The sequence below is a fragment of the Phalangium opilio genome, unplaced genomic scaffold (genome assembly GCF_054372755.1).
Source record: "Phalangium opilio isolate 3A_F unplaced genomic scaffold, DU_Popi_V2 ptg000003l_1, whole genome shotgun sequence".
Taxonomy (NCBI): domain Eukaryota; kingdom Metazoa; phylum Arthropoda; class Arachnida; order Opiliones; family Phalangiidae; genus Phalangium; species Phalangium opilio.
The window spans coordinates 1,238,727-1,307,302 of record NW_028324145.1 but is presented as its reverse complement, the minus strand read 5'-3'; the positions used below and the strand labels follow the sequence as shown (position 1 = coordinate 1,307,302).

At 38.5% G+C, this 68,576-nt stretch overlaps 1 protein-coding gene and 58 pseudogenes across 1 annotated transcript; all 59 read left to right on the top strand.

Annotated features, from left to right (window-relative positions):
* Positions 1-11,329: 11,329 nt before the first annotated feature.
* LOC149717023 (uncharacterized) lies at positions 11,330-18,036 on the top strand. Its single transcript, XM_089834639.1, has 3 exons — positions 11,330-11,421; positions 11,485-17,757; positions 17,855-18,036. The coding sequence occupies exons 2-3, from the start codon at positions 11,656-11,658 to the stop codon at positions 17,885-17,887; spliced, it is 6,135 nt and encodes a 2,044-aa protein (XP_089690765.1). The 5' UTR covers positions 11,330-11,421; positions 11,485-11,655; the 3' UTR covers positions 17,888-18,036.
* A 12,381-nt stretch (positions 18,037-30,417) lies between these two features.
* Positions 30,418-30,536, top strand: LOC149717022 (5S ribosomal RNA; annotated as a pseudogene).
* Positions 30,537-30,897: 361 nt separating this feature from the next.
* LOC149717021 (5S ribosomal RNA) lies at positions 30,898-31,016 on the top strand (annotated as a pseudogene).
* Positions 31,017-31,377: 361 nt separating this feature from the next.
* LOC149717020 (5S ribosomal RNA) lies at positions 31,378-31,496 on the top strand (annotated as a pseudogene).
* A 361-nt stretch (positions 31,497-31,857) lies between these two features.
* Positions 31,858-31,976, top strand: LOC149717019 (5S ribosomal RNA; annotated as a pseudogene).
* Positions 31,977-32,338: 362 nt separating this feature from the next.
* Positions 32,339-32,457, top strand: LOC149717018 (5S ribosomal RNA; annotated as a pseudogene).
* Positions 32,458-32,819: 362 nt separating this feature from the next.
* LOC149717017 (5S ribosomal RNA) lies at positions 32,820-32,938 on the top strand (annotated as a pseudogene).
* Positions 32,939-33,075: 137 nt separating this feature from the next.
* LOC149717016 (5S ribosomal RNA) lies at positions 33,076-33,194 on the top strand (annotated as a pseudogene).
* A 600-nt stretch (positions 33,195-33,794) lies between these two features.
* LOC149717015 (5S ribosomal RNA) lies at positions 33,795-33,913 on the top strand (annotated as a pseudogene).
* Positions 33,914-34,274: 361 nt separating this feature from the next.
* Positions 34,275-34,393, top strand: LOC149717014 (5S ribosomal RNA; annotated as a pseudogene).
* A 363-nt stretch (positions 34,394-34,756) lies between these two features.
* LOC149717013 (5S ribosomal RNA) lies at positions 34,757-34,875 on the top strand (annotated as a pseudogene).
* A 362-nt stretch (positions 34,876-35,237) lies between these two features.
* On the top strand, positions 35,238-35,356 carry LOC149717012 (5S ribosomal RNA; annotated as a pseudogene).
* Positions 35,357-35,493: 137 nt separating this feature from the next.
* LOC149717011 (5S ribosomal RNA) lies at positions 35,494-35,612 on the top strand (annotated as a pseudogene).
* Positions 35,613-35,974: 362 nt separating this feature from the next.
* LOC149717010 (5S ribosomal RNA) lies at positions 35,975-36,093 on the top strand (annotated as a pseudogene).
* A 137-nt stretch (positions 36,094-36,230) lies between these two features.
* Positions 36,231-36,349, top strand: LOC149717009 (5S ribosomal RNA; annotated as a pseudogene).
* Positions 36,350-36,949: 600 nt separating this feature from the next.
* LOC149717008 (5S ribosomal RNA) lies at positions 36,950-37,068 on the top strand (annotated as a pseudogene).
* Positions 37,069-37,429: 361 nt separating this feature from the next.
* Positions 37,430-37,548, top strand: LOC149717007 (5S ribosomal RNA; annotated as a pseudogene).
* Positions 37,549-37,911: 363 nt separating this feature from the next.
* LOC149717006 (5S ribosomal RNA) lies at positions 37,912-38,030 on the top strand (annotated as a pseudogene).
* A 362-nt stretch (positions 38,031-38,392) lies between these two features.
* On the top strand, positions 38,393-38,511 carry LOC149717005 (5S ribosomal RNA; annotated as a pseudogene).
* A 137-nt stretch (positions 38,512-38,648) lies between these two features.
* Positions 38,649-38,767, top strand: LOC149717004 (5S ribosomal RNA; annotated as a pseudogene).
* A 362-nt stretch (positions 38,768-39,129) lies between these two features.
* Positions 39,130-39,248, top strand: LOC149717003 (5S ribosomal RNA; annotated as a pseudogene).
* Positions 39,249-39,385: 137 nt separating this feature from the next.
* On the top strand, positions 39,386-39,504 carry LOC149717002 (5S ribosomal RNA; annotated as a pseudogene).
* A 600-nt stretch (positions 39,505-40,104) lies between these two features.
* Positions 40,105-40,223, top strand: LOC149717001 (5S ribosomal RNA; annotated as a pseudogene).
* A 361-nt stretch (positions 40,224-40,584) lies between these two features.
* LOC149717000 (5S ribosomal RNA) lies at positions 40,585-40,703 on the top strand (annotated as a pseudogene).
* Positions 40,704-41,066: 363 nt separating this feature from the next.
* On the top strand, positions 41,067-41,185 carry LOC149716999 (5S ribosomal RNA; annotated as a pseudogene).
* A 362-nt stretch (positions 41,186-41,547) lies between these two features.
* LOC149716998 (5S ribosomal RNA) lies at positions 41,548-41,666 on the top strand (annotated as a pseudogene).
* Positions 41,667-41,803: 137 nt separating this feature from the next.
* Positions 41,804-41,922, top strand: LOC149716997 (5S ribosomal RNA; annotated as a pseudogene).
* A 600-nt stretch (positions 41,923-42,522) lies between these two features.
* LOC149716996 (5S ribosomal RNA) lies at positions 42,523-42,641 on the top strand (annotated as a pseudogene).
* A 361-nt stretch (positions 42,642-43,002) lies between these two features.
* Positions 43,003-43,121, top strand: LOC149716995 (5S ribosomal RNA; annotated as a pseudogene).
* Positions 43,122-43,484: 363 nt separating this feature from the next.
* Positions 43,485-43,603, top strand: LOC149716994 (5S ribosomal RNA; annotated as a pseudogene).
* Positions 43,604-43,964: 361 nt separating this feature from the next.
* On the top strand, positions 43,965-44,083 carry LOC149716993 (5S ribosomal RNA; annotated as a pseudogene).
* A 363-nt stretch (positions 44,084-44,446) lies between these two features.
* LOC149716992 (5S ribosomal RNA) lies at positions 44,447-44,565 on the top strand (annotated as a pseudogene).
* Positions 44,566-44,926: 361 nt separating this feature from the next.
* On the top strand, positions 44,927-45,045 carry LOC149716991 (5S ribosomal RNA; annotated as a pseudogene).
* A 362-nt stretch (positions 45,046-45,407) lies between these two features.
* Positions 45,408-45,526, top strand: LOC149716990 (5S ribosomal RNA; annotated as a pseudogene).
* Positions 45,527-45,888: 362 nt separating this feature from the next.
* LOC149716989 (5S ribosomal RNA) lies at positions 45,889-46,007 on the top strand (annotated as a pseudogene).
* Positions 46,008-46,368: 361 nt separating this feature from the next.
* On the top strand, positions 46,369-46,487 carry LOC149716988 (5S ribosomal RNA; annotated as a pseudogene).
* A 137-nt stretch (positions 46,488-46,624) lies between these two features.
* Positions 46,625-46,727, top strand: LOC149716987 (5S ribosomal RNA; annotated as a pseudogene).
* A 122-nt stretch (positions 46,728-46,849) lies between these two features.
* LOC149716986 (5S ribosomal RNA) lies at positions 46,850-46,968 on the top strand (annotated as a pseudogene).
* Positions 46,969-47,568: 600 nt separating this feature from the next.
* LOC149716985 (5S ribosomal RNA) lies at positions 47,569-47,687 on the top strand (annotated as a pseudogene).
* Positions 47,688-48,048: 361 nt separating this feature from the next.
* On the top strand, positions 48,049-48,167 carry LOC149716984 (5S ribosomal RNA; annotated as a pseudogene).
* Positions 48,168-48,304: 137 nt separating this feature from the next.
* On the top strand, positions 48,305-48,423 carry LOC149716983 (5S ribosomal RNA; annotated as a pseudogene).
* Positions 48,424-48,782: 359 nt separating this feature from the next.
* LOC149716982 (5S ribosomal RNA) lies at positions 48,783-48,901 on the top strand (annotated as a pseudogene).
* A 361-nt stretch (positions 48,902-49,262) lies between these two features.
* Positions 49,263-49,381, top strand: LOC149716981 (5S ribosomal RNA; annotated as a pseudogene).
* A 138-nt stretch (positions 49,382-49,519) lies between these two features.
* LOC149716980 (5S ribosomal RNA) lies at positions 49,520-49,638 on the top strand (annotated as a pseudogene).
* A 137-nt stretch (positions 49,639-49,775) lies between these two features.
* Positions 49,776-49,894, top strand: LOC149716979 (5S ribosomal RNA; annotated as a pseudogene).
* Positions 49,895-50,481: 587 nt separating this feature from the next.
* Positions 50,482-50,600, top strand: LOC149716978 (5S ribosomal RNA; annotated as a pseudogene).
* Positions 50,601-50,961: 361 nt separating this feature from the next.
* On the top strand, positions 50,962-51,080 carry LOC149716977 (5S ribosomal RNA; annotated as a pseudogene).
* Positions 51,081-51,442: 362 nt separating this feature from the next.
* LOC149716976 (5S ribosomal RNA) lies at positions 51,443-51,561 on the top strand (annotated as a pseudogene).
* A 138-nt stretch (positions 51,562-51,699) lies between these two features.
* Positions 51,700-51,818, top strand: LOC149716975 (5S ribosomal RNA; annotated as a pseudogene).
* Positions 51,819-52,179: 361 nt separating this feature from the next.
* Positions 52,180-52,298, top strand: LOC149716974 (5S ribosomal RNA; annotated as a pseudogene).
* A 138-nt stretch (positions 52,299-52,436) lies between these two features.
* Positions 52,437-52,555, top strand: LOC149716973 (5S ribosomal RNA; annotated as a pseudogene).
* A 138-nt stretch (positions 52,556-52,693) lies between these two features.
* LOC149716972 (5S ribosomal RNA) lies at positions 52,694-52,812 on the top strand (annotated as a pseudogene).
* A 361-nt stretch (positions 52,813-53,173) lies between these two features.
* On the top strand, positions 53,174-53,292 carry LOC149716971 (5S ribosomal RNA; annotated as a pseudogene).
* Positions 53,293-53,430: 138 nt separating this feature from the next.
* On the top strand, positions 53,431-53,549 carry LOC149716970 (5S ribosomal RNA; annotated as a pseudogene).
* A 138-nt stretch (positions 53,550-53,687) lies between these two features.
* LOC149716969 (5S ribosomal RNA) lies at positions 53,688-53,806 on the top strand (annotated as a pseudogene).
* A 361-nt stretch (positions 53,807-54,167) lies between these two features.
* Positions 54,168-54,286, top strand: LOC149716968 (5S ribosomal RNA; annotated as a pseudogene).
* A 362-nt stretch (positions 54,287-54,648) lies between these two features.
* On the top strand, positions 54,649-54,767 carry LOC149716967 (5S ribosomal RNA; annotated as a pseudogene).
* Positions 54,768-54,904: 137 nt separating this feature from the next.
* On the top strand, positions 54,905-55,023 carry LOC149716966 (5S ribosomal RNA; annotated as a pseudogene).
* A 362-nt stretch (positions 55,024-55,385) lies between these two features.
* Positions 55,386-55,504, top strand: LOC149716965 (5S ribosomal RNA; annotated as a pseudogene).
* Positions 55,505-68,576: the final 13,072 nt, after the last annotated feature.

Below are 68,576 nucleotides of genomic sequence, written 5' to 3'. Positions count from 1 at the left end.
CTTTGCTCCCCATACAAGGATACTTTAAACTTGAGGCTACCGCAATATCGTCGTCAACTTATTTTTTGTCTCACTTATTGTTAGAAGGTTACTTTTGATTTTTGAAAATAAATTTTGCAGGCTCGTAACTCTGTTTCTACTGGAGATACGGGGATGTCCTTTGAGTATGTTATAGACCAATTTGTCCTTCATCTAGCCATACCAAGAATTAGGGCTACGACAAACAGTAGTCGAGTAATTAAGCTAATCGTAAACAAACAAACCCCCTCCATAGGAAATACATTAGACTAAATTCTGGAGGCTCGTAACTCTGGTTCTACCAGAGATACGGGGATGTAAATAATGTGACCTTGACACAAATGTTCGGATAATTATAAAAAAAAACTTCGCGGTTTCGAACCTGTGGCCTTCCGGGAGTGAGGCGGATGCGATAACCGCTACACTAAAGATATGTTATTATTTTTAATCGAAAGAACAGGGTCAAGTAATTAAGCAATACGTGAAAAAACAAACCCCTCCATAGAAAATGCATTAGACTATACTTTGCAGGCTCCTAACTCTGTTTCTACTGGAGATACGGGGATGTCCTTTGAGTATGTTATAGTCCAATTTGTCCCCCATCTAACCATACTAAAAACATTGAGCTACGACAAACATTGGCCGAGATATTAAGCAAAATGTTCGTCAACTTTGGTATCGTCTCACTTATTTTTATTATGTTACTTATGATTTTTGCACTAAACTTTGGAGGCTCATAACTCTTGTTCTACAAGAGATACTGGTATCTCCTTTGGATATGTTATAGTACTCTTTGCTCCCCATACAAGGATACTTTAAACTTGAGGCTACCTCAATATCGTCGTCAACTTATTTTTTGTCTCACTTATTGTTAGAAGGTTACTTTTGATTTTTGAAAATAAACTTTGCAGGCTCGTAACTCTGGTTCTACCAGAGATACGGGGATGTAAATAATGTGACCTTGACACAAATGTTCGGATAATTATAAAGGTCTTTGCATGTTCCAAGCAAAAAAAAACTTCGCGGTTTCGAACCTGTGGCCTTCCGGGAGTGAGGCGGATGCGATAACCGCTACACTAAAGATATGTTATTATTTTTAATCGAAAGAACAGGGTCAAGTAATTAAGCTAAACGTAAACAAACAACCCCTCCATAGGAAATGCATTAGACTATACTTTGCAGGCTCGTAACTCTGTTTCTACTGGAGATACGGGTATGTCCTTTGAGTATGTTTTAGTCCAATTTGTCCCCCATCTAACCATACAAAAACATTGAGCTACGACAAGCAGGGGCCGAGATATTAAGCAAAATGTTCGTCAACTTTGGTATCGTCTCACTTATTTTTATTATGTTACTTATGATTTTTGCACTAAACTTTGGCGGCTCATAACTCTTGTCGTAGCTCAATGTTTTTAGTATGGTTAGATGGGGGACAAATTGGACTAAAACATATTCAAAGGACATCCCCGTATCTCCAGTAGAAACAGAGTTACGAGCCTGCAAAGTATAGTCTAATGCATTTCCTATGGAGTGGTTGTTTGTTTACGTTTAGCTTAATTACTCGGCCCCTTTTTGTCGTAGCCCAAAGTTTTTAGTATGGTTAGATGGGGGACAAATTGGACTGTAACATACTCAAAGGACATCCCCGTATCTACAGTAGAAACAGAGTTACGAGCCTGCAAAATATAGTCTAATGCATTTTCTATGGAGGGGTTTGTTTGTTCACGTATTGCTTAATTACTTGACCCTGTTCTTTCGATTAAAAATAATAACATATCTTTAGTGTAGCAGTTATCGCATCCGCCTCACTCCCGGAAGGCCACAGGTTAGAAACCGCGAAGTTTTTTTTATAATTATCCGAACATTTGTGTCAAGGTCACATTATTTACATCCCCGTATCTCTGGTAGAACCAGAGTTACCAGCCTCCAGAATTTAGTCTAATGTATTTCCTATGGAGGGGTTTGTTTGTTTACGATTAGCTTAATTACTCGAATACTGTTTGTCGAAGCCCTAATTCTTAGTATGGCTAGATGGGGGACAAATTGGTCTATGACATACTCAAAGGACATCCCCGTATCTCCATCAGAAACAGAGTTACGAGCCTGCAAAGTATATTTTCAAAAATCAAAAGTAACCTTCTAACAATAAGTGAGACAAAAAGTAAGTTGACGACGATATTGAGGTAGCCTCAAGTTTAAAGTATCCTAGTATGGGAGCAAAGAGTACTATAACATATCCAAAGGAGATCCCAGTACCTCTTGTAGAACAAGAGTTATGAGCCTCCAAAGTTTAGTGCAAAAATCATAAGTAACATAATAAAAATAAGTGAGACGATACCAAAGTTGACGAACATTTTGCTTAATATCTCGGCCCCTGTTTGTCGTAGCTCAATGTTTTTAGTATGGTTAGATGACAGACAAATTGGACTAAAACATACTCAAAGGACATCGCCGTATCTCCAGTAGAAACAGAGTTACGAGCCTGCAAAGTATAGTCTAATGCATTTCCTATGGAGGGGTTGTTTTTTTACGTTTAACTTAATTACTCGGCCCCTGTTTGTCGTAGCCCAACGTTTTTACTATGGTTAGATGGGGGACAATTTGGACTATAACATATCCTAAGGACATCCTCGTATCTCCAGTAGAAACAGAGTTACGAGCCTGCAAAGTATAGTCTAACTCATTTCCTTTGGAGGGGGTTTGTTTCATTACGTTTTGCTTAAGTACTCGGCCCCTGTTTGTCGTAACCCAAATATTTTAGTATGGTTAGATGGGGGACAAATTGGACAATACCATATCCTAAGGAAATCCCCGTATCTCTAGTAGACACAGAGTTATGGGCCTGCAAAGTATAGTCTTATGCATTTCCTATGGACGGGTTGTTTGTTTACGTTTAGCTTAATTACTCGGCACCTGTTTGTCGTAGCTCAATGTTTTTAGTATGGTTAGATGGGGGACAAATTGGACTATAACATACTCAAAGGACGTCCCCGTATCTCCAGTGGAAACAGAGTTACGAGCCTGCAAATTATAGTCTAATGCATTTTCTATGGAGGGGTTTGTTTGTTCACGTATTGCTTAATTACTTGACCCTGTTCTTTCGATTAAATATAATAACATATCTTTAGTGTAGCGGTTATCGCATCCGCCTCACTCACGGAAGGCCACAGGTTCGAAACCGCGAAGTTTTTTTTTTGCTTGGAACATGCAAAGACCTTTATAATTATCCGAACATTTGTGTCAAGGTCACATTATTTACATCCCCGTATCTCTGGTAGAACCAGAGTTACGAGCCTCCAGAATTTAGTCTAATGTATTTCCTATGGAGGGGTTTGTTTGTTTACGATTAGCTTAATTACTCGACTACTGTTTGTCGTAGCCCTAATTCTTAGTATGGCTAGATGTTGGACAAATTGGTCTATAACATACTCAAAGGACATCCCCGTATCTCCAGTAGAAACAGAGTTACGAGCCTGCAAAGTATAGTCTAATGCATTTTCTATGGAGGGGTTTGTTTGTTCACGTATTGCTTAATTACTTGACCCTGTTCCTTCGATTAAAAATAATAACATGTCTTTGGTGTAGCGGTTATCGCATCCGCCTCACTCCCGGAAGGCCACAGGTTCGAAACCGCGAAGTTTTTTTTTTTTTGCTTGGAACATGCAAAGACCTTTATAATTATCCGAACATTTGTGTCAAGGTCACATTATTTACATCCCCGTATCTCTGGTAGAACCAGAGTTACGAGCCTCCAGAATTTAGTCTAATGTATTTCCTATGGAGGGTTTGTTTGTTTACGATTAGCTTAATTACTCGACTACTGTTTGTCGTAGCCTTAATTCTTAGTATGGCTAGATGGGGGACAAATTGGTCTATAACATACTCAAAGGACATCCCCTTATCTCCAGTAGAAACAGAGTTACGAGCCTGCAAAGTTTTTTTTCAAAAATCAAAAGTAACCTTCTAACAATAAGTGAGACAAAAAATAAAATGACGACGATATTTAGGTAGCCTCAAGTTTAAAGTATCCTTGTATGGGGAGCAAAGAGTACTATAACATATCCAAAGGAGATCCCAGTATCTCTTGTAGAACAAGAGTTATGAGCCTCCAAAGTTTAGTGCAAAAATCATAAGTAACATAATAAAATAAGTGAGACGATACCAAAGTTGACGAACATTTTGCTTAATATCTCGGCCCCTGTTTGTCGTAGCTCAATGTTTTAGTATGGTTAGATGGGGGACAATTTGGACTATAACATATCCTAGGGACATCCCCGTATCTCTAGTAGATACAGAGTTATGGGCCTGCAAAGTATAGTCTAATGCATTTCCTATGGACGGCATGTTTGTTTACGTTTAGCTTAATTACTCGGCCCCTGTTGGTCGTAGCTCAATGTTTTTAGTATGGTTAGATGGGGGACAAATTGGACTATAACATACTCAAAGGACATCCCCGTATCTCCAGTAGAAACAGAGTTACGAGCCTGCAAAGTATAGTCTAATGCATTTCCTATGGAGGGGGTTTGTTTCGTTACGTTTTGCTTAATTACTTGACCCTGTTCTTTCGATTAAAAATAATAACATATCGTTAGTGTAGCGGTTATCGCATCCGCCTCACTCCCGGAAGGCCACAGGTTCGAAACTGCGAAGTTTTTTTTTATAATTATCCGAACATTTGTGTCAAGGTCACATTATTTAGATCCCCGTATCTCTGGTAGAACCAGAGTTACGAGCCTCCAGAATTTAGTCTAATGTATTTCCTATGGAGGGGTTTGTTTGTTTACGATTAGCTTAATTACTCGACTACTGTTTGTCGTAGCTCAATGTTTTTAGTATGGTTAGATGGGGGACAAATTGGACTATATCATACTCAAAGGACATCCCCGTATCTCCAGTAGAAACAGAGTTACGAGCCTGCAAAGTATAGTCTAATGCATTTTCTATGGAGGGGTTTGTTTGTTCACGTATTGCTTAATTACTTGACCCTGTTCTTTCGATTAAAAATAATAACATATCTTTAGTGTAGCGGTTATCACATCCGCCTCACTCCCGGAAGGCCACAGGTTCGAAACCGCGAAGTTTTTTTTTTGCTTGGAACATGCAAAGACCTTTATAATTATCCGAACATTTGTGTAAAGGTCACATTATTTACATCCCCGTATCTCTGGTAGAACCAGAGTTACGAGCCTGCAAAGTATATTTTCAAAAATCAAAAGTAACCTTCTAACAATAAGTGAGACAAAAAGTAAGTTGACGACGATATTGAGGTAGCCTCAAGTTTAAAGTATCCTTGTATGGGGAGCAAAGAGTACTATAACATTTCCAAAGGAGATCCCAGTATTTCTTGTAGAACAAGAGTTATGAGCCTCCAAAGTTTAGTGCAAAAATCATAAATAACATAATAAAAATAAGTGAGACGATACCAAAGTTGACGAACATTTTGCTTAATATCTCGGCCCCTGTTTGTCGTAGCTCAATGTTTTTAGTATGGTTAGATGGGGGACAAATTGGACAATAACATACTCAAAGGACATCCCTGTATCTCCAGTAGAAACAGAGTTACGAGCCTGCAAAGTATAGTCTAATGCATTTCCTATGGAGGGGGTTTGTTTCGTTACGTTTTGCTTAATTACTTGACCCTGTTCTTTCGATTAAAAATAATAACATCTCTTTAGTGTAGCGGTTATCGCATCCGCCTCACTCCCGGAAGGCCACAGGTTCGAAACCGCGAAGTTTTTTTTATAATTATCCGAACATTTGTGTCAAGGTCACATTATTTAGATCCCCGTATCTCTGGTAGAACCAGAGTTACGAGCCTCCAGAATTTAGTCTAATGTATTTCCTATGGAGGGGTTTGTTTGTTTACGATTAGCTTAATTACTCGACTACTGTTTGTCGTAGCTCAATGTTTTTAGTATGGTTAGATGGGGGACAAATTGGACTATATCATACTCAAAGGACATCCCCGTATCTCCAGTAGAAACAGAGTTACGAGCCTGCAAAGCATAGTCTAATGCATTTTCTATGGAGGGGTTTGTTTGTTCACGTATTGCTTAATTACTTGACCCTGTTCTTTCGATTAAAAATAAGAACATATCTTTAGTGTAGCGGTTATCGCATCCGCCTCACTCCCGGAAGGCCACAGGTTCGAAACCGCGAAGTTTTTTTTTTGCTTGGAACATGCAAAGACCTTTATAATTATCCGAAAATTTGTGTCAAGGTCACATTATTTACATCCCCGTATCTCTGGTAGAACCAGATTTACGAGCCTCCAGAATTTAGTCTAATGTATTTCCTATGGAGGGGTTTGTTTGTTTACGATTAGCTTAATTACTCGACTACTGTTTGTCGTAGCCCTAATTCTTAGTATGGCTAGATGGGGGACAAATTGGTCTATAACATATCCTAAGGACATCCCGGTATCTCTAGTAGACACAGAGTTATGGGCCTTGCAAAGTATAGTCTAATGCATTTTCTATGGAGGGGTTGTTTGTTTACGATTAGCTTAATTTTTCGGCCCCTGTTTGTCGTAGCTCAATGTTTTTAGTATGGTTAGATGGGGGACAAATTGATCTATAACATACTCAAAGGACATCCCCGTATCTCCAGTGGAAACAGAGTTACGAGCCTGCAAAGTATAGTCTAACTCATTTCCTATGGAGGGGTTTGTTTGTTCACGTATTGCTTAATTACTTGACCCTGTTCTTTCGATTAAAAATAATAACAAATCTTTAGTGTAGCGGTTATCGCATCCGCCTCACTCTCGGAAGGCCACAGGTTCGAAACCGCGAAGTTTTTTTTGCTTGGAACATGCAAAGACCTTTATAATTATCCGAACATTTGTGTCAAGGTCACATTATTTACATCCCCGTATCTCTGGTAGAACCAGAGTTACGAGCCTCCAGAATTTAGTCTAATGTATTTCCCATGGAGGGGTTTGTTTGTTTTCGATTAGCTTAATTACTCGACTACTGTTTGTCGTAGCCCTAATTCTTAGTGTGGCTAGATGGGGGACAAATTGGTCTATAACATACTCTAAGGACATCCCCGTATCTCCAGTAGAAACAGAGTTACGAGCCTGCAAAGTTTATTTTCAAAAATCAAAAGTAACCTTCTAACAATAAGTGAGACAAAAAATAAGTTGACGACGATATTGAGGTAGCCTCAAGTTTAAAGTATCCTTGTATGGGGAGCAAAGAGTACTATAACATTTCCAAAGGAGATCCCAGTATCTCTTGTAGAATAAGAGTTATGAGCCTCGAAAGTTTAGTGCAAAAATCATAAGTAACATAATAAAAATAAGTGAGACGATACCAAAGTTGACGAACATTTTGCTTAATATCTCGGCCCTTGTTTGTCGTAGCTCAATATTTTTAGTATGGTTAGATGGGGGACAATTTGGACTATAACATACTCAAAGGACATCCCCGTATCTCCAGTGGAAACAGAGTTACGAGCCTGCAAAGTATAGTCTAACTCATTTCCTATGGAGGGGGTTTGTTTCTTTACGTTTCGCTTAAGTACTCGGCCCCTGTTTGTCGTAGCCCAAAGTTTTTAGTATGGTTAGATGAATGACAAATTGGACTATAACATATCCTAAGGACATCCCGGTATCTCTAGTAGACGCAGAGTTATGGGCCTTGCAAAGTATAGTCTAATGCATTTTCTATGGAGGGGTTTGTTTGTTCACGTATTGCTTAATTACTTGACCCTGTTCTTTCGATTAAAAATAATAACATATCTTTAGTGTAGCGGTTATCGCATCCGCCTCACTCCCGGAAGGCCACAGGTTCGAAACCGCGAAGTTTTTTTTATAATTATCCGAACATTTGTGTCAAGGTCACATTATTTAGATCCCCGTATCTCTGGTAGAACCAGAGTTACGAGCCTCCAGAATTTAGTCTAATGTATTTCCTATGGAGGGGTTTGTTTGTTTACGATTAGCTTAATTACTCGACTACTGTTTGTCGTAGCTCAATGTTTTTAGTATGGTTAGATGGGGGACAAATTGGACTATATCATACTCAAAGGACATCCCCGTATCTCCAGTAGAAACAGAGTTACGAGCCTGCAAAGTATAGTCTAATGCATTTTCTATGGAGGGGTTTGTTTGTTCACGTATTGCTTAATTACTTGACCCTGTTCTTTCGATTAAAAATAATAACATATCTTTAGTGTAGCGGTTATCGCATCCGCCTCACTCCCGGAAGGCCACAGGTTCGAAACCACGAAGTTTTTTTTTTTGCTTGGAACATGCAAAGACCTTTATAATTATCCGAAAATTTGTGTCAAGGTCACATTATTTACATCCCCGTATCTCTGGTAGAACCAGATTTACGAGCCTCCAGAATTTAGTCTAATGTATTTCCTATGGAGGGGTTTGTTTGTTTACGATTAGCTTAATTACTCGACTACTGTTTGTCGTAGCCCTAATTCTTAGTATGGCTAGATGGGGGACAAATTGGTCTATAACATACTCAAAGGACATCCCCGTATCTCCAGTAGAAACAGAGTTACGAGCCTGCAAAGTATAGTCTAATGCATTTTCTATGGAGGGGTTTGTTTGTTCACGTATTGCTTAATTACTTGACCCTGTTCCTTCGATTAAAAATAATAACATATCTTTAGTGTAGCGGTTATCGCATCCGCCTCACTCCCGGAAGGCCACAGGTTCGAAACCGCGAAGTTTTTTTTTTGCTTGGAACATGCAAAGACCTTTATAATTATCCGAACATTTGTGTCAAGGTCACATTATTTACATCCCCGTATCTCTGGTAGAACCAGAGGTACTAGCCTGCAAAGTATATTTTCAAAAATCAAAAGTAACCTTCTAACAATAAGTGAGACAAAAAGTAAGTTGACGACGATATTGAGGTAGCCTCAAGTTTAAAGTATCCTTGTATGGGGAGCAAAGAGTACTATAACATATCCAAAGGAGATCCCAGTATCTCTTGTAGAACAAGAGTTATGAGCCTCCAAAGTTTAGTGCAAAAATCATAAATAACATAATAAAAATAAGTGAGACGATACCAAAGTTGACGAACATTTTGCTTAATATCTCGGCCCCTGTTTGTCGTAGCTCAATGTTTTTAGTATGGTTAGATGGGGGACAAATTGTACAATAACATACTCAAAGGACATCCCCGTATCTCCAGTAGAAACAGAGTTACGAGCCTGCAAATTATAGTCTAATGCATTTCCTATGGAGGGGGTTTGTTTCGTTACGTTTTGCTTAATTACTTGACCCTGTTCTTTCGATTAAAAATAATAACATCTCTTTAGTGTAGCGGTTATCGCATCCGCCTCACTCCCGGAAGGCCACAGGTTCGAAACCGCGAAGTTTTTACCTCTCCGAGTGACGTATGTCACGGAGAGGTATTACACCGGCCGTGTCTGTGTGTCTGTCTGTCTGTGTGTCTGTCTGTCTGTCTGTCAGACCCCACGTGACCGCGTTCGCAGTTTGCGTATTGGAGCAAACAAATACCCGATTTCCGGAACGCGTTCGCGGTTCACGGAAATTTGGCCATTCATCTACCAACACAAGTCTTTACTAACTGGCTTCTAAGGACCACAATCTGCTAGTCTTTGTCCATCCCACATGGACACTAGTCTGTACTTGCTAGCTTCTAAGCACCACCATCTTCTGTTCTTCGTCAATTTCACCTTGACACCAGCTTCTATGCACCACCATCTTCTGTTCTTCTTCAATTCCACATTGACACCAGGTTCTATGCACCACCATCTTCTGTTCTTCGTCAATTCCACATTGACACCAGCTTCAATGCACCACCATCTTCAGGTCTTTTGTCCATTCCACATGGACGCCAGTCAGTACATTCTGGCTTCTTCTCCTCCGTCATCGTTTGGTTCCAAGATATACGCGGCGATCGGCTAGGGTTACGAGAAACGTCTAGCCTCCCAATGGCAGGGCTTCCACCATCGGTTCACGCAAATGCGTTTTTATCTATTATTTGGTTTTAAGATATACGCGGCGATCGGCTAGGGTTACGAGAAACGTCTAGCCTCCCAATGGCAGGGCTTCCACCAAAGGTTCACGCGAATGCGTTTTTATCTATTATTATAATGGAAACGAAACGTATATATACCCCAAAATTTGAAAAAAGCGGGCAAGAGGGGTACCCTTCACTTTAAACGTCAATATTAGCAAAGTTTCGAAAGATAATAGGAACAACTTTATTTTAAACGATTTAACTATTTTTAAAGTTATTTACTGGCGATTAAAATAATTAAAAATAATTATATTTATTTAAATATTAAAGATAAACCCAAGTACCGAAGTCGTTAAATCATTGCCTCCTATATCTATCAAGGCCCGTGCATTGCGTTATATTTCGTACATTGTCTCTTATATCTTTTTAGGCCCGTGCATTGCGTTATATTTCCTACATTGCCTCCTGTATCCATAATAATTTATTTTCTTTGTTATATGAAATGAAAATATGGATAATATTTTCGGCAATTCGATTTGAATGGCTCTTTCTGATGTATCATTCTCTCAGCACTGTTCATAATGGACAGGAACGTAGAGATTCGAGACACTTGGAATTACGATAGTGTTTCAAATCCTCTGTAATGAGGGCTTAACGACTTGGAGTGACTGGAAAGATAGATACACATCCTTTTTTTTAGTTGCACCATGCGTACCACAATGTTGCCAGGCGTTTATTGAAGGATGCTTGGGTACTTGGTACAGACTGTTACGTCTACCAAGTTTCCTAGCATCCAAGAATATATAGGATTCATAGAAGCCAGTGTTATGGGCATGTCATGGGTCAAGTCGTTAAATATATCGACGCAGTTAAATAGCTGATGTCATTATTTTATCCACTTTCTCATTGCGTTTCGAGTGGAAGTTCAACTTTGGCACGGACGACAGATGGCGCTCTTAACCTTCTACCCCCAAAAATCGCTGTTGTCTGCTCGTTTTCCCCTTCCGCGTTTTTTCGTTATAAACTTATGATTTAACGAACTGTTAAGATAAAATTTCATATTTCCTAAGACAGATAAGCTTCTACTCCTTTCATCTTACTCCCAGTTAGATTTAACCTTGTTAAAATATAATCAGATGAATTTGAGTTACAATGTCGTAAAATCCTGTGCCTACAGTTACCTAGGAGTGATAGAGACATTTTTACCGATGTCTAGAGATGTTAAGCTTAAGCGAAATTGTTTTACGTTTGAATAAAAATACCGCTTCCAGTAGTGGGTTTATAGTACTCCTTGTTTGTGTAAGATTAGTGTAGCTGTAGAGCGTTGTTGCTGTTTAGTTCATACGCCCCCTAGGCCTATTTGTGAAAGACCTTTTTTACGCACTTTTATCATTCTTTATTTGAAAAAAGTGTTGGCAATGTATATTTTTTAAATATGACGGAATTGCTGTTGGTATGATAGCGCCCAATTTGCGAAAAAAACCTTTTTTTAAACAGTTGATTCATTCTTTGATAGAATTTCGAAGGCAGAAGTTAAGTGTTAGATTTGCTCGATTAATTTTGTTCGGCAAATAATATAATTAAGCCTTACGTATTACTGAAGGAGATTGATTTTGCCAACCTGTGTGAGTATTTAAGGAGATTGATTTTGCCAACGTTTGTGAGTATTTAACTGATTAATAAGTAAATGGAGGAAGATAATAATTTAAGTAAAGAGGAAATCAGAAAACGAAAGGCAAGGGAAAGAATGAGGGCAAAAAGGTCAGATCCTGAATTTAGGAAACGAGAAAATGAAAGGAGAAGAGTGTTAGCAGCTGAAAAAAAGGCTGTTTCGGGAACAGGTTCTAGCACACCCAATGTTGGTCCTACCGCGAGGCCAGTTGGCCATGATTCTGCGAAAGATGACGCATTAAATAAAAGCTCTATTGAAAGTACCGTAAGCGTAGGCATATCTATTAATGAGGAACCCAATAATGTACAAAATGATAATGCTAATATTAGTGAAATAATCGAAGGCTATGAACAAGTACCTTGTACGTCCCATGGTAATGTCTATCCCTTAGAAAGATTAAGAATCTTGAGACAAAATGAAGAATGCAGTAAGAGGGAGTCGCTAGGTAAGGGGAAAAAGCGAGAGAATGAGTCAAATTGTGAAATTGAAAATCAGGGTGGAATATTTACCAAGAAATTAAAAAGGGTTGATGAATGGTATAAAGCAAGCGAACGTGTAAGAAATCAGATAAGTAAGGCTACTGAACGCCAAGATCCAAATTATAGGGAAAGAGAACGTGTCAGAAACCAATTGTATAAGTCGGCTAAACGCCAAGATACCGAGTTTAGAGATGTTGAACGTGATAGAAACCAGGCTTGTAAGGCTGCTAAACGCCAAGATCCCGAGTATAGAGATGTTGAACGTGCTAGAAATCAGACGGGTAAGGCGGCTAAACGCCAAGATCCCGAGTATAGAGATGTTGAACGTGATAGAAACCAGGCTTGTAAGGCTGCTAAACGCCAAGATCCCGAGTTTAGAGATGTTGAACGTGCTAGAAACCAGACAGGTATGGCGGCTAAACGCCAAGATCCCGAGTACAGAGATGTTGAACGTGATAGAAACCAGGCTTGTAAGGCTGCTAAACGCCAAGATCCCGAGTTTAGAGATGTTGAACGTGCTAGAAACCAGACGGGTAAGGCGGCTAAACGCCAAGATCCCGAGTATAGAGATGTTGAACGTGATAGAAACCAGGCTTGTAAGGCTGCTAAACGCCAAGATCCCGAGTTTAGAGATGTTGAACGTGCTAGAAACCAGACAGGTATGGCGGCTAAACGCCAAGATCCCGAGTATAGAGATGTTGAACGTGCTAGACAAAGATCTTCAGCCGCAGATAGGCGAGCAAACCCCTCGCTTATAGAGCAGACCTATTTTGATAGCATAAAAGATGGCCCAACGTGGCCGTGTGAAGGATGTTCAAATCTTTTTTTTAAGTCATCTGGCACCATTGTAAAGTCCATAGATTTCTTGTCAGTCCCTGGTATTGAACAAAGAGAGTTGAATGATGAAATATTTTTGTGTAGTACTTGTAATAAAAGCGTTAAGAGAAAGCAAATTCCAAAATTTTCAAGGGAAAATGGATTTGTGTTTCCTGAAATACCTGCGCAATTAAGTAACATAAGTAATTTAGAAGAAAGAATGATATCACCACGAATACCATTCATGCAAATACGAAGGTTAGGGTGTGACCAACAACGTGGTATTAAAGGAAATGTGGTTAACGTCCCTATAAATGTAGAGTCCACCGCCTCGGTTTTACCCAGGTTACCTCGAGACACGGATACTATTCAAATTGAGTTTATGAGAAGAATGCAGTATAACACACCCTATTTGTACGAAACTGTGAGACCCAAAGTCATTTTAGAGGCCCTTAACGTTCTGGTAAAAACGCCTTTGTATGTTAAACATGGAATTACCGTTAAGAGTGACATATTAGACCCCATTCCTGAAGAACTTGAATTTATTGTTGACGAAAATGACCGTCAGGTAAATCAAGTTGATGTATCAGGAGATAATCCAGTAGCGAAAATAAACGCAGAGAATGATAGCGATGATATGTGGAATGAACCCAACGAAAGTAGTTCGTTAACAGTTGGGAATCAAGACACATTATTAGTTTCTTTAAGTAATTTCTTGCCAAGTAATACCATGCATGTTAAGTTTGCTCCCGGTGAAGGTCAAACCCCAATGTCTTTACTCTTTGACGAGGATGCGGAAGAATTGTCATTCCCGAGCATTTACGTAGGTCAAAAAATGAATCTTAAGGTTAAGGGAAGTTTTGGTGATATTTTTAAATGGGAGCTTCGTAATATTGATAGGCGCTGTGCTAAAAATCCTTCGAAATTGTTTTACTCTTTTGTCAAATTAGAAACCTTGAAAGTTAGTCAATCTATACAGGTTTGCATGAGGAAAACTAAAAGAACAAATGGGTCGAATTATACTGCTGGACTTTTAGCTTCTGCAGGTTCTCTTGATGCTTTAATTAAGCAGGATGATGGTTTTAGGGTTTTAGAAAGACTACAGAGCTCGCCTTCTTATTGGCAACACAGACAAAAGGAATTGATGGGTATGATTAGACAGCTTGGTACGGCTACCTTTTTCATAACGTTTTCGGCTGCCGAAAGTAAATGGCCTGAGCTACTGAATATTTTGAGACTAACCTCTGGGCAGGAGAGTTTACCTAACGATGATATTAATAATTTAAGTTTTTCGGAAAGGGCAAAACTGATTCAGGATGATCCTGTTACTTGCGCTAGATATTTTGACCACCGTTTTCGGGCTTTGCTTAAGGCTTTACAGAAATTAGGTCCTCTTGGCGTTATAGAAGACTATTATTTTAGAGTTGAAATACAGCAAAGAGGTTCGCCCCACCAACATGGTTTGATTTGGATAAAAGATGCTCCAAAACTTAAAAATGATCTCTCAAATGTTAAGGAAGTAGAGGAATTTATTGATAATGTTATTTCTTGTGCTGCTGAGCACAATGACGAACATTTAGATTTGTTAACACGATTACAAATTCACAAACACACAACGACTTGTAGAAAGAAGGTCGATAATAATTCCGTTTGTCGTTTTGGAATCCCGTTTCCACCTATGCCCAGAACCATAATTTACGACCCTAGTTTAAGAGAGCCTGGTAGCGTACAGGAAGAACTCAGATCTAAGGAAAGGTCAAAGAAATTGTATGAGATGTTGCAATCGAAAGAAAAAGAGTTTTGGGTAGATAGTTTTGAGGAGTTGCTAGCTAAGTTGCGTATAACTGAAGACGAGTATATTTCTGCCGTTACTTATGACCTCAAAAGGAAAACAGTTTTGTTGAAAAGACACCCCAAAGATACTAGAGTTAATCCTTACAATCCGTGCGCTTTGCGTCTTTGGCAGGCGAATATGGACATTCAATTCGTTCTTGATGCTTACGCACTGGTTATGTATATTGTATCATATATAGGAAAGTCTCAAAGAGGGATGTCTTTGCTTCTGCGCGAAGCTTCTAAACAGGCAAAAAATGATAAATGTTCAGTAAAACAGAAGTTGAAACTAATTGCTAATCAGTTCTTGAATGCCCACGAGGTAAGCGCTCAGGAAGCGGCTTACTGTGGTTTACAAATTCCTGTGTCCAGGTGCAGTCGCGCCTGTGTTTTTATAAACACCAATGCCCCTGAAAATCGTGTACACATTCTTAAGAGTCAATCTGAACTTGAAGAACTACCAGCAGACAGTAATGACGTTTTTGCCTCTGGGATGCTAGAACATTATGTTCAAAGGCCAGAGGAACTAGAGGCAATAACGTTAGCTCAATTTGGTGCCTGGTACGAATATTCCAAAGCCCGTAGAGTGACTAAAGCCGCCCACGATCATGTTGATGAGGGAGAGAGCAATGAAGTTGAAACTTGTGGTAAATGGCTGAAACTTAAAGATGAATCAGGGTTTATTAGGAAACGTGGCCGTGCTAAAATTATTAGGTACAGAAGATTCAATTTAGAAAAAGATCCCGATAACTTTTATCGTGAACAATTAATGTTGTTTAAGCCTTGGCGCGATGAAAGTAATGATATTTTGACAAAGGATATGAAATCAGAATATGAGCTTTGTCGCGAAACTATTAATGAAGTTAGGAAAGAATTTCACAATGAAATTGACGAAGAAGCCGTAGAACAGGCTGTAGCAGATTTTGAAAATGGAGAAATTCAAGTGGATGTTACTAATATCCAGCCTGAATTAGAACATAGAAATGAAGTTGATAGATCTTTAGCTATGGATGATTCCGATTTTTTAATTAATACGGTTCAAGAACCTGTAGGAAATATTAATAGAGATATTATTGATGGCAATGCCGAAAATACTGTTGCTCCGTCAATTACCTTAATTAATGACTCTGAGTACAACGCCCTTCTTAGAAAATTGAATTCCAAACAAAGAGAGATATATTACCATGTTTTGTATCATGTAAAAAGCAAAGAAACTCCGTTGCGTCTCTTTGTTACAGGGGGCGCTGGTGTGGGGAAAAGTCTTTTGATTAGTGCTATATTTGAATCTGTGTCAAGGTTTTACAACAAACAACCTGGGAGTAATCCATCGGAAGCGAAAGTAATCCGTTGCGCACCTACTGGCAAGGCTGCCTTTAACATAGGTGGGGCAACTTTGCACAGTACTTTTAGTTTACCCGTTAGCCAATTTGGTGGAAATATATCGAGATTGGAAAGTGAAACACTTCATAAATGCAGGTTACTCTATGGTCAAGTAAAACTAGTAATAATTGACGAAATTTCAATGGTTGGAGCGAAGGTGTTTAATCGGGTAAACGCTAGGTTACAAGAGATTATGGGTTGTCCTGATTATTTTGGTGGTGTGTCTGTCGTTCTAGTTGGAGACTTTAACCAATTGAGACCAGTTTGCGATTATTTCGCATTTCAAGGTCAAAGTGAGAAAGATAATCCTTACGCGTCGTTAATTGGTAACCCAATATGGGAGCAATTTGAATTTGCCGAACTTGAGGAAATTATGAGACAGAGGGATGATAAAATATTTGCTGAAGCTTTAAATAGAATGGCTGTGGGAAGTATGACTCAAAATGATATTGATTTCTTTAGTAGTCTGGAGGTAACGCCTGAGCGTGTACCCCCAAAAGAAGCGATACATCTTTTCGCCACTAACGCGGAAGTAAACCAATTTAATCAAAATAAGCTTTTAAACATGAATACGGAAAAGGCTGTTTCGGTTTCAGTAGATGTTGTCAATGGTGATCTTAGTAGTGAAGTTAAAAATAACATACTTTCCCAAGTTGAAAAGTTAGCAACGTCTGATACGTATGGTCTGCCCAAACAATTGACTCTTGCGTGTGGCGCGAGATATATGATGACCAACAATGTTGACACCTCTGACGGACTAACTAATGGCGCGACAGGTTGGTTAAGAAAGATAGAGTACGGCACAAATAGGGTCGGGGATAAAATCCCGTTCAGGGTATGGATGGAGTTTGACGATCCCAAAGTTGGGAAAATGTTGAGGCAAAAATGTCATGGTTTATATTTGAATAGTGATATTAACGCTTCGTGGACGCCTGTTGAAAAGGTCATAAAGTCGTTTAATAGAAAATGGAGACAAAATAATGCCTCAGTTTCTAGGAAACAATTGCCTTTGGTTGTTTCTGAGGCCATTACGATACATAAAAGTCAGGGTGATACTTACTCCTCGGTAGTGGTTCATTGTAAGGCTACAAAAAAAATTGAAAGAGCGCATTTATATGTGGCTTGTAGTAGAGCGAAAACCGCTTCCGGTTTATATATTGATGGAAAATTTAAAGTTCCTAATTCACCCAAAAACAACCTAGTAGAATTGGAACTTAAGAGGTTGCGAGACACAAAAAGCATCGAACTACCTTTCTTGCATGATCCCCTTTACATTTATGTACATAACGTGCAGTCTTTAAATGCTCATTTAGAAGATGTTTTAGCAGACAATGTAATAATGAAAAGTCAAATGTTATGTTTTGTTGAAACGTGGAAAAAAGAGACGGACGATTTTAGAGTGCCATCTTTTAAGGAAGTAGGTGGTATTTACTTGCCAAGTACGGCACGCAGAGTTGCTTTTGGTTCGTCCATATATTTAAGAGACACGCCTAAAAACGAAGTTAAAGAGATAGATACTAGAGTTTTACGAAGCGACATTCCTGTTAGAAATTCTCACGTGGAACGTTGCTGGTTAGATGTTTACATAGAAGGAGAACTTATATCTGTGGTATTGTTGTACAAATCTCCCTTAGGAAGTTTGAGAACTGTGTTTGAGGACTTTAACCCTTTGTTTGACATGAAATATGATTCGTCTATTCCAACAGTTGTGGTTGGAGATTTCAATATTAACTTTTTAAAGAGCCAAACGGCACTGAGAATGTTCTTTGATTCACATGGAATATCTCTTTTGCCGGGTCTAGAACAAAAGTATTCGACTGACTATCATTGTCAATTAGATTTGGCGTTTGGTAACAAACTTTTTCGAGACCGATACGATGCATGTTATAGAGAGTCTTATTATTCTTACCACAAGGGTATTTGCATTTTTAAAAGAACATAGTTTGAAATGGAAAAATTTATTTAAAGCAAGGTGGAGCTCCAGTGCGCCCCTTATTGACGACCTTTCTATTGTACATTGGGTTTAACTTGTTAGGATAATTTTCAGATCCTCCCTAATGCATTAAGTTTCATTGTTACCTACCTACGGCAAGGTAAAATTATTATGTTTATACAAGGTTAGGCATCATGGTAGGGGCGCCAATGGAGCCGCATGTTGCTTTAAGGGTCTAAACTACGAGAAATAGGCTTGGGATCCTTGGCTAAGAAACCCACATATGGCTTGGGATCCTGTACTAAGAAACCTAAAATTAGGCTTGGGATCCTGTACTAAGAAACCTAAAATTAGGCTTGGGATCCTGTACTAAGAAACCTAAAATTAGGCTTGGGATCCTGTACTAAGAGACCCACTTAAGGCTTGGGATCCTTGACTAAGAGACCCACACAAGGCTTGGGATCCTTGACTAAAGAACCCACATCTGACTTCAAGATTTGAAAAAAAAGGGTAAGTATCATTATTGGAATTGACGGTCATATAAGTTTGGTATTAATCCATTTAAAAATATGGTATATTTTATGAGTAACCTGGAGGATTGGCGTAGTTCATGAGTAGCCTAGAGGATTTGCGTAGTTCATGAATAACCTAGAGGTTATGCGTAGTTCATGAATACCCTAGAGGTTATGCGTAGTTCATGAATACCCTAGAGGTTATGCGTAGTTCATGAATACCCTATAGGATATGCGTAGTTCATGAATACCCTACAGCATTGGTTTAGTTCATGGGTAACCATGGAGGACAAGGCCAACGAAATTGTAAACAAGGTATGTAATAGTGATAATTAGTTAATGGGGATAATCGTTGAGGTGATTTATTGTGGTTCTTCAGAAAATACGTCGGGAAATATATCTCAAGGCTTATCCTTAGGCTTAATAAAGGTGAAATACAACTCTCAAAACGTTAAAATGGTTGCGTCAGATGACTGAGATCTGGAGCGGCAACTGTGGGTTCATGTAAAGGCGAACCACTGAACAAAGTGTAAGTGTTGCACCAAGTTTCATAGGTTTGGTGAAGAATGGAGCAATTTTGTATAGCGTACTTTAAAAATGTTTTAGGTATGGCGAAGCGGAAATGGCTGAATAATCGGCGACAATTCAATAGTCCTAGTCGAAAATCCCCTTTTTTCGGCAAAACGCGGCCGAGGTGATTTTGAAAATGTTCCTGGCTGCGTTTTCTGCCGTTGGTAACACTGCAGCGTCCTCAAAAGTTGGCCAACGCTCAAAGCGGAAGTTGGACTTCGCCGCAATTGATCGACTAGAACTATAGTTCTAGCACGTTCAATGTTATGGGAGCAGCAAGTAGAGCAATACAAGGGCGGGCTGCATAGCGGTCTAGCAGTGGAAATACAGAAAGGAGAAAAACTTAACGCCAAGAGGCAGAGTTTTCCTATTTTGTGGAACTGGAGTCGTCTTGGTCTTTGTTATCTGAAACGTACAGCACCAATACACCTATGTAATAGTTTCGAAAAAACGAAACTTTATGAACTACGCCTCATCTACTAGGTTATTGCTTTCTTTCGGACGCTATCCACCAAACATTCATCCTTAAACAGTCTGAAGAAGTTTTTAATATTAATAGTCCTAATTTGATTGTGGTTTTTTCCCAAATGGGTTTTCCCAGAGCCTTTTTTCCCACATGCGCTGTGGGTTTTTATGGTTCGAATTAGCTTGTATTATGACATGAATATTTGACATCCATTGCATCGTTTGTTAATGCTATTAATCAATTTATTCGTGGATAGCTCAGACGTCAGAGTGGAAAATCAATAATTTAAAAATAAGTGTTTTAATATTAATAATTCAACTGTGATTATGGTTTTTTCCCAAATGGGTTTTCCCAGAACCTTTTTTCCCATATGCGCTCTGGGTTTTTATGGTTCGAATTAGCTTGTATTATGACATGAATATTTGACATCCATTGCATCGTTTGTTAATGCTATTTATCAATTTATTCGTGGATAGCTCAGACGTCAGAGTGGAAAATCAATAATTTAAAAATAAGTGTTTCAATATTAATAATTCAACTGTGATTATGGTTTTTTCCCAAATGGGTTTTCCCGGAACCTTTTTTCCCCATATGCGCTCTGGGGTTTTATGGTTCGAATTAGCTTGTATTATGACATGAATATTTGACATCCATTGCATCGTTTGTTAATGCTATTAATCAATTTATTCGTGGATAGCTCAGACGTCAGAGTGGAAAATCAATAATTTAAAAATAAGTGTTTTAATATTAATAATTCAACTGTGATTATGGTTTTTTCCCAAATGGGTTTTCCCAGAACCTTTTTTCCCATATGCGCTCTGGGTTTTTATGGTTCGAATTAGCTTGTATTATGACATGAATATTTGACATCCATTGCATCGTTTGTTAATGCTATTAATCAATTTATTCGTGGATAGCTCAGACGTCAGAGTGGAAAATCAATAATTTAAAAATAAGTGTTTCAATATTAATAATTCAACTGTGATTATGGTTTTTTCCCAAATGGGTTTTCCCAGAACCTTTTTTCCCATATGCGCTGTGGGTTTTTATGGTTCGAATTTGCTTAATGTTAAATTATACTGAAGGTTCCAATATATAATGTTAAATAACTATTCATTGTTTTATATAGATAGAAACGTTGAAGTATTATAAATACTGTTCTGTTAATGGTTTTTCAAGAACCTTTTGTTCCCATATGTATTGTGGGTTTTATGGTTTTAATTAGGTTATATTTAACTTTTACTGTACAGTTTAATGTATTATGTTATTTATTTCTTTGTATATATTGAAGTATTGTTGAAGTGTTATAAATACTGTCTTCTGAGCCTAATGTAATATTATAAATACTGTCTTCTGAGCCTAATGTACTTTCAGAATGTTATGGTCTTGAATTAAATGAAAAGTAAATAAAGTGAACGTTAAAATATATGACATCGTCCCTATATTATGTAAGATGAACCTCGTTCGGCCGTCGAAGGTAATTTAAGACAAGTAATGATGATAATATACAAGTATGAAGTCGATAAGTTTTATAATATAGGGGTAATTAAGTGACTATTTTAAAATTCAATTCCTGCACTTGCAAAGAATTAAAAAAAGCGATAGATGCATATATTTAGGTTGTTTAAGGGGTAGTGATAGTCATCTCCACTCGGAGAGGTAATATTTTGGCTTTCCCAACTTGTTTTTATAATTATCCGAACATTTGTGTCAAGGTCACATTATTTAGATCCCCGTATCTCTGGTAGAACCAGAGTTACGAGCCTCCAGAATTTAGTCTAATGTATTTCCTATGGAGGGGTTTGTTTGTTTACGATTAGCTTAATTACTCGACTACTGTTTGTCGTAGCTCAATGTTTTTAGTATGGTTAGATGGGGGACAAATTGGACTATATCATACTCAAAGGACATCCCCGTATCTCCAGTAGAAACAGAGTTACGAGCCTGCAAAGTATAGTCTAATGCATTTTCTATGGAGGGGTTTGTTTGTTCACGTATTGCTTAATTACTTGACCCTGTTCTTTCGATTAAAAATAATAACATATCTTTAGTGTAGCGGTTATCGCATCCGCCTCACTCCCGGAAGGCCACAAGTTCGAAACCGCGAAGTTTTTTTTTTTGCTTGGAACATGCAAAGACCTTTATAATTATCCGAAAATTTGTGTCAAGGTCACATTATTTACATCCCCGTATCTCTGGTAGAACCAGATTTACGAGCCTCCAGAATTTAGTCTAATGTATTTCCTATGGAGGGGTTTGTTTGTTTACGATTAGCTTAATTACTCGACTACTGTTTGTCGTAGCCCTAATTCTTAGTATGGCTAGATGGGGGACAAATTGGTCTATAACATACTCAAAGGACATCCCCGTATCTCCAGTAGAAACAGAGTTACGAGCCTGCAAAGTATAGTCTAATGCATTTTCTATGGAGGGGTTTGTTTGTTCACGTATTGCTTAATTACTTGACCCTGTTCCTTCGATTAAAAATAATAACATATCTTTAGTGTAGCGGTTATCGCATCCGCCTCACTCCCGGAAGGCCACAGGTTCGAAACCGCGAAGTTTTTTTTTTTGCTTGGAACATGCAAAGACCTTTATAATTATCCGAACATTTGTGTCAAGGTCACATTATTTACATCCCCGTATCTCTGGTAGAACCAGAGGTACTAGCCTGCAAAGTATATTTTCAAAAATCAAAAGTAACCTTCTAACAATAAGTGAGACAAAAAGTAAGTTGACGACGATATTGAGGTAGCCTCAAGTTTAAAGTATCCTTGTATGGGGAGCAAAGAGTACTATAACATATCCAAAGGAGATCCCAGTATCTCTTGTAGAACAAGAGTTATGAGCCTCCAAAGTTTAGTGCAAAAATCATAAATAACATAATAAAAATAAGTGAGACGATACCAAAGTTGACGAACATTTTGCTTAATATCTCGGCCCCTGTTTGTCGTAGCTCAATGTTTTTAGTATGGTTAGATGGGGGACAAATTGTACAATAACATACTCAAAGGACATCCCCGTATCTCCAGTAGAAACAGAGTTACGAGCCTGCAAATTATAGTCTAATGCATTTCCTATGGAGGGGGTTTGTTTCGTTACGTTTTGCTTAATTACTTGACCCTGTTCTTTCGATTAAAAATAATAACATCTCTTTAGTGTAGCGGTTATCGCATCCGCCTCACTCCCGGAAGGCCACAGGTTCGAAACTGCGAAGTTTTTTTTTATAATTATCCGAACATTTGTGTCAAGGTCACATTATTTAGATCCCCGTATCTCTGTAGAACCAGAGTTACGAGCCTCCAGAATTTAGTCTAATGTATTTCCTATGGAGGGGTTTGTTTGTTTACGATTAGCTTAATTACTCGACTACTGTTTGTCGTAGCTCAATGTTTTTAGTATGGTTAGATGGGGGACAAATTGGACTATATCATACTCAAAGGACATCCCCGTATCTCCAGTAGAAACAGAGTTACGAGCCTGCAAAGTATAGTCTAATGCATTTTCTATGGAGGGGTTTGTTTGTTCACGTATTGCTTAATTACTTGACCCTGTTCTTTCGATTAAAAATAATAACATATCTTTAGTTTAGCGGTTATCGCATCCGCCTCACTCCCGGAAGGCCACAGGTTCGAAACCGCGAAGTTTTTTTTTTCCTTGGAACATGCAAAGACCTTTATAATAATCCGAAAATTTGTGTCAAGGTCACATTATTTACATCCCCGTATCTCTGGTAGAACCAGATTTACGAGCCTCCAGAATTTAGTCTAATGTATTTCCTATGGAGGGGTTTGTTTGTTTACGATTAGCTTAATTACTCGACTACTGTTTGTCGTAGCCCTAATTCTTAGTATGGCTAGATGGGGGACAAATTGGTCTATAACATATCCTAAGGACATCCCGGTATCTCTAGTAGACACAGAGTTATGGGCCTTGCAAAGTATAGTCTAATGCATTTTCTATGGAGGGGTTGTTTGTTTACGTTTAGCTTAATTTTTCGGCCCCTGTTTGTCGTAGCTCAATGTTTTTAGTATGGTTAGATGGGGGACAAATCGATCTATAACATACTCAAAGGACATCCCCGTATCTCCAGTGGAAACAGAGTTACGAGCCTGCAAAGTATAGTCTAACTCATTTCCTATGGAGGGGTTTGTTTGTTCACGTATTGCTTAATTACTTGACCCTGTTCTTTCGATTAAAAATAATAACAAATCTTTAGTGTAGCGGTTATCGCATCCGCCTCACTCTCGGAAGGCCACAGGTTCGAAACCGCGAAGTTTTTTTTTGCTTGGAACATGCAAAGACCTTTATAATTATCCGAACATTTGTGTCAAGGTCACATTATTTACATCCCCGTATCTCTGGTAGAACCAGAGTTACGAGCCTCCAGAATTTAGTCTAATGTATTTCCCATGGAGGGGTTTGTTTGTTTTCGATTAGCTTAATTACTCGACTACTCTTTGTCGTAGCCCTAATTCTTAGTGTGGCTAGATGGGGGACAAATTGGTCTATAACATACTCTAAGGACATCCCCGTATCTCCAGTAGAAACAGAGTTACGAGCCTGCAAAGTTTATTTTCAAAAATCAAAAGTAACCTTCTAACAATAAGTGAGACAAAAAATAAGTTGACGACGATATTGAGGTAGCCTCAAGTTTAAAGTATCCTTGTATGGGGAGCAAAGAGTACTATAACATTTCCAAAGGAGATCCCAGTATCTCTTGTAGAATAAGAGTTATGAGCCTCCAAAGTTTAGTGCAAAAATCATAAGTAACATAATAAAAATAAGTGAGACGATACCAAAGTTGACGAACATTTTGCTTAATATCTCGGCCCTTGTTTGTCGTAGCTCAATATTTTTAGTATGGTTAGATGGGGGACAATTTGGACTATAACATACTCAAAGGACATCCCCGTATCTCCAGTGGAAACAGAGTTACGAGCCTGCAAAGTATAGTCTAACTCATTTCCTATGGAGGGGGTTTGTTTCTTTACGTTTCGCTTAAGTACTCGGCCCCTGTTTGTCGTAGCCCAAAGTTTTTAGTATGGTTAGATGAATGACAAATTGGACTATAACATATCCTAAGGACATCCCGGTATCTCTAGTAGACGCAGAGTTATGGGCCTTGCAAAGTATAGTCTAATGCATTTTCTATGGAGGGGTTTGTTTGTTCACGTATTGCTTAATTACTTGACCCTGTTCTTTCGACTAAAAATAATAACATATCTTTAGTGTAGCGGTTATCGCATCCGCCTCACTCCCGGAAGGCCACAGGTTCGAAACCGCGAAGTTTTTTTTTTGCTTGGAACATGCAAAGACCTTTATAATTATCCGAACATTTGTGTCAAGGTCACATTATTTACATCCCCGTATCTCTGGTAGAACCAGAGTTACGAGCCTGCAAAGTTTATTTTCAAAAATCAAAAGTAACCTTCTAACAATAAGTGAGACAAAAAGTAAGTTGACGACGATATTGAGGTAGCCTCAAGTTTAAAGTATCCTTGTATGGGGAGCAAAGAGTACTATAACATTTCCAAAGGAGATCCCAGTATTTCTTGTAGAACAAGAGTTATGAGCCTCCAAAGTTTAGTGCAAAAATCATAAATAACATAATAAAAATAAGTGAGACGATACCAAAGTTGACGAACATTTTGCTTAATATCTCGGCCCCTGTTTGTCGTAGCTCAATGTTTTTAGTATGGTTAGATGGGGGACAAATTGGACAATAACATACTCAAAGGACATCCCTGTATCTCCAGTAGAAACAGAGTTACGAGCCTGCAAAGTATAGTCTAATGCATTTCCTATGGAGGGGGTTTGTTTCGTTACGTTTTGCTTAATTACTTGACCCTGTTCTTTCGATTAAAAATAATAACATCTCTTTAGTGTAGCGGTTATCGCATCCGCCTCACTCCCGGAAGGCCACAGGTTCGAAACCGCGAAGTTTTTTTTATAATTATCCGAACATTTGTGTCAAGGTCACATTATTTAGATCCCCGTATCTCTGGTAGAACCAGAGTTACGAGCCTCCAGAATTTAGTCTAATGTATTTCCTATGGAGGGGTTTGTTTGTTTACGATTAGCTTAATTACTCGACTACTGTTTGTCGTAGCTCAATGTTTTTAGTATGGTTAGATGGGGGACAAATTGGACTATATCATACTCAAAGGACATCCCCGTATCTCCAGTAGAAACAGAGTTACGAGCCTGCAAAGTATAGTCTAATGCATTTTCTATGGAGGGGTTTGTTTGTTCACGTATTGCTTAATTACTTGACCCTGTTCTTTCGATTAAAAATAATAACATATCTTTAGTGTAGCGGTTATCGCATCCGCCTCACTCCCGGAAGGCCACAGGTTCGAAACCGCGAAGTTTTTTTTTTGCTTGGAACATGCAAAGACCTTTATAATTATCCGAAAATTTGTGTCAAGGTCACATTATTTACATCCCCGTATCTCTGGTAGAACCAGATTTACGAGCCTCCAGAATTTAGTCTAATGTATTTCCTATGGAGGGGTTTGTTTGTTTACGATTAGCTTAATTACTCGACTACTGTTTGTCGTAGCCCTAATTCTTAGTATGGCTAGATGGGGGACAAATTGGTCTATAACATACTCAAAGGACATCCCCGTATCTCCAGTAGAAACAGAGTTACGAGCCTGCAAAGTATAGTCTAATGCATTTTCTATGGAGGGGTTTGTTTGTTCACGTATTGCTTAATTACTTGACCCTGTTCCTTCGATTAAAAATAATAACATATCTTTAGTGTAGCGGTTATCGCATCCGCCTCACTCCCGGAAGGCCACAGGTTCGAAACCGCGAAGTTTTTTTTTTTGCTTGGAACATGCAAAGACCTTTATAATTATCCGAACATTTGTGTCAAGGTCACATTATTTACATCCCCGTATCTCTGGTAGAACCAGAGGTACTAGCCTGCAAAGTATATTTTCAAAAATCAAAAGTAACCTTCTAACAATAAGTGAGACAAAAAGTAAGTTGACGACGATATTGAGGTAGCCTCAAGTTTAAAGTATCCTTGTATGGGGAGCAAAGAGTACTATAACATATCCAAAGGAGATCCCAGTATCTCTTGTAGAACAAGAGTTATGAGCCTCCAAAGTTTAGTGCAAAAATCATAAATAACATAATAAAAATAAGTGAGACGATACCAAAGTTGACGAACATTTTGCTTAATATCTCGGCCCCTGTTTGTCGTAGCTCAATGTTTTTAGTATGGTTAGATGGGGGACAAATTGTACAATAACATACTCAAAGGACATCCCCGTATCTCCAGTAGAAACAGAGTTACGAGCCTGCAAATTATAGTCTAATGCATTTCCTATGGAGGGGGTTTGTTTCGTTACGTTTTGCTTAATTACTTGACCCTGTTCTTTCGATTAAAAATAATAACATATCTTTAGTGTAGCGGTTATCGCATCCGCCTCACTCCCGGAAGGCCACAGGTTCGAAACCGCGAAGTTTTTTTTTTCCTTGGAACATGCAAAGACCTTTATAATAATCCGAAAATTTGTGTCAAGGTCACATTATTTACATCCCCGTATCTCTGGTAGAACCAGATTTACGAGCCTCCAGAATTTAGTCTAATGTATTTCCTATGGAGGGGTTTGTTTGTTTACGATTAGCTTAATTACTCGACTACTGTTTGTCGTAGCCCTAATTCTTAGTATGGCTAGATGGGGGACAAATTGGTCTATAACATATCCTAAGGACATCCCGGTATCTCTAGTAGACACAGAGTTATGGGCCTTGCAAAGTATAGTCTAATGCATTTTCTATGGAGGGGTTGTTTGTTTACGTTTGGCTTAATTTTTCGGCCCCTGTTTGTCGTAGCTCAATGTTTTTAGTATGGTTAGATGGGGGACAAATTGATCTATAACATACTCAAAGGACATCCCCGTATCTCCAGTGGAAACAGAGTTACGAGCCTGCAAAGTATAGTCTAACTCATTTCCTATGGAGGGGTTTGTTTGTTCACGTATTGCTTAATTACTTGACCCTGTTCTTTCGATTAAAAATAATAACAAATCTTTAGTGTAGCGGTTATCGCATCCGCCTCACTCCCGGAAGGCCACAGGTTCGAAACCGCGAAGTTTTTTTTTGCTTGGAACATGCAAAGACCTTTATAATTATCCGAACATTTGTGTCAAGGTCACATTATTTACATCCCCGTATCTCTGGTAGAACCAGAGTTACGAGCCTCCAGAATTTAGTCTAATGTATTTCCCATGGAGGGGTTTGTTTGTTTTCGATTAGCTTAATTACTCGACTACTGTTTGTCGTAGCCCTAATTCTTAGTGTGGCTAGATGGGGGACAAATTGGTCTATAACATACTCTAAGGACATCCCCGTATCTCCAGTAGAAACAGAGTTACGAGCCTGCAAAGTTTATTTTCAAAAATCAAAAGTAACCTTCTAACAATAAGTGAGACAAAAAATAAGTTGACGACGATATTGAGGTAGCCTCAAGTTTAAAGTATCCTTGTATGGGGAGCAAAGAGTACTATAACATTTCCAAAGGAGATCCCAGTATCTCTTGTAGAATAAGAGTTATGAGCCTCCAAAGTTTAGTGCAAAAATCATAAGTAACATAATAAAAATAAGTGAGACGATACCAAAGTTGACGAACATTTTGCTTAATATCTCGGCCCCTGTTTGTCGTAGCTCAATGTTTTTAGTATGGTTAGATGGGGGACAAATTGTACAATAACATACTCAAAGGACATCCCCGTATCTCCAGTAGAAACAGAGTTACGAGCCTGCAAATTATAGTCTAATGCATTTCCTATGGAGGGGGTTTGTTTCGTTACGTTTTGCTTAATTACTTGACCCTGTTCTTTCGATTAAAAATAATAACATATCTTTAGTGTAGCGGTTATCGCATCCGCCTCACTCCCGGAAGGCCACAGGTTCGAAACCGCGAAGTTTTTTTTATAATTATCCGAACATTTGTGTCAAGGTCACATTATTTAGATCCCCGTATCTCTGGTAGAACCAGAGTTACGAGCCTCCAGAATTTAGTCTAATGTATTTCCTATGGAGGGGTTTGTTTGTTTACGATTAGCTTAATTACTCGACTACTGTTTGTCGTAGCTCAATGTTTTTAGTATGGTTAGATGGGGGACAAATTGGACTATATCATACTCAAAGGACATCCCCGTATCTCCAGTAGAAACAGAGTTACGAGCCTGCAAAGTATAGTCTAACTCATTTCCTATGGAGGGGTTTGTTTGTTCACGTATTGCTTAATTACTTGACCCTGTTCTTTCGATTAAAAATAATAACAAATCTTTAGTGTAGCGGTTATCGCATCCGCCTCACTCCCGGAAGGCCACAGGTTCGAAACCGCGAAGTTTTTTTTTGCTTGGAACATGCAAAGACCTTTATAATTATCCGAACATTTGTGTCAAGGTCACATTATTTACATCCCCGTATCTCTGGTAGAACCAGAGTTACGAGCCTCCAGAATTTAGTCTAATGTATTTCCCATGGAGGGGTTTGTTTGTTTTCGATTAGCTTAATTACTCGACTACTGTTTGTCGTAGCCCTAATTCTTAGTGTGGCTAGATGGGGGACAAATTGGTCTATAACATACTCTAAGGACATCCCCGTATCTCCAGTAGAAACAGAGTTACGAGCCTGCAAAGTTTATTTTCAAAAATCAAAAGTAACCTTCTAACAATAAGTGAGACAAAAAATAAGTTGACGACGATATTGAGGTAGCCTCAAGTTTAAAGTATCCTTGTATGGGGAGCAAAGAGTACTATAACATTTCCAAAGGAGATCCCAGTATCTCTTGTAGAATAAGAGTTATGAGCCTCCAAAGTTTAGTGCAAAAATCATAAGTAACATAATAAAAATAAGTGAGACGATACCAAAGTTGACGAACATTTTGCTTAATATCTCGGCCCTTGTTTGTCGTAGCTCAATATTTTTAGTATGGTTAGATGGGGGACAATTTGGACTATAACATACTCAAAGGACATCCCCGTATCTCCAGTGGAAACAGAGTTACGAGCCTGCAAAGTATAGTCTAACTCATTTCCTATGGAGGGGGTTTGTTTCTTTACGTTTCGCTTAAGTACTCGGCCCCTGTTTGTCGTAGCCCAAAGTTTTTAGTATGGTTAGATGAATGACAAATTGGACTATAACATATCCTAAGGACATCCCGGTATCTCTAGTAGACGCAGAGTTATGGGCCTTGCAAAGTATAGTCTAATGCATTTTCTATGGAGGGGTTTGTTTGTTCACGTATTGCTTAATTACTTGACCCTGTTCTTTCGATTAAAAATAATAACATATCTTTAGTGTAGCGGTTATCGCATCCGCCTCACTCCCGGAAGGCCACAGGTTCGAAACCGCGAAGTTTTTTTTTGCTTGGAACATGCAAAGACCTTTATAATTATCCGAACATTTGTGTCAAGGTCACATTATTTACATCCCCGTATCTCTGGTAGAACCAGAGTTACGAGCCTGCAAAGTTTATTTTCAAAAATCAAAAGTAACCTTCTAACAATAAGTGAGACAAAAAATAAGTTGACGACGATATTGTGGTAGCCTCAAGTTTAAAGTATCCTTGTATGGGGAGCAAAGAGTACTATAACATTTCCAAAGGAGATCCCAGTATCTCTTGTAGAGTTATGAGCCTCCAAAGTTTAGTGCAAAAATCATAAATAACATAATAAAAATAAGTGAGACGATACCAAAGTTGACGAACATTTTGCTTAATATCTCGGCCCTTGTTTGTCGTAGCTCAATGTCGTAGCTCTCGGCAACGGCCATATCACGCTGAATTCACCGGTTCTCGTCCGATAACCAAAGTTAAGCAGCGTCGAGCGCAGTCAGTACTTGGGAGGGCGACCACTTAGGAACACTGCGTGCCGTTAGCTTTTTCACTTTTTTTTCCTCTTTTAAATTCCAATAGATATGAAAAAAGCAAACATATTTTCTTTTTGTTATTGTTTGAAAAAGATGAAGGTTAATTTGTCTCACTTAATTTAAATTCGAATTATTATCTAGCACTCTCGGCAACGGCCATATCACGCTGAGAACACCGGTTCTCGTCCGATCGCCGACGTTAGCAGCGTCGAGCGCAGTCAGTACTTGGGAATACTGCGTGCCGTTTGCTTTTTCACTTTTGTTTCCTCTTTCAAATTCCACCAGATATGAAAAAAGCAAACATATCTTCTTTTTGTTATTGTTTTATAATGATGAAAGTTAATTAAATTCAAATTATTAACTAGCACTCTCGGCAACGGGCATATCACGCTGAATACACCGGTTCTCGTCCGATAACCGAAGTTAAGCAGCGTCGCGCGCAGTCACTACTTGGGAGGGAGACCACTTAGGAACACTGCGTGCCGTTGGCTTTTTCACTTTTTTTTCCTCTTTTAAATTTTAATAGATAAGAAAAAAGCAAACATGTTTTCTTTTTGTTATTGTTTTAAAATGATGAAGGTTAATTTGTCTCACTTAATTTAAATTCGAATTATTAACTAGCACTCTCGGCAACGGCCATATCACGCTGAAAACACCGGTTCTCGTCCGATCGCCGACGTTAGCAGCGTCGAGCGCAGTCAGTACTTGGGAATACTGCGTGCCGTTTGCTTTTTCACTTTTGTTTCCTCTTTCAAATTCCACCAGATATGAAAAAAGCAAACATATCTTCTTTTTGTTATTGTTTTATAATGATGAAAGTTAATTAAATTCAAATTATTAACTAGCACTCTCGGCAACGGCCATATCACGCTGAATACACCGGTTCTCGTCCGATAACCGAAGTTAAGCAGCGTCGAGCGCAGTCACTACTTGGGAGGGAGACCACTTAGGAGCACTGCCTGCCGTTGGCTTTTTCACTTTTTTTCCCCATTTAAATTTTAATAGATATGAAAAAAGCAAACATGTTTTCTTTTTGTTATTGTTTTAAAATGATGAAGGTTAATTTGTCTCACTTAATTTAAATTCGAATTATTAACTAGCACTCTCGACAACGGCCATATCACGCAGAAAACACCGGTTCACGTCCGATCACCGAAGTTAAGCAGCGTCGAGCGCATACAGTACTTGGGAATACTGCGTGCCGTTTGTTTTTTCACTTTTGTTTCCTCTTTTAAATTCCACCAGATATGAAAAAAGCAAACATATCTTCTTTTTGTTATTGTTTTATAAAGATGAAGGTTAATTAAATTCAAATTATTAACTAGCACTCTCGGCAACGGCCATATCACGCTGAGTACACCGGTTCTCGTCCGATAACCGAAGTTAAGCAGCGTCGAGCGCTGTCACTACTTGGGAGGGAGACCACTTAGGAACACTGCGTGCCGTTGCCTTTTTCTCTTTTTTTTCCTCTTTTAAATTTTAATAGATATGAAAAAAGCAAACATGTTTTCTTTTTGTTATTGTTTTAAAATGATGAAGGTTAATTTGTCTCACTTAATTTAAATTCGAATTATTAACTAGGACTCTCGGCAACGGCCATATAACGCTGAAAACACCGGTTCACGTCCGATCACCGAAGTAAAGCAGCGTCGAGCGCATACAGTACTTGGGAATACTGCGTGCCGTTTGCTTTTTCACTTTTGTTTCCTCTTTTAAATTCCACCAGATATGAAAAAAGCAAACATATCTTCTTTTTGTTATTGTTTTATAAAGATGAAGGTTAATTAAATTCAAATTATTAACTAGCACTCTCTGCAACGGCCATATCACGCTGAATACACCGGTTCTCGTCCGATAACCGAAGTTAAGCAGCGTCGAGCGCAGTCAGTACTTGGGAGGGCGACCACTTAGGAACACTGCTTGCCGTTAACTTTTTCACTTTTTTTTCCTCTTTTAAATTCCAATAGATATGAAAAAAGCAAACATATTTTCTTTTTGTTATTGTTTGAAAAAGATGAAGGTTAATTTGTCTCACTTAATTTAAATTCGAATTATTATCTAGCACTCTCGGCAACGGCCATATCACGCTGAGAACACCGGATCTCGTCCGATCGCCGACGTTAGCAGCGTCGAGCGCAGTCAGTACTTGGGAATACTGCGTGCCGTTTGCTTTTTTCACTTTTGTTTCCTCTTTCAAATTCCACCAGATATGAAAAAAGCAAACAAATCTTCTTTTAGTTATTGTTTTATAAAGATGAAAGTTAATTAAATTCAAATTATTAACTAGCACTCTCGGCAACGGCCATATCACGCTGAATACACCGGATCTCGTCAGATAACCGAAGTTAAGCAGCGTCGAGCGCAGTCACTACTTGGGAGGGAGACCACTTAGGAACACTGCGTGCTGTTGGCTTTTTCACTTTTTTTTCCTCTTTTAAATTTTAATAGATATGAAAAAAGCAAACATGTTTTCTTTTTGTTATTGTTTTAAAATGATGAAGGTTAATTTGTCTCACTTAATTAAAATTCGAATTATTAACTAGCACTCTCGGCAACGGCCATATCACGCTGAACACACCGGTTCTCGTCCGATAACCGAAGTTAAGCAGCTTCGAGCGCAGTCAGTACTTGGGAGGGCGACCACTTAGGAACACTGCGTGCCGTTAGCTTTTTCACTTTTTTTTTCTCTTTTAAATTCCAATAGATATGAAAAAAGCAAACATATTTTCTTTTTGTTATTGTTTGAAAAAGATGAAGGTTAATTTGTCTCACTTAATTTAAATTCGAATTATTATCTAGCACTCTCGGCAACGGCCATATCACGCTGAGAACACCGGTTCTCGTCCGATCGCCGACGTTAGCAGCGTCGAGCGCAGTCAGTACTTGGGAATACTGCGTGCCGTTTGCTTTTTCACTTTTTTTCCTCTTTTAAATTCCAATAGATATGAAAAAAGCAAACATATTTTCTTTTTGTTATTGTTTGAAAAAGATGAAGGTTAATTTGCCTCACTTAATTTAAATTCGAATTATTATCTAGCACTCTCGGCAACGGCCATATCACGCTGAGAACACCGGTTCTCGTCCGATCGCCGACGTTAGCAGCGTCGAGCGCAGTCAGTACTTGGGAATACTGCGTGCCGTTTGCTTTTTTCACTTTAGTTTCCTCTTTCAAATTCCACCAGATATGAAAAAAGCAAACAAATCTTCTTTTAGTTATTGTTTTATAAAGATGAAAGTTAATTAAATTCAAATTATTAACTAGCACTCTCGGCAACGGCCATATCACGCTGAATACACCGATTCTCGTCCGATAACCGAAGTTAAGCAGCGTCGAGCGCAGTCATTACTTGGGAGGAAGACCACTTAGGAACACTGCGTGCCGTTGGCTTTTTCACTTTTTTTTCCTCTTTTAAATTTTAATAGATATGTAAAAAGCAACTGGTTTTCTTTTTGTTATTGTTTTAAAATGATGAAGGTTAATTTGTCTCACTTAATTTAAATTCGAATTATTAACTAGCACTCTCGGCAACGGCCATATCACGCTGAAAACACCGGATCCCGTCCGATCACCGAAGTTAAGCAGCGTCGAGCGCATACAGTACTTGGGAATACTGCGCGCCGTTTGTTTTTTCACTTTTGTTTCCTCTTTTAAATTCCACCAGATATGAAAAAAGCAAACATATCTTCTTTTTGTTATTGTTTTATAAAGATGAAGGTTAATTAAATTCAAATTATTCACTTGCACTCTCGGCAACGGCCATATCACGCTAAATACACCGGTTCTCGTCCGATAACCGAAGTTAAGCAGCGTCGAGCGCAGTCAGTACTTGGGAGGGCGACCACTTAGGAACACTGCTTGCCGTTAGCTTTTTCACTTTTTTTTCCTCTTTTAAATTCCAATAGATATGAAAAAAGCAAACATATTTTCTTTTTGTTATTGTTTGAAAAAGATTAAGGTTAATTTGTCTCACTTAATTTAAATTCGAATTATTAACTAGGACTCTCGGCAACGGCCATATAACGCTGAAAACACCGGTTCACGTCCGATCACCGAAGTAAAGCAGCGTCGAGCGCATACAGTACTTGGGAATACTGCGTGCCGTTTGCTTTTTCACTTTTGTTTCCTCTTTTTAAATTCCACCAGATATGAAAAAAGCAAACATATCTTCTTTTTGTTATTGTTTTATAAAGATGAAGGTTAATTAAATTCAAATTATTAACTAGCACTCTCTGCAACGGCCATATCACGCTGAATACACTGGTTCTCGTCCGATAACCGAAGTTAAGCAGCGTCGAGCGCAGTCAGTACTTGGGAGGGCGACCACTTAGGAACACTTCTTGCCGTTAACTTTTTCACTTTTTTTTCCTCTTTTAAATTCCAATAGATATGAAAAAAGCAAACATATTTTCTTTTTGTTATTGTTTGAAAAAGATGAAGGTTAATTTGTCTCACTTAATTTAAATTCGAATTATTATCTAGCACTCTCGGCAACGGCCATATCACGCTGAGAACACCGGATCTCGTCCGATCGCCGACGTTAGCAGCGTCGAGCGCAGTCAGTACTTGGGAATACTGCGTGCCGTTTGCTTTTTTCACTTTTGTTTCCTCTTTCAAATTCCACCAGATATGAAAAAAGCAAACAAATCTTCTTTTAGTTATTGTTTTATAAAGATGAAAGTTAATTAAATTCAAATTATTAACTAGCACTCTCGGCAACGGCCATATCACGCTGAATACATCGGTTCTCGTCAGATAACCGAAGTTAAGCAGCGTCGAGCGCAGTCACTACTTGGGAGGGAGACCACTTAGGAACACTGCGTGCCGTTGGCTTTTTCACTTTTTTTTCCTCTTTTAAATTTTAATAGATATGAAAAAAGCAAACATGTTTTCTTTTTGTTATTGTTTTAAAATGATGAAGGTTAATTTGTCTCACTTAACTAAAATTCGAATTATTAACTAGCACTCTCGGCAACGACCAGATCACGCTGAACACACCGGTTCTCGTCCGATAACCGAAGTTAAGCAGCTTCGAGCGCAGTCAGTACTTGGGAGGGCGACCACTTAGGAACACTGCGTGCCGTTAGCTTTTACACTTTTTTTTTCTCTTTTAAAATCCAATAGATATGAAAAAAGCAAACATATTTTCTTTTTGTTATTGTTTGAAAAAGATGAAGGTTAATTTGTCTCACTTAATTTAAATTCGAATTAGTATCTAGCACTCTCGGCAACGGCCATATCACGCTGAGAACACCGGTTCTCGTCCGATCGCCGACGTTAGCAGCGTCGAGCGCAGTCAGTACTTGGGAATACTGCGTGCCGTTTGCTTTTTTCACTTTTGTTTCCTCTTTCAAATTCCACCAGATATGAAAAAAGCAAACAAATCTTCTTTTAGTTATTGTTTTATAAAGATGAAAGTTAATTAAATTCAAATTATTAACTAGCACTCTCGGCAACGGCCATATCACGCTGAATACACCGGATCTCGTCAGATAACCGAAGTTAAGCAGCGTCGAGCGCAGTCACTACTTGGGAGGGAGACCACTTAGGAACACTGCGTGCTGTTGGCTTTTTCACTTTTTTTTCCTCTTTTAAATTTTAATAGATATGAAAAAAGCAAACATGTTTTCTTTTTGTTATTGTTTTAAAATGATGAAGGTTAATTTGTCTCACTTAATTAAAATTCGAATTATTAACTAGCACTCTCGGCAACGGCCATATCACGCTGAACACACCGGTTCTCGTCCGATAACCGAAGTTAAGCAGCTTCGAGCGCAGTCAGTACTTGGGAGGGCGACCACTTAGGAACACTGCGTGCCGTTAGCTTTTTCACTTTTTTTTTCTCTTTTAAATTCCAATAGATATGAAAAAAGCAAACATATTTTCTTTTTGTTATTGTTTGAAAAAGATGAAGGTTAATTTGTCTCACTTAATTTAAATTCGAATTATTATCTAGCACTCTCGGCAACGGCCATATCACGCTGAGAACACCGGTTCTCGTCCGATCGCCGACGTTAGCAGCGTCGAGCGCAGTCAGTACTTGGGAATACTGCGTGCCGTTTGCTTTTTCACTTTTTTTCCTCTTTTAAATTCCAATAGATATGAAAAAAGCAAACATATTTTCTTTTTGTTATTGTTTGAAAAAGATGAAGGTTAATTTGCCTCACTTAATTTAAATTCGAATTATTATCTAGCACTCTCGGCAACGGCCATATCACGCTGAGAACACCGGTTCTCGTCCGATCGCCGACGTTAGCAGCGTCGAGCGCAGTCAGTACTTGGGAATACTGCGTGCCGTTTGCTTTTTTCACTTTAGTTTCCTCTTTCAAATTCCACCAGATATGAAAAAAGCAAACAAATCTTCTTTTAGTTATTGTTTTATAAAGATGAAAGTTAATTAAATTCAAATTATTAACTAGCACTCTCGGCAACGGCCATATCACGCTGAATACACCGATTCTCGTCCGATAACCGAAGTTAAGCAGCGTCGAGCGCAGTCATTACTTGGGAGGAAGACCACTTAGGAACACTGCGTGCCGTTGGCTTTTTCACTTTTTTTTCCTCTTTTAAATTTTAATAGATATGTAAAAAGCAACTGGTTTTCTTTTTGTTATTGTTTTAAAATGATGAAGGTTAATTTGTCTCACTTAATTTAAATTCGAATTATTAACTAGCACTCTCGGCAACGGCCATATCACGCTGAAAACACCGGATCCCGTCCGATCACCGAAGTTAAGCAGCGTCGAGCGCATACAGTACTTGGGAATACTGCGCGCCGTTTGTTTTTTCACTTTTGTTTCCTCTTTTAAATTCCACCAGATATGAAAAAAGCAAACATATCTTCTTTTTGTTATTGTTTTATAAAGATGAAGGTTAATTAAATTCAAATTATTCACTTGCACTCTCGGCAACGGCCATATCACGCTAAATACACCGGTTCTCGTCCGATAACCGAAGTTAAGCAGCGTCGAGCGCAGTCAGTACTTGGGAGGGCGACCACTTAGGAACACTGCTTGCCGTTAGCTTTTTCACTTTTTTTTCCTCTTTTAAATTCCAATAGATATGAAAAAAGCAAACATATTTTCTTTTTGTTATTGTTTGAAAAAGATTAAGGTTAATTTGTCTCACTTAATTTAAATTCGAATTATTAACTAGGACTCTCGGCAACGGCCATATAACGCTGAAAACACCGGTTCACGTCCGATCACCGAAGTAAAGCAGCGTCGAGCGCATACAGTACTTGGGAATACTGCGTGCCGTTTGCTTTTTCACTTTTGTTTCCTCTTTTTAAATTCCACCAGATATGAAAAAAGCAAACATATCTTCTTTTTGTTATTGTTTTATAAAGATGAAGGTTAATTAAATTCAAATTATTAACTAGCACTCTCTGCAACGGCCATATCACGCTGAATACACTGGTTCTCGTCCGATAACCGAAGTTAAGCAGCGTCGAGCGCAGTCAGTACTTGGGAGGGCGACCACTTAGGAACACTTCTTGCCGTTAACTTTTTCACTTTTTTTTCCTCTTTTAAATTCCAATAGATATGAAAAAAGCAAACATATTTTCTTTTTGTTATTGTTTGAAAAAGATGAAGGTTAATTTGTCTCACTTAATTTAAATTCGAATTATTATCTAGCACTCTCGGCAACGGCCATATCACGCTGAGAACACCGGATCTCGTCCGATCGCCGACGTTAGCAGCGTCGAGCGCAGTCAGTACTTGGGAATACTGCGTGCCGTTTGCTTTTTTCACTTTTGTTTCCTCTTTCAAATTCCACCAGATATGAAAAAAGCAAACAAATCTTCTTTTAGTTATTGTTTTATAAAGATGAAAGTTAATTAAATTCAAATTATTAACTAGCACTCTCGGCAACGGCCATATCACGCTGAATACACCGGTTCTCGTCAGATAACCGAAGTTAAGCAGCGTCGAGCGCAGTCACTACTTGGGAGGGAGACCACTTAGGAACACTGCGTGCCGTTGGCTTTTTCACTTTTTTTTCCTCTTTTAAATTTTAATAGATATGAAAAAAGCAAACATGTTTTCTTTTTGTTATTGTTTTAAAATGATGAAGGTTAATTTGTCTCACTTAACTAAAATTCGAATTATTAACTAGCACTCTCGGCAACGACCAGATCACGCTGAACACACCGGTTCTCGTCCGATAACCGAAGTTAAGCAGCTTCGAGCGCAGTCAGTACTTGGGAGGGCGACCACTTAGGAACACTGCGTGCCGTTAGCTTTTACACTTTTTTTTTCTCTTTTAAAATCCAATAGATATGAAAAAAGCAAACATATTTTCTTTTTGTTATTGTTTGAAAAAGATGAAGGTTAATTTGTCTCACTTAATTTAAATTCGAATTAGTATCTAGCACTCTCGGCAACGGCCATATCACGCTGAGAACACCGGTTCTCGTCCGATCGCCGACGTTAGCAGCGTCGAGCGCAGTCAGTACTTGGGAATACTGCGTGCCGTTTGCTTTTTTCACTTTTGTTTCCTCTTTCAAATTCCACCAGATATGAAAAAAGCAAACAAATCTTCTTTTAGTTATTGTTTTATAAAGATGAAAGTTAATTAAATTCAAATTATTAACTAGCACTCTCGGCAACGGCCATATCACGCTGAATACACCGGATCTCGTCAGATAACCGAAGTTAAGCAGCGTCGAGCGCAGTCACTACTTGGGAGGGAGACCACTTAGGAACACTGCGTGCTGTTGGCTTTTTCACTTTTTTTTCCTCTTTTAAATTTTAATAGATATGAAAAAAGCAAACATGTTTTCTTTTTGTTATTGTTTTAAAATGATGAAGGTTAATTTGTCTCACTTAATTAAAATTCGAATTATTAACTAGCACTCTCGGCAACGGCCATATCACGCTGAACACACCGGTTCTCGTCCGATAACCGAAGTTAAGCAGCTTCGAGCGCAGTCAGTACTTGGGAGGGCGACCACTTAGGAACACTGCGTGCCGTTAGCTTTTTCACTTTTTTTTTCTCTTTTAAATTCCAATAGATATGAAAAAAGCAAACATATTTTCTTTTTGTTATTGTTTGAAAAAGATGAAGGTTAATTTGTCTCACTTAATTTAAATTCGAATTATTATCTAGCACTCTCGGCAACGGCCATATCACGCTGAGAACACCGGTTCTCGTCCGATCGCCGACGTTAGCAGCGTCGAGCGCAGTCAGTACTTGGGAATACTGCGTGCCGTTTGCTTTTTCACTTTTTTTCCTCTTTTAAATTCCAATAGATATGAAAAAAGCAAACATATTTTCTTTTTGTTATTGTTTGAAAAAGATGAAGGTTAATTTGCCTCACTTAATTTAAATTCGAATTATTATCTAGCACTCTCGGCAACGGCCATATCACGCTGAGAACACCGGTTCTCGTCCGATCGCCGACGTTAGCAGCGTCGAGCGCAGTCAGTACTTGGGAATACTGCGTGCCGTTTGCTTTTTTCACTTTAGTTTCCTCTTTCAAATTCCACCAGATATGAAAAAAGCAAACAAATCTTCTTTTAGTTATTGTTTTATAAAGATGAAAGTTAATTAAATTCAAATTATTAACTAGCACTCTCGGCAACGGCCATATCACGCTGAATACACCGATTCTCGTCCGATAACCGAAGTTAAGCAGCGTCGAGCGCAGTCATTACTTGGGAGGAAGACCACTTAGGAACACTGCGTGCCGTTGGCTTTTTCACTTTTTTTTCCTCTTTTAAATTTTAATAGATATGTAAAAAGCAACTGGTTTTCTTTTTGTTATTGTTTTAAAATGATGAAGGTTAATTTGTCTCACTTAATTTAAATTCGAATTATTAACTAGCACTCTCGGCAACGGCCATATCACGCTGAAAACACCGGATCCCGTCCGATCACCGAAGTTAAGCAGCGTCGAGCGCATACAGTACTTGGGAATACTGCGCGCCGTTTGTTTTTTCACTTTTGTTTCCTCTTTTAAATTCCACCAGATATGAAAAAAGCAAACATATCTTCTTTTTGTTATTGTTTTATAAAGATGAAGGTTAATTAAATTCAAATTATTCACTTGCACTCTCGGCAACGGCCATATCACGCTAAATACACCGGTTCTCGTCCGATAACCGAAGTTAAGCAGCGTCGAGCGCAGTCAGTACTTGGGAGGGCGACCACTTAGGAACACTGCTTGCCGTTAGCTTTTTCACTTTTTTTTCCTCTTTTAAATTCCAATAGATATGAAAAAAGCAAACATATTTTCTTTTTGTTATTGTTTGAAAAAGATTAAGGTTAATTTGTCTCACTTAATTTAAATTCGAATTATTAACTAGGACTCTCGGCAACGGCCATATAACGCTGAAAACACCGGTTCACGTCCGATCACCGAAGTAAAGCAGCGTCGAGCGCATACAGTACTTGGGAATACTGCGTGCCGTTTGCTTTTTCACTTTTGTTTCCTCTTTTTAAATTCCACCAGATATGAAAAAAGCAAACATATCTTCTTTTTGTTATTGTTTTATAAAGATGAAGGTTAATTAAATTCAAATTATTAACTAGCACTCTCTGCAACGGCCATATCACGCTGAATACACTGGTTCTCGTCCGATAACCGAAGTTAAGCAGCGTCGAGCGCAGTCAGTACTTGGGAGGGCGACCACTTAGGAACACTTCTTGCCGTTAACTTTTTCACTTTTTTTTCCTCTTTTAAATTCCAATAGATATGAAAAAAGCAAACATATTTTCTTTTTGTTATTGTTTGAAAAAGATGAAGGTTAATTTGTCTCACTTAATTTAAATTCGAATTATTATCTAGCACTCTCGGCAACGGCCATATCACGCTGAGAACACCGGATCTCGTCCGATCGCCGACGTTAGCAGCGTCGAGCGCAGTCAGTACTTGGGAATACTGCGTGCCGTTTGCTTTTTTCACTTTTGTTTCCTCTTTCAAATTCCACCAGATATGAAAAAAGCAAACAAATCTTCTTTTAGTTATTGTTTTATAAAGATGAAAGTTAATTAAATTCAAATTATTAACTAGCACTCTCGGCAACGGCCATATCACGCTGAATACACCGGTTCTCGTCAGATAACCGAAGTTAAGCAGCGTCGAGCGCAGTCACTACTTGGGAGGGAGACCACTTAGGAACACTGCGTGCCGTTGGCTTTTTCACTTTTTTTTCCTCTTTTAAATTTTAATAGATATGAAAAAAGCAAACATGTTTTCTTTTTGTTATTGTTTTAAAATGATGAAGGTTAATTTGTCTCACTTAACTAAAATTCGAATTATTAACTAGCACTCTCGGCAACGACCAGATCACGCTGAACACACCGGTTCTCGTCCGATAACCGAAGTTAAGCAGCTTCGAGCGCAGTCAGTACTTGGGAGGGCGACCACTTAGGAACACTGCGTGCCGTTAGCTTTTACACTTTTTTTTTCTCTTTTAAAATCCAATAGATATGAAAAAAGCAAACATATTTTCTTTTTGTTATTGTTTGAAAAAGATGAAGGTTAATTTGTCTCACTTAATTTAAATTCGAATTAGTATCTAGCACTCTCGGCAACGGCCATATCACGCTGAGAACACCGGTTCTCGTCCGATCGCCGACGTTAGCAGCGTCGAGCGCAGTCAGTACTTGGGAATACTGCGTGCCGTTTGCTTTTTCACTTTTTTTCCTCTTTTAAATTCCAATAGATATGAAAAAAGCAAACATATTTTCTTTTTGTTATTGTTTGAAAAAGATGAAGGTTAATTTGTCTCACTTAATTTAAATTCGAATTATTATCTAGCACTCTCGGCAACGGCCATATCACGCTGAGAACACCGGTTCTCGTCCGATCGCCGACGTTAGCAGCGTCGAGCGCAGTCAGTACTTGGGAATACTGCGTGCCGTTTGCTTTTTTCACTTTAGTTTCCTCTTTCAAATTCCACCAGATATGAAAAAAGCAAACAAATCTTCTTTTAGTTATTGTTTTATAAAGATGAAAGTTAATTAAATTCAAATTATTAACTAGCACTCTCGGCAACGGCCATATCACGCTGAATACACCGATTCTCGTCCGATAACCGAAGTTAAGCAGCGTCGAGCGCAGTCATTTCTTGGGAGGAAGACCACTTAGGAACACTGCGTGCCGTTGGCTTTTTCACTTTTTTTTCCTCTTTTAAATTTTAATAGATATGTAAAAAGCAACTGGTTTTCTTTTTGTTATTGTTTTAAAATGATGAAGGTTAATTTGTCTCACTTAATTTAAATTCGAATTATTAACTAGCACTCTCGGCAACGGCCATATCACGCTGAAAACACCGGATCCCGTCCGATCACCGAAGTTAAGCAGCGTCGAGCGCATACAGTACTTGGGAATACTGCGCGCCGTTTGTTTTTTCACTTTTGTTTCCTCTTTTAAATTCCACCAGATATGAAAAAAGCAAACATATCTTCTTTTTGTTATTGTTTTATAAAGATGAAGGTTAATTAAATTCAAATTATTCACTTGCACTCTCGGCAACGGCCATATCACGCTAAATACACCGGTTCTCGTCCGATAACCGAAGTTAAGCAGCGTCGAGCGCAGTCAGTACTTGGGAGGGCGACCACTTAGGAACACTGCTTGCCGTTAGCTTTTTCACTTTTTTTTTCCTCTTTTAAATTCCAATAGATATGAAAAAAGCAAACATATTTTCTTTTTGTTATTGTTTGAAAAAGATGAAGGTTAATTTGTCTCACTTAATTTAAATTCGAATTATTATCTAGCACTCTCGGCAACGGCCATATCACGCTGAGAACACCGGTTCTCGTCCGATCGCCGACGTTAGCAGCGTCGAGCGCAGTCAGTACTTGGGAATACTGCGTGCCGTTTGCTTTTTTCACTTTAGTTTCCTCTTTCAAATTCCACCAGATATGAAAAAAGCAAACAAATCTTCTTTTAGTTATTGTTTTATAAAGATGAAAGTTAATTAAATTCAAATTATTAACTAGCACTCTCGGCAACGGCCATATCACGCTGAATACACCGATTCTCGTCCGATAACCGAAGTTAAGCAGCGTCGAGCGCAGTCATTTCTTGGGAGGAAGACCACTTAGGAACACTGCGTGCCGTTGGCTTTTTCACTTTTTTTTCCTCTTTTAAATTTTAATAGATATGTAAAAAGCAACTGGTTTTCTTTTTGTTATTGTTTTAAAATGATGAAGGTTAATTTGTCTCACTTAATTTAAATTCGAATTATTAACTAGCACTCTCGGCAACGGCCATATCACGCTGAAAACACCGGATCCCGTCCGATCACCGAAGTTAAGCAGCGTCGAGCGCATACAGTACTTGGGAATACTGCGCGCCGTTTGTTTTTTCACTTTTGTTTCCTCTTTTAAATTCCACCAGATATGAAAAAAGCAAACATATCTTCTTTTTGTTATTGTTTTATAAAGATGAAGGTTAATTAAATTCAAATTATTCACTTGCACTCTCGGCAACGGCCATATCACGCTAAATACACCGGTTCTCGTCCGATAACCGAAGTTAAGCAGCGTCGAGCGCAGTCAGTACTTGGGAGGGCGACCACTTAGGAACACTGCTTGCCGTTAGCTTTTTCACTTTTTTTTTCCTCTTTTAAATTCCAATAGATATGAAAAAAGCAAACATATTTTCTTTTTGTTATTGTTTGAAAAAGATGAAGGTTAATTTGTCTCACTTAATTTAAATTCGAATTATTATCTAGCACTCTCGGCAACGGCCATATCACGCTGAGAACACCGGTTCTCGTCCGATCGCCGACGTTAGCAGCGTCGAGCGCAGTCAGTACTTGGGAATACTGCGTGCCGTTTGCTTTTTTCACTTTAGTTTCCTCTTTCAAATTCCACCAGATATGAAAAAAGCAAACAAATCTTCTTTTAGTTATTGTTTTATAAAGATGAAAGTTAATTAAATTCAAATTATTAACTAGCACTCTCGGCAACGGCCATATCACGCTGAATACACCGATTCTCGTCCGATAACCGAAGTTAAGCAGCGTCGAGCGCAGTCATTTCTTGGGAGGAAGACCACTTAGGAACACTGCGTGCCGTTGGCTTTTTCACTTTTTTTTCCTCTTTTAAATTTTAATAGATATGTAAAAAGCAACTGGTTTTCTTTTTGTTATTGTTTTAAAATGATGAAGGTTAATTTGTCTCACTTAATTTAAATTCGAATTATTAACTAGCACTCTCGGCAACGGCCATATCACGCTGAAAACACCGGATCCCGTCCGATCACCGAAGTTAAGCAGCGTCGAGCGCATACAGTACTTGGGAATACTGCGCGCCGTTTGTTTTTTCACTTTTGTTTCCTCTTTTAAATTCCACCAGATATGAAAAAAGCAAACATATCTTCTTTTTGTTATTGTTTTATAAAGATGAAGGTTAATTAAATTCAAATTATTCACTTGCACTCTCGGCAACGGCCATATCACGCTAAATACACCGGTTCTCGTCCGATAACCGAAGTTAAGCAGCGTCGAGCGCAGTCAGTACTTGGGAGGGCGACCACTTAGGAACACTGCTTGCCGTTAGCTTTTTCACTTTTTTTTCCTCTTTTAAATTCCAATAGATATGAAAAAAGCAAACATATTTTCTTTTTGTTATTGTTTGAAAAAGATTAAGGTTAATTTGTCTCACTTAATTTAAATTCGAATTATTAACTAGGACTCTCGGCAACGGCCATATAACGCTGAAAACACCGGTTCACGTCCGATCACCGAAGTAAAGCAGCGTCGAGCGCATACAGTACTTGGGAATACTGCGTGCCGTTTGCTTTTTCACTTTTGTTTCCTCTTTTAAATTCCACCAGATATGAAAAAAGCAAACATATCTTCTTTTTGTTATTGTTTTATAAAGATGAAGGTTAATTAAATTCAAATTATTAACTAGCACTCTCTGCAACGGCCATATCACGCTGAATACACCGGTTCTCGTCCGATAACCGAAGTTAAGCAGCGTCGAGCGCAGTCAGTACTTGGGAGGGCGACCACTTAGGAACACTGCTTGCCGTTAACTTTTTCACTTTTTTTTCCTCTTTTAAATTCCAATAGATATGAAAAAAGCAAACATATTTTCTTTTTGTTATTGTTTGAAAAAGATGAAGGTTAATTTGTCTCACTTAATTTAAATTCGAATTATTATCTAGCACTCTCGGCAACGGCCATATCACGCTGAGAACACCGGTTCTCGTCCGATCGCCGACGTTAGCAGCGTCGAGCGCAGTCAGTACTTGGGAATACTGCGTGCCGTTTGCTTTTTTCACTTTAGTTTCCTCTTTCAAATTCCACCAGATATGAAAAAAGCAAACAAATCTTCTTTTAGTTATTGTTTTATAAAGATGAAAGTTAATTAAATTCAAATTATTAACTAGCACTCTCGGCAACGGCCATATCACGCTGAATACACCGATTCTCGTCCGATAACCGAAGTTAAGCAGCGTCGAGCGCAGTCATTACTTGGGAGGAAGACCACTTAGGAACACTGCGTGCCGTTGGCTTTTTCACTTTTTTTTCCTCTTTTAAATTTTAATAGATATGTAAAAAGCAACTGGTTTTCTTTTTGTTATTGTTTTAAAATGATGAAGGTTAATTTGTCTCACTTAATTTAAATTCGAATTATTAACTAGCACTCTCGGCAACGGCCATATCACGCTGAAAACACCGGATCCCGTCCGATCACCGAAGTTAAGCAGCGTCGAGCGCATACAGTACTTGGGAATACTGCGCGCCGTTTGTTTTTTCACTTTTGTTTCCTCTTTTAAATTCCACCAGATATGAAAAAAGCAAACATATCTTCTTTTTGTTATTGTTTTATAAAGATGAAGGTTAATTAAATTCAAATTATTCACTTGCACTCTCGGCAACGGCCATATCACGCTAAATACACCGGTTCTCGTCCGATAACCGAAGTTAAGCAGCGTCGAGCGCAGTCAGTACTTGGGAGGGCGACCACTTAGGAACACTGCTTGCCGTTAGCTTTTTCACTTTTTTTTCCTCTTTTAAATTCCAATAGATATGAAAAAAGCAAACATATTTTCTTTTTGTTATTGTTTGAAAAAGATTAAGGTTAATTTGTCTCACTTAATTTAAATTCGAATTATTAACTAGCACTCTCGGCAACGGCCATATCACGCTGAAAAGACCGGTTCACGTCCGATCACCGAAGTTAAGCAGCGTCGAGCGCATAGAGTACTTGGGAATACTGCGTGCCGTTGGCTTTTTCACTTTTGTTTCCTCTTTCAAATTCCACCAGATATGAAAAAAGCAAACAAATCTTCTTTTAGTTATTGTTTTATAAAGATGAAAGTTAATTAAATTCAAATTATTAACTAGCACTCTCGGCAACGGCCATATCACGCTGAATACACCGGTTCTCGTCAGATAACCGAAGTTAAGCAGCGTCGAGCGCAGTCACTACTTGGGAGGGCGACCACTTAGGAACACTGCGTGCCGTTAGCTTTTTCACTTTTTTTTTCTCTTTTAAATTCCAATAGATATGAAAAAAGCAAACATATTTTCTTTTTGTTATTGTTTGAAAAAGATGAAGGTTAATTTGTCTCACTTAATTTAAATTCGAATTATTATCTAGCACTCTCGGCAACGGCCATATCACGCTGAGAACACCGGTTCTCGTCCGATCGCCGACGTTAGCAGCGTCGAGCGCAGTCAGTACTTGGGAATACTGCGTGCCGTTTGCTTTTTCACTTTTTTTCCTCTTTTAAATTCCAATAGATATGAAAAAAGCAAACATATTTTCTTTTTGTTATTGTTTGAAAAAGATGAAGGTTAATTTGTCTCACTTAATTTAAATTCGAATTATTATCTAGCACTCTCGGCAACGGCCATATCACGCTGAGAACACTGGTTCTCGTCCGATCGCCGACGTTAGCAGCGTCGAGCGCAGTCAGTACTTGGGAATACTGCGTGCCGTTTGCTTTTTTCACTTTAGTTTCCTCTTTCAAATTCCACCAGATATGAAAAAAGCAAACAAATCTTCTTTTAGTTATTGTTTTATAAAGATGAAAGTTAATTAAATTCAAATTATTAACTAGCACTCTCGGCAACGGCCATATCACGCTGAATACACCGATTCTCGTCCGATAACCGAGGTTAAGCAGCGTCGAGCGCAGTCATTACTTGGGAGGAAGACCACTTAGGAACACTGCGTGCCGTTGGCTTTTTCACTTTTTTTTCCTCTTTTAAATTTTAATAGATATGTAAAAAGCAACTGGTTTTCTTTTTGTTATTGTTTTAAAATGATGAAGGTTAATTTGTCTCACTTAATTTAAATTCGAATTATTAACTAGCACTCTCGGCAACGGCCATATCACGCTGAAAACACCGGATCCCGTCCGATCACCGAAGTTAAGCAGCGTCGAGCGCATACAGTACTTGGGAATACTGCGTGCCATTTGCTTTTTTCACTTTTGTTTCCTCTTTCAAATTCCACCAGATATGAAAAAAGCAAACATATCTTCTTTTTGTTATTGTTTTATAAAGATGAAAGTTAATTAAATTCAATTATTAACTAGCACTCTCGGCAACGGCCATATCACGCTGAATACACCGGTTCTCGTCAGATAACCGAAGTTAAGCAGCGTCGAGCGCAGTCACTACTTGGGAGGGCGACCACTTAGGAACACTGCGTGCCGTTGGCTTTTTCACTTTTTTTTCCTCTTTTAAATATTAATAGATATGAAAAAAGCAAACATGTTTTCTTTTTGTTATTGTTTTAAAATGATGAAGGTTAATTTGTCTCACTTAATTTAAATTCGAATTATTAACTAGCACTCTCGGCAACGGCCATATCACGCTGAATACACCGGTTCTCGTCCGATAACCGAAGTTAAGCAGCGTCGAGCGCAGTCAGTACTTGGGAGGGCGACCACTTAGGAACACTGCGTGCCGTTAGCTTTTTCACTTTTTTTTTTCTTTTAAATTCCAATAGATATGAAAAAAGCAAACATATTTTCTTTTTGTTATTGTTTGAAAAAGATGAAGGTTAATTTGTCTCACTTAATTTAAATTCGAATTATTATCTAGCACTCTCGGCAACGGCCATATCACGCTGAGAACACCGGTTCTCGTCCGATCGCCGACGTTAGCAGCGTCGAGCGCAGTCAGTACTTGGGAATACTGCGTGCCGTTTGCTTTTTCACTTTTGTTTCCTCTTTCAAATTCCACCAGATATGAATAAAGCAAACATATCTTCTTTTTGTTATTGTTTTATAAAGATGAAAGTTAATTAAATTCAATTATTAACTAGCACTCTCGGCAACGGCCATATCACGCTGAATACACCGATTCTCGTCCGATAACCGAAGTTAAGCAGCGTCGAGCGCAGTCATTACTTGGGAGGGAGACCACTTAGGAACACTGCGTGCCGTTGGCTTTTTCACTTTTTTTCCTCTTTTAAATTTTAATAGATATGAAAAAAGCAAACACGTTTTCTTTTTGTTATTGTTTTAAAATGATGAAGGTTAATTTGTCTCACTTAATTTAAATTCGAATTATTAACTAGCACTCTCGGCAACGGCCATATCACGCTGAAAACACCGGTTCACGTCCGATCACCGAAGTAAAGCAGCGTCGAGCGCATACAGTACTTGGGAATACTGCGTGCCGTTTGCTTTTTCACTTTTGTTTCCTCTTTTAAATTCCCCCAGATATGAAAAAAGCAAACATATCTTCTTTTTGTTATTGTTTTATAAAGATGAAGGTTAATTAAATTCAAATTATTAACTAGCTCTCTCGGCAACGGCCATATCACGCTGAATACACCGGTTCTCGTCCGATAACCGAAGTTAAGCAGCGTCGAGCGCAGTCAGTACTTGGGAGGGCGACCACTTAGGAACACTGCGTGCCGTTAACTTTTTCACTTTTTTTTCCTCTTTTAAATTCCAATAGATATGAAAAAAGCAAACATATTTTCTTTTTTGTTATTGTTTGAAAAAGATGAGGGTTAATTTGTCTCACTTAATTTAAATTCGAATTATTATCTAGCACTCTCGGCAACGGCCATATCACGCTGAATACACCGGTTCTCGTCCGATAACCGAAGTTAAGCAGCGTCGAGCGCAGTCATTACTTGGGAGGGAGACCACTTAGGAACACTGCGTGCCGTTGGCTTTTTCACTTTTTTTCCTCTTTTAAATTTTAATAGATATGAAAAAAGCAAATATATTTTCTTTTTTGTTATTGTTTGAAAAAGATGAAGGTTAATTTGTCTCACTTAATTTAAATTCGAATTATTATCTAGCACTCTCGGCAACGGCCATATCACGCTGAATACACCGGTTCTCGTCCGATAACCGAAGTTAAGCAGCGTCGAGCGCGGTCATTACTTGGGAGGGAGACCACTTAGGAACACTGCGTGCCGATGGCTTTTTCACTTTTTTTTCCTCTTTTAAATTTTAATAGATATGTAAAAAGCAAACAGGTTTTCTTTTTGTTATTGTTTTAAAATGATGAAGGTTAATTTGTCTCACTTAATTTAAATTCGAATTATTAACTAGCACTCTCGGCAACGGCCATATCACGCTGAAAACACCGGTTCACGTCCGATCACCGAAGTTAAGAAGCGTCGAGCGCATACAGTACTTGGGAATACTGCGTGCCGTTGGCGTTTTCACTTTTGTTTCCTCTTTCAAATTCCACCAGATATGAAAAAAGCAAACTTATCTTCTTTTTGTTATTGTTTTACAAAGAAGAAAGTTAATTAAATTCAAATTATTAACTAGCATTCTCGGCAACGGCCATATCACGCTGAATACACCGGTTCTCGTCCGATAACCGAAGTTAAGCAGCGTCGAGCGCATACAGTACTTGGGAATACTGCGTGCCGTTTGTTTTTTCACTTTTGTTTCCTCTTTTAAATTCCACCAGATATGAAAAAAGCAAACATATCTTCTTTTTGTTATTGTTTTATAAAGATGAAGGTTAATTAAATTCAAATTATTAACTTACACTCTCGGCAACGGCCATATCACGCTAAATACACCGGTTCTCGTCCGATAACCGAAGTTAAGCAGCGTCGAGCGCAGTCAGTACTTGGGAGGGCGACCACTTAGGAACACTGCTTGCCGTTAGCTTTTTCACTTTTTTTTCCTCTTTTAAATTCCAATAGATATGAAAAAAGCAAACATATTTTCTTTTGTTATTGTTTGAAAAAGATGAAGGTTAATTTGTCTCACTTAATTTAAATTCGAATTATTATCTAGCACTCTCGGCAACGGCCATATCACGCTGAGAACACCGGATCTCGTCCGATCGCCGACGTTAGCAGCGTCGAGCGCAGTCAGTACTTGGGAATACTGCGTGCCGTTTGCTTTTTTCACTTTTGTTTCCTCTTTCAAATTCCACCAGATATGAAAAAAGCAAACAAATCTTCTTTTAGTTATTGTTTTATAAAGATGAAAGTTAATTAAATTCAAATTATTAACTAGCACTCTCGGCAACGGCCATATCACGCTGAATACACCGGTTCTCGTCAGATAACCGAAGTTAAGCAGCGTCGAGCGCAGTCACTACTTGGGAGGGAGACCACTTAGGAACACTGCGTGCCGTTGGCTTTTTCACTTTTTTTTCCTCTTTTAAATTTTAATAGATATGAAAAAAGCAAACATGTTTTCTTTTTGTTATTGTTTTAAAATGATGAAGGTTAATTTGTCTCACTTAATTTAAATTCGAATTATTAACTAGCACTCTCGGCAACGGCCATATCACGCAGAATACACCGGTTCTCGTCCGATAACCGAAGTTAAGCAGCGTCGAGCGCATACAGTACTTGGGAATACTGCGTGCCGTTTGCTTTTTCACTTTTGTTTCCTCTTTTAAATTCCACCAGATATGAAAAAAGCAAACATATCTTCTTTTTGTTATTGTTTTATAAAGATGAAGGTTAATTAAATTCAAATTATTAACTAGCTCTCTCGGCAACGGCCATATCACGCTGAATACACCGGTTCTCGTCCGATAACCGAAGTTAAGCCGCGTCGAGCGCAGTCAGTACTTGGGAGGGCGACCACTTAGGAACACTACGTGCCGTTAACTTTTTCACTTTTTTTTCCTCTTTTAAATTCCAATAGATATGAAAAAAGCAAACATATTTTCTTTTTTGTTATTGTTTGAAAAAGATGAAGGTTAATTTGTCTCACTTAATTTAAATTCGAATTATTATCTAGCACTCTCGGCAACGGCCATATCACGCTGAATACACCGGTTCTCGTCCGATAACCGAAGTTAAGCAGCGTCCAGCGCAGTCATTACTTGGGAGGGAGACCACTTAGGAACACTGCGTGCCGTTGGCTTTTTTCACTTTTTTTCCTCTTTTAAATTTTAATAGATATGTAAAAAGCAAACAGGTTTTCTTTTTGTTATTGTTTTAAAATGATGAAGGTTAATTTGTCTCACTTAATTTAAATCCGAATTATTAAATAGCACTCTCGGCAACGGCCATATCACGCTGAGAACACCGGTTCTCGTCCGATCGCCGACGTTAGCAGCGTCGAGGGCAGTCAGTACTTGGGAATACTGCGTGCCGTTTGCTTTTTCACTTTTGTTTCCTCTTTCAAATTCCACCAGATATGAAAAAAGCAAACATATCTTCTTTTTGTTATTGTTTTATAAAGATGAAAGTTAATTAAATTCAAATTATTAACTAGCACTCTCGGCAACGGCCATATCACGCTGAATACACCGGTTCTCGTCCGATAACCGAAGTTAAGCCGCGTCGAGCGCAGTCAGTACTTGGGAGGGCGACCACTTAGGAACACTGCGTGCCGTTAACTTTTTCACTTTTTTTTCCTCTTTTAAATTCCAATAGATATGAAAAAAGCAAACATATTTTCTTTTTTGTTATTGTTTGAAAAAGATGAAGGTTAATTTGTCTCACTTAATTTAAATTCGAATTATTATCTAGCACTCTCGGCAACGGCCATATCACGCTGAATACACCGGTTCTCGTCCGATAACCGAAGTTAAGCAGCGTCGAGCGCAGTCATTACTTGGGAGGGAGACCACTTAGGAACACTGCGTGCCGTTGGCTTTTTCACTTTTTTTTCCTCTTTTAAATTTTAATAGATATGAAAAAAGCAAATATATTTTCTTTTTTGTTATTGTTTGAAAAAGATGAAGGTTAATTTGTCTCACTTAATTTAAATTCGAATTATTATCTAGCACTCTCGGCAACGGCCATATCACGCTGAATACACCGGTTCTCGTCCGATAACCGAAGTTAAGCAGCGTCCAGCGCAGTCATTACTTGGGAGGGAGACCACTTAGGAACGCTGCGTGCCGTTGGCTTTTTCACTTTTTTTTCCTCTTTTAAATTTTAATAGATATGTAAAAAGCCAACAGGTTTTCTTTTTGTTATTGTTTTAAAATGATGAAGGTTAATTTGTCTCACTTAATTGAAATCCGAATTATTAAATAGCACTCTCGGCAACGGCCATATCACGCTGAGAACACCGGTTCTCGTCCGATCGCCGACGTTAGCAGCGTCGAGCGCAGTCAGTACTTGGGAATACTGCGTGCCGTTTGCTTTTTCACTTTTGTTTCCTCTTTCAAATTCCACCAGATATGAAAAAAGCAAACATATCTTCTTTTTGTTATTGTTTTATAAAGATGAAAGTTAATTAAATTCAAATTATTAACTAGCACTCTCGGCAACGGCCATATCACGCTGAATACACCGGTTCTCGTCCGATAACCGAAGTTAAGCCGCGTCGAGCGCAGTCAGTACTTGGGAGGGCGACCACTTAGGAACACTGCGTGCCGTTAACTTTTTCACTTTTTTTTCCTCTTTTAAATTCCAATAGATATGAAAAAAGCAAACATATTTTCTTTTTTGTTATTGTTTGAAAAAGATGAAGGTTAATTTGTCTCACTTAATTTAAATTCGAATTATTATCTAGCACTCTCGGCAACGGCCATATCACGCTGAATACACCGGTTCTCGTCCGATAACCGAAGTTAAGCAGCGTCGAGCGCAGTCAGTACTTGGGAGGGAGACCACTTAGGAACACTGCGTGCCGTTGGCTCTTTCACTTTTTTTTCCTCTTTTAAATTTTAATAGATATGAAAAAAGCAAATATATTTTCTTTTTTGTTATTGTTTGAAAAAGATGAAGATTAATTTGTCTCACTTAATTTAAATTCGAATTATTATCTAGCACTCTCGGCAACGGCCATATCACGCTGAATACACCGGTTCTCGTCCGATAACCGAAGTTAAGCAGCGTCCAGCGCAGTCATTACTTGGGAGGGAGACCACTTAGGAACACTGCGTGCCGTTGGCTTTTTCACTTTTTTTTCCTCTTTTAAATTTTAATAGATATGTAAAAAGCAAACAGGTTGTCTTTTTGTTATTGTTTTAAAATGATGAAGGTTAATTTGTCTCACTTAATTTAAATCCGAATTATTAAATAGCACTCTCGGCAACGGCCATATCACGCTGAGAACACCGGTTCTCGTCCGATCGCCGACGTTAGCAGCGTCGAGCGCAGTCAGTACTTGGGAATACTGCGTGCCGTTTGCTTTTTCACTTTTGTTTCCTCTTTCAAATTCCACCAGATATGAAAAAAGCAAACATATCTTCTTTTTGTTATTGTTTTATAAAGATGAAAGTTAATTAAATTCAAATTATTAACTAGCACTCTCGGCAACGGCCATATCACGCTGAATACACCGGTTCTCGTCCGATAACCGAAGTTAAGCAGCGTCGAGCGCGGTCATTACTTGGGAGGGAGACCACTTAGGAACACTGCGTGCCGATGGCTTTTTCACTTTTTTTTCCTCTTTTAAATTTTAATAGATATGTAAAAAGCAAACAGGTTTTCTTTTTGTTATTGTTTTAAAATGATGAAGGTTAATTTGTCTCACTTAATTTAAATTCGAATTATTAACTAGCACTCTCGGCAACGGCCATATCACGCTGAAAACACCTGTTCACGTCCGAATACCGAAGTTAAGCAGCGTCGAGCGCATACAGTACTTGGGAATACTGCGTGCCGTTGGCTTTTCACTTTTGTTTCCTCTTTCAAATTCCACCAGATATGAAAAAAGCAAACATATCTTCTTTTTTGTTATTGTTTTATAGTGATGAAAGTTAATTAAATTCAAATTATTAACTAGCACTCTCGGCAACGGCCATATCACGCTGAATACACCGTTTCTCGTTCGATAACCGAAGTTAAGCAGCGTCGAGCGCAGTCACTACTTGGGAAGGAGACCACTTAGGAACACTGCGTGCCGTTGGCTTTTTCACTTTTTTTTCCTCTTTTAAATTTTAATAGATATGAAAAAAGCAAACATGTTTTCTTTTTGTTATTGTTTTAAAATGATGAAGGTTAATTTGTCTCACTTAATTTAAATTCTTATTATTAACTAGCACTCTCGGTAACGGCCATATCACGCTGAATACACCGGTTCTCGTCCGATAACCGAAGTTAAGCAGCGTCGAGCGCAGTCAGTACTTGGGAGGGCGACCACTTAGGAAGACTGCGTGCCGTTGGCTTTTTCACTTTTTTTTCCTCTTTTAAATTCCAATAGATATGAAAAAAGCAAACATATTTTCTTTTTGTTATTGTTTGAAAAATATGAAGGTTAATTTGTCTCACTTAATTTAAATTCGAATTATTATCTAGCACTCTCGGCAACGGCCATATCACGCTGAAAACACCGGTTCACGTCCGATCACCGAAATTAAGTAGCGTCGAGCGCATACAGTACTTGGGAATACTGCGTGCCGTTTGTTTTTTCACTTTTGTTTGCTCTTTCAAATTCCACCAGATATGAAAAAAGCAAACATATCTTCTTTTTGTTATTGTTTTATAAAGATGAAAGTTAATTAAATTCAAATTATTAACTAGCACTCTCGGCAACGGCCATATCACGCTGAATACACCGATTCCCGTCCGATAACCGAAGTTAAGCAGCGTCGAGCGCAGTCACTACTTGGGAGAGAGACCACTTAGGAACACTGCGTGCCGTTGGCTTTTTCACTTTTTTTTCCTCTTTTAAATTTTAATAGATATGAAAAAAGCAAACATGTTTTCTTTTTGTTATAGTTTTAAAATGATGAAGGTTAATTTGTCTCACTTAATTTAAATTCGAATTATTAACTAGCACTCTCGGCAACGGCCATATCACGCTGAAAACACCGGTTCACGTCCGATCACCGAAGTTAAGTAGCGTCGAGCGCATACAGTACTTGGGAATACTGCGTGCCGTTTGTTTTTTCACTTTTGTTTGCTCTTTCAAATTCCACCAGATATGAAAAAAGCAAACATATCTTCTTTTTGTTATTGTTTTATAAAGATGAAAGTTAATTAAATTCAAATTATTAACTAGCACTCTCGGCAACGGGCATATCACGCTGAATACACCGATTCACGTCCGATCACCGAAGTTAAGCAAAACGTGAACAAACAAACCCCTCCATAGAAAATGCATTAGACTATACTTTGCAGGCTCGTAACTCTGTTTCTACTGGAGATACGGGGATGTCCTTTGAGTATGTTTTAGTCCAATTTGTCCCCCATCTAACCATACTAAAAACATTGAGCTACGACAAACAGTAGTCGAGTAATTAAGCTAATCGTAAACAAACAAACCCCTCCATAGGAAATGCATTAGGCTATACTTTGCAGGCCCATAACTCTGTGTCTACAAGAGATACGGGGATGTCCTTAGGATATGATATAGTCCAAATTGTCCCCCATCTAACCATACTAAAAACATTGAGCTACGACAAACAGGGGCTGAGATATTAAGCAAAATGTTCGTCAACTTTGGTATCGTCTCACTTATTTTTATTATGTTACTTATGATTTTTGCACTAAACTTTGGAGGCTCATAACTCTTGTTCTACAAGAGATACTGGGATCTCCTTTGGATATGTTATAGTACTCTTTGCTCCCCATACAAGGATACTTTAAACTTGAGGCTACCTCGATATCGTCGTCAACTTACTTTTTGTCTCACTTATTGTTAGAAGGTTACTTTTGACTTTTGAAAATATACTTTGCAGGCTCGTAACTCTGTTTCTACTGGAGATACGGGGATGTCCTTAGAGTATGTTATAGACCAATTTGTCCCACATCTAGCCACACTAAGAATTAGGGCTACGACAAACAGTAGTCGAGTAATTAAGCTAATCGTAAACAAACAAACCCCTCCATAGGAAATACATTAGACTAAATTCTGGAGGCTCGTAACTCTGGTTCTACCAGAGATACGGGGATGTAAATAATGTGACCTTGACACAAATGTTCGGATAATTATAAAGGTCTTTGCATGTTCCAAGCAAAAAAAAAGCTTCGCGGTTTCGAACCTGTGGCCTTCCGGGAGTGAGGCGGATGCGATAACCGCTACACTAAAGATATGTTATTATTTTTAATCGAAAGAACAGGGTCAAGTAATTAAGCAATACGTGAACAAACAAACCCCTCCATAGAAAATGCATTAGACTATACTTTGCAAGGCCCATAACTCTGTGTCTACTAGAGATACCGGGATGTCCTTGGGATATGTTATAGTCCAATTTGTCATTCATCTAACCATACTAAAAACTTTGGGCTACGACAAACAGGGGCCGAGTACTTAAGCGAAACGTAAAGAAACAAACCCCCTCCATAGGAAATGAGTTAGACTATACTTTGCAGGCTCGTTACTCTGTTTCCACTGGAGATACGGGGATGTCCTTTGAGTATGCTATAGTCCAATTTGTCCCCATCTAACCATACTAAAAACATTGAGCTACGACAAACAGGGGCCGAGTAATTAAGCTAAACGTAAACAAACAACCCGTCCAAAGGAAATGCATTAGACTATGCTTTGCAGGTCCATAACTCTGTGTTTACTAGAGATACGGGGATGTCCTTAGGATATGTTATAGTCCAAATTGTCCCCCATCTAACCATACTAAAAACATTGAGCTACGACAAACAAGGGCCGAGATATTAGGCAAAATGTTCGTCAACTTTGGTATCGTCTCACTTATTTTTATTATGTTACTTATGATTTTTGCACTAAACTTTGGAGGCTCATAACTCTTGTTCTACAAGAGATACTGGGATCTCCTTTGGAAATGTTATAGTACTCTTTGCTCCCCATACAAGGATACTTTAAACTTGAGGCTACCTCAATATCGTCGTCAACTTATTTTTTGTCTCACTTATTGTTAGAAGGTTACTTTTGATTTTTGAAAATATACTTTGCAGGCTCGTAACTCTGGTTCTACCAGAGATACGGGGATGTAAATAATGTGACCTTGACACAAATGTTCGGATAATTATAAAGGTCTTTGCATGTTCCAAGCAAAAAAAAAACTTCGCGGTTTCGAACCTGTGGCCTTCCGGGAGTGAGGCGGATGCGATAACCGCTACACTAAAGATATGTTATTATTTTTAATCGAAAGAACAGGGTCAAGTAATTAAGCAATACGTGAACAAACAAACCCCTCCATAGAAAATGCATTAGACTATACTTTGCAAGGCCCATAACTCTGTGTCTACTAGAGATACCGGGATGTCCTTGGGATATGTTATAGTCCAATTTGTCATTCATCTAACCATACTAAAAACTTTGGGCTACGACAAACAGGGGCCGAGTACTTAAGCGAAACGTAAAGAAACAAACCCCCTCCATAGGAAATGAGTTAGACTATACTTTGCAGGCTCGTAACTCTGTTTCCACTGGAGATACGGGGATGTCCTTTGAGTATGTTATAGTCCAATTTGTCCCCATCTAACCATACTAAAAACATTGAGCTACGACAAACAGGGGCCGAGTAATTAAGCTAAACGTAAACAAACAACCCGTCCAAAGGAAATGCATTAGACTATGCTTTGCAGGTCCATAACTCTGTGTTTACTAGAGATACGGGGATGTCCTTAGGATATGTTATAGTCCAAATTGTCCCCCATCTAACCATACTAAAAACATTGAGCTACGACAAACAAGGGCCGAGATATTAAGCAAAATGTTCGTCAACTTTGGTATCGTCTCACTTATTTTTATTATGTTACTTATGATTTTTGCACTAAACTTTGGAGGCTCATAACTCTTGTTCTACAAGAGATACTGGGATCTCCTTTGGAAATGTTATAGTACTCTTTGCTCCCCATACAAGGATACTTTAAACTTGAGGCTACCTCAATATCGTCGTCAACTTACTTTTTGTCTCACTTATTGTTAGAAGGTTACTTTTGATTTTTGAAAATATACTTTGCAGGCTCGTAACTCTGGTTCTACCAGAGATACGGGGATGTAAATAATGTGACCTTGACACAAATGTTCGGATAATTATAAAGGTCTTTGCATGTTCCAAGCAAGAAAAAAAACCTCGCGGTTTCGAACGTGTGGCCTTCCGGGAGTGAGGCGGATGCGATAACCGCTACACTAAAGATATGTTATTATTTTTAATCGAAAGAACAGGTTCAAGTAATTAAGCAATACATGAACAAACAAACCCCTCCATAGAAAATGCATTAGACTATACTTTGCAGGCTCGTAACTCTGTTTCTACTGTAGATACGGCGAGGTCCTTTGAGTATGTTATATTCCAATTTGTCCCCCATCTAACCATACTAAAAACAATGAGCTACGACAAACAGGGGCCGAGTAATTAAGCTAAACGTAAACAAACAACCCGTTCATAGGAAATGCATTAGACTATACTTTGCAGGCCCATAACTCTGTGTCTATTAGAGATACGGGGATGTCCTTAGGATATGATATAGTCCAAATTGTCCCCCATCTAACCATACTAAAAACTTTGGGCTACGACAAACAGGGGCCGAGTAATTAAGCTAAACGTAAACAAACAACCCCTCCATAGGAAATGCATTAGACTATACTTTGCAGGCTCGTAACTCTGTTTCTACTGGAGATACGGGGATGTCCTTTGAGTATGTTATAGTCCAATTTGTCCCCCATCTAACCATACTAAAAACATTGAGCTACGACAAACAGTAGTCGAGTAATTAAGCTAATCGTAAACAAACAACCCGTCCATAGGAAATGCATTAGACTATACTTTGCAGGCTCGTAACTCTGTTTCTACTGGAGATACAGGAATGTCCTTTGAGTATTTTATAGTCCAATTTGTCCCCCATCTAACCATATTAAAAACATTGAGCTACGACAAACAGGGGCCGAGTAATTAAGCTAAACGTAAACAAACAACCCGTCCAAAGGAAATGCATTAGACTATGCTTTGCAGGCCCATAACTCTGTGTTTACTAGAGATACGGGGATGTCCTTAAGATATGTTATAGTCCAAATTGTCGTCCATCTAACCATACTAAAAACATTGAGCTACGACAAACAGGGGCCGAGATATTAAGCAAAATGTTCGTCAACTTTGGTATCGTCTCACTTATTTTTATTATGTTACTTATGATTTTTGCACTAAACTTTGGAGGCTCATAACTCTTGTTCTACAAGAGATACTGGGATCTCCTTTGGATATGTTATAGTACTCTTTGCTCCCCATACAAGGATACTTTAAACTTGAGGCTACCTCAATATCGTCGTCAACTTATTTTTTGTCTCACTTATTGTTAGAAGGTTACTTTTGATTTTTGAAAATAAAGTTTGCAGGCTCGTAACTCTGGTTCTACGAGAGATACGGGGATGTAAATAATGTGACCTTGACACAAATGTTCGGATAATTATAAAGGTCTTTGCATGTTCCAAGCAAAAAAAAAACTTCGCGGTTTCGAACCTGTGGCCTTCCGGGAGTGAGGCAGATGCGATAACCGCTACACTAAAGATATGTTATTATTTTTAATCGAAAGAACAGGTTCAAGTAATTAAGCAATACATGAACAAACAAACCCCTCCATAGAAAATGCATTAGACTATACTTTGCAGGCTCGTAACTCTGTTTCTACTGTAGATACGGCGAGGTCCTTTGAGTATGTTATATTCCAATTTGTCCCCCATCTAACCATACTAAAAACATTGAGCTACGACAAACAGGGGCCGAGTAATTAAGCTAAACGTAAACAAACAACCCGTTCATAGGAAATGCATTAGACTATACTTTGCAGGCCCATAACTCTGTGTCTATTAGAGATACGGGGATGTCCTTAGGATATGATATAGTCCAAATTGTCCCCCATCTAACCATACTAAAAACTTTGGGCTACGACAAACAGGGGCCGAGTAATTAAGCTAAACGTAAACAAACAACCCCTCCATAGGAAATGCATTAGACTATACTTTGCAGGCTCGTAACTCTGTTTCTACTGGAGATACGGGGATGTCCTTTGAGTATGTTATAGTCCAATTTGTCCCCCATCTAACCATACTAAAAACATTGAGCTACGACAAACAGTAGTCGAGTAATTAAGCTAATCGTAAACAAACAAACCCCTCCATAGGAAATGCATTAAACTATACTTTGCAGGCCCATAACTCTGTGTCTACTAGAGATACGGGGATGTCCTGAGGATATGTTATAGTCCAAATTGTCCCCCATCTATCCATACTAAAAACTTTGAGCTACGACAAACAGGGGCCGAGTAATTAAGCTAAACGTAAACAAACAACCCGTCCAAAGGAAATGCATTAGACTATGCTTTGCAGGCCCATAACTCTGTGTTTACTAGAGATACGGGGATGTCCTTAAGATATGTTATAGTCCAAATTGTCGTCCATCTAACCATACTAAAAACATTGAGCTACGACAAACAGGGGCCGAGATATTAAGCAAAATGTTCGTCAACTTTGGTATCGTCTCACTTATTTTTATTATGTTACTTATGATTTTTGCACTAAACTTTGGAGGCTCATAACTCTTGTTCTACAAGAGATACTGGGATCTCCTTTGGATATGTTATAGTACTCTTTGCTCCCCATACAAGGATACTTTAAACTTGAGGCTACCTCAATATCGTCGTCAACTTATTTTTTGTCTCACTTATTGTTAGAAGGTTACTTTTGATTTTTGAAAATAAACTTTGCAGGCTCGTAACTATGGTTCTACCAGAGATACGGGGATGTAAATAATGTGACCTTGACACAAATGTTCGGATAATTATAAAGGTCTTTGCATGTTCCAAGCAAAAAAAAAACCTCGCGGTTTCGAACGTGTGGCCTTCCGGGAGTGAGGCGGATGCGATAACCGCTACACTAAAGATATGTTATTATTTTTAATCGAAAGGACAGGGTCAAGTAATTAAGCAATACGTGAACAAACAAATCCCTCCATAGAAAATGCATAAGACTATAGTTTGCAGGCTCGTAACTCTGTTTCTACTGGAGATACGGGGATGTCCTTTGAGTATTTTATAGTCCAATTTGTCCCCCATCTAACCATACTAAAAACATTGAGCTACGACAAACAGGGGCCGAGTAATTAAGCTAAACGTAAACAAACAACCCGTCCATAGGAAATGCATTAGACTATACTTTGCAGGCCCATAACTCTGTGTCTACAAGAGATACGGGGATGTCCTTAGGATATGATATAGTCCAAATTGTCCCTTATCTAACCATACTAAAAACATTGAGCTACGACAAACAGGGGCCGAGATATTAAGCAAAATGTTCGTCAACTTTGGTATCGTCTCACTTATTTTTATTATGTTACTTATGATTTTTGCACTAAACTTTGGAGGCTCATAACTTTTGTTCTACAAGAGATACTGGGATCTCCTTTGGATATGTTATAGTACTCTTTGCTCCCCATACAAGGATACTTTAAACTTGAGGCTACCTCAATATCGTCGTCAACTTATTTTTTGTCTCACTTATTGTTAGAAGGTTACTTTTGATTTTTGAAAATAAAGTTTGCAGGCTCGTAACTCTGGTTCTACCAGAGATACGGGGATGTAAATAATGTGACCTTGACACAAATGTTCGGATAATTATAAAGGTCTTTGCATGTTCCAAGCAAAAAAAAAACTTCGCGGTTTCGAACCTGTGGCCTTCCGGGAGTGAGGCGGATGCGATAACCGCTACACTAAAGATATGTTATTATTTTTAATCGAAAGAACAGGTTCAAGTAATTAAGCAATACATGAACAAACAAACCCCTCCATAGAAAATGCATTAGACTATATTTTGCAGGCTCGTAACTTTTTTCCACTGGAGATACGGGGATGTCCTTTGAGTATGTTATAGTCCAATTTGTCCCCCATCTAACCATACTAAAAACATTGAGCTACGACAAACAGGGGCCGAGTAATTAAGCTAAACGTAAACAAACAACCCGTTCATAGGAAATGCATTAGACTATACTTTGCAGGCCCATAACTCTGTGTCTATTAGAGATACGGGGATGTCCTTAGGATATGATATAGTCCAAATTGTCCCCCATCTAACCATACTAAAAACTTTGGGCTACGACAAACAGGGGCCGAGTAATTAAGCTAAACGTAAACAAACAACCCCTCCATAGGAAATGCATTAGACTATACTTTGCAGGCTCGTAACTCTGTTTCTACTGGAGATACGGGGATGTCCTTTGAGTATGTTATAGTCCAATTTGTCCCCCATCTAACCATACTAAAAACATTGAGCTACGACAAACAGTAGTCGAGTAATTAAGCTAATCGTAAACAAACAAACCCCTCCATAGGAAATGCATTAAACTATACTTTGCAGGCCCATAACTCTGTGTCTACTAGAGATACGGGGATGTCCTGAGGATATGTTATAGTCCAAATTGTCCCCCATCTATCCATACTAAAAACTTTGAGCTACGACAAACAGGGGCCGAGTAATTAAGCTAAACGTAAACAAACAACCCGTCCAAAGGAAATGCATTAGACTATGCTTTGCAGGCCCATAACTCTGTGTTTACTAGAGATACGGGGATGTCCTTAAGATATGTTATAGTCCAAATTGTCGTCCATCTAACCATACTAAAAACATTGAGCTACGACAAACAGGGGCCGAGATATTAAGCAAAATGTTCGTCAACTTTGGTATCGTCTCACTTATTTTTATTATGTTACTTATGATTTTTGCACTAAACTTTGGAGGCTCATAACTCTTGTTCTACAAGAGATACTGGGATCTCCTTTGGATATGTTATAGTACTCTTTGCTCCCCATACAAGGATACTTTAAACTTGAGGCTACCTCAATATCGTCGTCAACTTATTTTTTGTCTCACTTATTGTTAGAAGGTTACTTTTGATTTTTGAAAATAAAGTTTGCAGGCTCGTAACTCTGGTTCTACGAGAGATACGGGGATGTAAATAATGTGACCTTGACACAAATGTTCGGATAATTATAAAGGTCTTTGCATGTTCCAAGCAAAAAAAAAACTTCGCGGTTTCGAACCTGTGGCCTTCCGGGAGTGAGGCAGATGCGATAACCGCTACACTAAAGATATGTTATTATTTTTAATCGAAAGAACAGGTTCAAGTAATTAAGCAATACATGAACAAACAAACCCCTCCATAGAAAATGCATTAGACTATACTTTGCAGGCTCGTAACTCTGTTTCTACTGTAGATACGGCGAGGTCCTTTGAGTATGTTATATTCCAATTTGTCCCCCATCTAACCATACTAAAAACATTGAGCTACGACAAACAGGGGCCGAGTAATTAAGCTAAACGTAAACAAACAACCCGTTCATAGGAAATGCATTAGACTATACTTTGCAGGCCCATAACTCTGTGTCTATTAGAGATACGGGGATGTCCTTAGGATATGATATAGTCCAAATTGTCCCCCATCTAACCATACTAAAAACTTTGGGCTACGACAAACAGGGGCCGAGTAATTAAGCTAAACGTAAACAAACAACCCCTCCATAGGAAATGCATTAGACTATACTTTGCAGGCTCGTAACTCTGTTTCTACTGGAGATACGGGGATGTCCTTTGAGTATGTTATAGTCCAATTTGTCCCCCATCTAACCATACTAAAAACATTGAGCTACGACAAACAGTAGTCGAGTAATTAAGCTAATCGTAAACAAACAAACCCCTCCATAGGAAATGCATTAAACTATACTTTGCAGGCCCATAACTCTGTGTCTACTAGAGATACGGGGATGTCCTGAGGATATGTTATAGTCCAAATTGTCCCCCATCTATCCATACTAAAAACTTTGAGCTACGACAAACAGGGGCCGAGTAATTAAGCTAAACGTAAACAAACAACCCGTCCAAAGGAAATGCATTAGACTATGCTTTGCAGGCCCATAACTCTGTGTTTACTAGAGATACGGGGATGTCCTTAAGATATGTTATAGTCCAAATTGTCGTCCATCTAACCATACTAAAAACATTGAGCTACGACAAACAGGGGCCGAGATATTAAGCAAAATGTTCGTCAACTTTGGTATCGTCTCACTTATTTTTATTATGTTACTTATGATTTTTGCACTAAACTTTGGAGGCTCATAACTCTTGTTCTACAAGAGATACTGGGATCTCCTTTGGATATGTTATAGTACTCTTTGCTCCCCATACAAGGATACTTTAAACTTGAGGCTACCTCAATATCGTCGTCAACTTATTTTTTGTCTCACTTATTGTTAGAAGGTTACTTTTGATTTTTGAAAATAAACTTTGCAGGCTCGTAACTATGGTTCTACCAGAGATACGGGGATGTAAATAATGTGACCTTGACACAAATGTTCGGATAATTATAAAGGTCTTTGCATGTTCCAAGCAAAAAAAAAACCTCGCGGTTTCGAACGTGTGGCCTTCCGGGAGTGAGGCGGATGCGATAACCGCTACACTAAAGATATGTTATTATTTTTAATCGAAAGGACAGGGTCAAGTAATTAAGCAATACGTGAACAAACAAATCCCTCCATAGAAAATGCATAAGACTATAGTTTGCAGGCTCGTAACTCTGTTTCTACTGGAGATACGGGGATGTCCTTTGAGTATTTTATAGTCCAATTTGTCCCCCATCTAACCATACTAAAAACATTGAGCTACGACAAACAGGGGCCGAGTAATTAAGCTAAACGTAAACAAACAACCCGTCCATAGGAAATGCATTAGACTATACTTTGCAGGCCCATAACTCTGTGTCTACAAGAGATACGGGGATGTCCTTAGGATATGATATAGTCCAAATTGTCCCTTATCTAACCATACTAAAAACATTGAGCTACGACAAACAGGGGCCGAGATATTAAGCAAAATGTTCGTCAACTTTGGTATCGTCTCACTTATTTTTATTATGTTACTTATGATTTTTGCACTAAACTTTGGAGGCTCATAACTTTTGTTCTACAAGAGATACTGGGATCTCCTTTGGATATGTTATAGTACTCTTTGCTCCCCATACAAGGATACTTTAAACTTGAGGCTACCTCAATATCGTCGTGAACTTATTTTTTGTCTCACTTATTGTTAGAAGGTTACTTTTGATTTTTGAAAATAAAGTTTGCAGGCTCGTAACTCTGGTTCTACCAGAGATACGGGGATGTAAATAATGTGACCTTGACACAAATGTTCGGATAATTATAAAGGTCTTTGCATGTTCCAAGCAAAAAAAAAACTTCGCGGTTTCGAACCTGTGGCCTTCCGGGAGTGAGGCGGATGCGATAACCGCTACACTAAAGATATGTTATTATTTTTAATCGAAAGAACAGGTTCAAGTAATTAAGCAATACATGAACAAACAAACCCCTCCATAGAAAATGCATTAGACTATATTTTGCAGGCTCGTAACTTTTTTCCACTGGAGATACGGGGATGTCCTTTGAGTATGTTATAGTCCAATTTGTCCCCCATCTAACCATACTAAGAACATTGAGCTACGACAAACAGGGGCCGAGTAATTAAGCTAAACGTAAACAAACAACCCGTCCATAGGAAATGCATTAGACTATACTTTGCAGGCCCATAACTCTGTGTCTACTAGAGATACCGGGATGTCCTTAGGATATGATATAGTCCAAATTGTCCCCCATCTAACCATACTAAAAACTTTGGGCTACGACAAACAGGGGCCGAGTAATTAAGCTAAACATAAACAAACAACCCCTCCATAGGAAATGCATTAGACTATACTTTGCAGGCTCGTAACTCTGTTTCTACTGGAGATACGGGGATGTCCTTTGAGTATGTTATAGTCCAATTTGTCCCCCATCTAACCATACTAAAAACATTGAGCTACGACAAACAGTAGTCGAGTAATTAAGCTAATCGTAAACAAACAAACCCCTCCATAGGAAATGCATTAGACTATACTTTGCAGGCCCATAACTCTGTGTCTACTAGAGATACGGGGATGTCCTTAGGATATGTTATAGTCCAAATTGTCCCCCATCTAACCATACTAAAAACTTTGGGCTACGACAAACAGGGGCCGAGTACTTAAGCAAAACGTAACGAAACAAACCCCCTCCATAGGAAATGCATTAGACTATACTTTGCAGGCTCGTAACTCTGTTTCTACTGGAGATACGGGGAAGTCCTTTGAGTATGTTATAGTCCAATTTGTCCCCCATCTAACCATACTAAAAATATTGAGCTACGACAAACAGGGGCCGAGTAATTAAGCTAAACGTAAACAAACAACCCGTCCAAAGGAAATGCATTAGACTATGCTTTGCAGGCCCATAACTCTGTGTTTACTAGAGATACGGGGATGTCCTTAAGATATGTTATAGTCCAAATTGTCGTCCATCTAACCATACTAAAAACATTGAGCTACGACAAACAGGGGCCGAGATATTAAGCAAAATGTTCGTCAACTTTGGTATCGTCTCACTTATTTTTATTATGTTACTTATGATTTTTGCACTAAACTTTGGAGGCTCATAACTCTTGTTCTACAAGAGATACTGCGATCTCCTTTGGATATGTTATAGTACTCTTTGCTCCCCATACAAGGATACTTTAAACTTGAGGCTACCTCAATATCGTCGTCAACTTATTTTTTGTCTCACTTATTGTTAGAAGGTTACTTTTGATTTTTGAAAATAAACTTTGCAGGCTCGTAACTATGGTTCTACCAGAGATACGGGGATGTAAATAATGTGACCTTGACACAAATGTTCGGATAATTATAAAGGTCTTTGCATGTTCCAAGCAAAAAAAAAACCTCGCGGTTTCGAACGTGTGGCCTTCCGGGAGTGAGGCGGATGCGATAACCGCTACACTAAAGATATGTTATTATTTTTAATCGAGAGGACAGGGTCAAGTAATTAAGCAATACGTGAACAAACAAATCCCTCCATAGAAAATGCATAAGACTATAGTTTGCAGGCTCGTAACTCTGTTTCTACTGGAGATACGGGGATGTCCTTTGAGTATTTTATAGTCCAATTTGTCCCCCATCTAACCATACTAAAAACATTGAGCTACGACAAACAGGGGCCGAGTAATTAAGCTAAACGTAAACAAACAACCCGTCCATAGGAAATGCATTAGACTATACTTTGCAGGCCCATAACTCTGTGTCTACAAGAGATACGGGGATGTCCTTAGGATATGATATAGTCCAAATTGTCCCTTATCTAACCATACTAAAAACATTGAGCTACGACAAACAGGGGCCGAGATATTAAGCAAAATGTTCGTCAACTTTGGTATCGTCTCACTTATTTTTATTATGTTACTTATGATTTTTGCACTAAACTTTGGAGGCTCATAACTTTTGTTCTACAAGAGATACTGGGATCTCCTTTGGATATGTTATAGTACTCTTTGCTCCCCATACAAGGATACTTTAAACTTGAGGCTACCTCAATATCGTCGTCAACTTATTTTTTGTCTCACTTATTGTTAGAAGGTTACTTTTGATTTTTGAAAATAAAGTTTGCAGGCTCGTAACTCTGGTTCTACCAGAGATACGGGGATGTAAATAATGTGACCTTGACACAAATGTTCGGATAATTATAAAGGTCTTTGCATGTTCCAAGCAAAAAAAAAACTTCGCGGTTTCGAACCTGTGGCCTTCCGGGAGTGAGGCGGATGCGATAACCGCTACACTAAAGATATGTTATTATTTTTAATCGAAAGAACAGGTTCAAGTAATTAAGCAATACATGAACAAACAAACCCCTCCATAGAAAATGCATTAGACTATATTTTGCAGGCTCGTAACTTTTTTCCACTGGAGATACGGGGATG

Excerpts from the sequence above, each read along its gene's own strand:
- LOC149717023 (XM_089834639.1), top strand. The coding sequence starts at position 11,656 with ATGGAGGAAGATAATAATTTAAGTAAAGAGGAAATCAGAAAACGAAAG. Across the intron at positions 17,758-17,854 it reads AAGGAGAACTTATATCTGTG|TTGTGGTTGGAGATTTCAAT; the intron begins GTATTGTTGTAC and ends CTATTCCAACAG.